The 70,088-nt window shown below is 43.5% G+C and overlaps 4 protein-coding genes, 1 long non-coding RNA gene and 1 pseudogene across 14 annotated transcripts in view; 3 read left to right on the plus strand and 3 right to left on the minus strand.

Moving 5' to 3' along the window:
- Positions 1 to 1,526: 1,526 nt before the first annotated feature.
- Positions 1,527 to 15,566, minus strand: LOC106570322 (serine/threonine-protein phosphatase 1 regulatory subunit 10). 3 transcript variants are annotated; one of them, XM_014142515.3, is made up of 16 exons: positions 13,449 to 15,566; positions 10,448 to 10,556; positions 10,171 to 10,257; positions 9,814 to 10,001; positions 9,496 to 9,579; positions 9,242 to 9,382; positions 8,886 to 8,994; positions 8,455 to 8,579; positions 7,818 to 7,939; positions 7,333 to 7,672; positions 6,744 to 6,990; positions 6,551 to 6,626; positions 6,071 to 6,307; positions 5,716 to 5,845; positions 3,906 to 4,277; positions 1,527 to 3,665 (listed from the first exon to the last, which is right to left on the minus strand). In XM_014142515.3, the coding sequence occupies exons 2-16, from the start codon at positions 10,552 to 10,554 to the stop codon at positions 3,490 to 3,492; spliced, it is 2,541 nt and encodes an 846-aa protein (XP_013997990.2). In that variant the 5' UTR covers positions 10,555 to 10,556; positions 13,449 to 15,566; the 3' UTR covers positions 1,527 to 3,489. The 3 variants fall into 3 exon arrangements, with proteins under 3 accessions (XP_013997990.2, XP_013997989.2, XP_013997991.2); XM_014142514.3 differs by having other exon boundaries at positions 15,085 to 15,565; XM_014142516.3 differs by having other exon boundaries at positions 7,354 to 7,672; positions 15,085 to 15,564.
- Positions 15,567 to 16,147: 581 nt separating this feature from the next.
- Positions 16,148 to 22,080, plus strand: LOC106570333 (small ribosomal subunit protein mS40-like; annotated as a pseudogene). The gene is made up of 5 exons (XR_006758669.2): positions 16,148 to 16,166; positions 16,892 to 16,989; positions 17,212 to 17,280; positions 17,433 to 17,499; positions 21,321 to 22,080. The product of XR_006758669.2 is annotated as a small ribosomal subunit protein mS40-like (transcript).
- Positions 22,081 to 24,251: 2,171 nt separating this feature from the next.
- Positions 24,252 to 33,383, plus strand: LOC106570324 (uncharacterized). Its single transcript, XR_014380437.1, has 5 exons — positions 24,252 to 25,088; positions 27,283 to 27,444; positions 27,641 to 27,736; positions 30,291 to 30,354; positions 30,507 to 33,383. It is a non-coding gene; the product is annotated as an uncharacterized LOC106570324 (long non-coding RNA).
- On the minus strand, positions 33,371 to 51,231 carry LOC106570323 (ATP-binding cassette sub-family F member 1). 2 transcript variants are annotated; one of them, XM_014142517.3, is made up of 24 exons: positions 50,972 to 51,231; positions 50,314 to 50,360; positions 50,109 to 50,180; positions 49,530 to 49,656; positions 49,366 to 49,397; positions 49,120 to 49,221; positions 48,604 to 48,660; positions 48,172 to 48,270; positions 47,953 to 48,021; positions 47,612 to 47,686; positions 47,401 to 47,490; positions 42,221 to 42,343; positions 41,352 to 41,538; positions 41,027 to 41,166; positions 40,627 to 40,775; positions 40,029 to 40,112; positions 39,737 to 39,861; positions 37,848 to 37,960; positions 37,576 to 37,750; positions 37,419 to 37,493; positions 37,263 to 37,333; positions 36,940 to 37,141; positions 36,658 to 36,795; positions 33,371 to 34,252 (listed from the first exon to the last, which is right to left on the minus strand). In XM_014142517.3, the coding sequence occupies exons 1-24, from the start codon at positions 51,039 to 51,041 to the stop codon at positions 34,086 to 34,088; spliced, it is 2,589 nt and encodes an 862-aa protein (XP_013997992.2). In that variant the 5' UTR covers positions 51,042 to 51,231; the 3' UTR covers positions 33,371 to 34,085. The 2 variants fall into 2 exon arrangements, with proteins under 2 accessions (XP_013997992.2, XP_045550766.1); XM_045694810.2 differs by lacking the exon at positions 48,604 to 48,660.
- A 3,628-nt stretch (positions 51,232 to 54,859) lies between these two features.
- LOC106570325 (uncharacterized) lies at positions 54,860 to 61,976 on the plus strand. 3 transcript variants are annotated; one of them, XM_045694812.2, is made up of 7 exons: positions 54,860 to 55,083; positions 56,882 to 57,111; positions 57,236 to 57,940; positions 58,033 to 58,121; positions 58,265 to 58,465; positions 58,612 to 58,681; positions 58,825 to 61,976. In XM_045694812.2, exons 2-7 carry the CDS (start codon positions 57,022 to 57,024, stop codon positions 59,008 to 59,010), a joined length of 1,341 nt encoding a protein of 446 aa, XP_045550768.1. In that variant the 5' UTR covers positions 54,860 to 55,083; positions 56,882 to 57,021; the 3' UTR covers positions 59,011 to 61,976. The 3 variants fall into 3 exon arrangements, with proteins under 3 accessions (XP_045550768.1, XP_013997993.1, XP_045550769.1); XM_014142518.3 differs by having other exon boundaries at positions 54,865 to 55,087; XM_045694813.2 differs by lacking the exon at positions 54,860 to 55,083 and adding an exon at positions 55,094 to 55,778.
- A 233-nt stretch (positions 61,977 to 62,209) lies between these two features.
- Positions 62,210 to 70,088, minus strand: part of LOC106570326 (large proline-rich protein BAG6) — a 17,173-nt gene continuing 9,294 nt past the window's right edge. For all 4 annotated transcript variants that reach the window (XM_014142520.3, XM_014142522.3, XM_014142521.3 and 1 more), the window contains 9 exons: positions 67,548 to 67,717; positions 67,336 to 67,389; positions 67,154 to 67,256; positions 66,870 to 66,994; positions 66,424 to 66,612; positions 65,970 to 66,182; positions 65,680 to 65,787; positions 65,199 to 65,345; positions 62,210 to 63,414 (listed from right to left, as the gene is read on the minus strand). In XM_014142520.3, the coding sequence (XP_013997995.3) occupies positions 63,316 to 63,414; positions 65,199 to 65,345; positions 65,680 to 65,787; positions 65,970 to 66,182; positions 66,424 to 66,612; positions 66,870 to 66,994; positions 67,154 to 67,256; positions 67,336 to 67,389; positions 67,548 to 67,717 (1,208 nt within the window). In that variant the 3' untranslated portion in view covers positions 62,210 to 63,315. The remainder of the gene's footprint in view (positions 63,415 to 65,198; positions 65,346 to 65,679; positions 65,788 to 65,969; positions 66,183 to 66,423; positions 66,613 to 66,869; positions 66,995 to 67,153; positions 67,257 to 67,335; positions 67,390 to 67,547; positions 67,718 to 70,088) is intronic.

Raw genomic sequence — 70,088 nt, forward strand, 5'->3', positions numbered from 1 at the left:
CTTCATGACTAGAAACTCAAAAGATTTAAAAAATCTTTATTTTTTATTTTTATACATTTAAATTTGCAGCAAAACATTTTTAGAATTTCTTCTGCTTTTGCGGGTTGCGCATGGAGATATGGCCACTGGAGGAGAGGAGATATGGTCACTGGAGGACAGGCCTCATTTAACTTAGTAAATTCATTAGGCTTAAGCCGTGTTTCAGTCAGGCCAATCACATCAAGGTTATGATCAGTGATTAGTTCATTGACTATGACTGCCTTGGAAGAGGGATCTAACATGAAGTAGTCCTATTTTGAGGTGAGGCATTATCACAGTATCTTTCAAAAATCATGTTCAGTGAGATTGCTAAAGCAAACACTATCATGTTTATATTTTCACGACCTAGATCGAGGCACAGACACTGTCTCAATGGGGGAAACTAAGCTGACTACACTGACTGTGCTAGCAGCAGACAGCCTGCCGCCTGGCCTGCACCCTATCTCATTGTGGAGCTAAAGGAGTTACAGCCCTGTCTATGTTGATAGATAAAATGAGAGCACCTCTTAAACTAGGATGGAGTCCATCACTCCTCAGCAGGTCAGGCTTGGTCCTGTTTATGGGTGAGTCCCAGAAAGCGGGCCAATTATCTACAAATTATATATTTTAGGAGGGGCAGAAAAATGATCAACCAGCGATTGAGTTGTGAGCTCATTACTCCCCTAACTGGCAGTGGGCCAGAGACAATACTCAATGTCGACATCTTTCTAGCTAATTTACACAGTGTAGCAATATTACGCGTCTGACCTCTGTTTCATCTAACATTGTTGGTGCCCACATGGTTAACAATATCCCTGTACTCTCTACACTCACCAGCTATAACCTTAGCCAGCACCATCTTCAGATTAGCTTTAACATCGGTGGCCCTGCCCCCTGGTAAACGGTGCATGATCACAGGATGATTCTTTTTAAATCTAATATTGCGGGTAATGGAGTCGCCAATGACTAGGGGTTTCAATTTGTCTGAGCTAATGGTGGGATGTTTGGCAGCTCAGACCCGGTAGGAGACATGAGAAGGTTCGACCTCTGAACTCGTAACTTAAATGGGGAGAACCAGTTGAAAGTTTGTCTGCAGAATGAGTGACACCGGTTGAGCATGCCGACAGCATTTTCTTCCTCTCCAGAAGGGTTATGTACTTACTGGTGGCACAGACGCGGTTTTATCCTTTCCTAACGATTGCGTCTGAAATTGGGTTTGCAACTCGGCTTACCCATAAGGCGATAGTTCTCCTGCATATTATGAGTACAGCGACTGCAATTAGATGGCATTGGTTAATGTTACTACTTTTTCTGCTGGAGGTCCTGTAGAACCATGCCCAGAAACTGTCCAGGGTGAGAAAGTTGAATAAAAAAACGGAGAGCGAGAACAAAATCAAGCCAGTAGTAAATTTGTTAATTGCAGATTCTTCATTAAACGGTTATTAAAAGTTTGGCACGTAGCCAAGAAGCAACAAACAGTATAGCAGCACAGAGACAACACGGATACATTCATTTTAGGACATTTATTAATACATGTACAAAATAAATGGATACAAGAATTTAACAAAAACGTGGACCTTATTGGAGAGATCCAACTCATCAGTATCATATCAAAATAAAAATGCAATAAATCCAACCCAAAACAAAATTTGACATAATTATAGTCCCACAAGAGACATTAAGGCCACGGTTTTCACAGAAAACACTGAATTAGTTGACCCAGAGAATGATTCCTTAGTTTTACCCCAATGGACATTTAACACTGACCGAACACTGAAGCCCATACAAGCTAATACAGGCCTGTGTGTGAAGAAGCACTTATATAAAAGGGGACTATATGTCTGCCACAGGGCATCCAACCATCATTTTTGTCACAGTTGTTGAAATATAAAAATCACAGCGGCTTCCATTAGACCTGAACTTCATTCACTATAATGTACTCTTTTATTCCTGTTGTTCCCTCTCCTGTGATAGTGAGTACTGGTACTCACTATCAGAAAACGCAACACGTTTGTTCGTTCAGTGCCTAGACATTCCTCTATGGGTGGTTCAGTTAAACGTTCTCTTAATACTGTTTCATTGGTTTGATCTTGAGGGGAACTGTTTGAGGCAGGGTTTTCTAAAGCAGGAGCTATATAGTAGTAGAAGGAGCAACGTGGTGGGTCCTGTTCTGTCAGTCAGGCTGCCTGGTGAAAACAACTTGGATTTGGCCCTCATCTTTCCTTTTAAAGTGCTTCCTAACTGATAACGCTCTTGCCTATGGGGAAGTTGGCAAACAACATCAAACAATATTACAATTATTTGGTCGACTTCACATTCATTGTCTTGTTTTCTGTTGAAATCCTAAGGTAGAAAAAGTGGCATGTCTTTCTTGCATGCCACTTGGCCGTAAATAGGTTTTAAAATGGTGTACTGAACATTGTAATTTGGCCACGTCTTTCTGACTACAGTTTGAAAACTCAGGGGACCACAGCGCTACATTCAGTCATTCAGGAGAGAGGGGTGGGGCTTAGACTCATTCTGGAGCTGACGGTTAGCTAAAGATCCTGTCTGTCAGGGAAGCATGGTCCAATAGGCACAGCCAGGACAGGAGTGACGCTACACAACTACAGAGCAGAATGATGGAAGAGTAATTTAGCTTCAAGAAGTCCGACTCAATACTGGGGAGATCCTGGAGATGTTTCTATTGATTTGCCATCTTCATTGCTGACCTCTAAGCTCAGTGCTTATTGAAGTAGCAGACAAAGATGTAGAGACTAGTGCATTAGACAGGGCTGGCTGATAGGCTATATGGGAAAGTGACAGACCGCAACCATAAGTCATAGTGGTCATAGTGTCTGGTTACTGTACATCATCAACCTGAAGCAACTGTGTTAAAAATGATCACAATAAAACATTTATACAAACATACTAAATGATCATCTCACAGGTATAGCAGTACCTATACTTTTACAAAGCCAGGGCATGAGCATCTGTGTATTCTGGTGTACAAGCAATGTCCTCTGTCCCTGATCAAGGGAGTTTGAGCGAGCAGGGCAAACAAAAATGGACGTAGGAAGTCGAGAATTTCTTGGGGGGATATATTGGGTTGGTGTGGGGAGAGAGGAAGAGGAAGTAGTAGATAAATGTCTGATTCTGCCTTCTATATTCAGTATCTTCCTCTGCTACTGGTGAGCCTTCATATCAAAGTCCCAGTCACACAGTAGGAGAACAGTGGAGCTGCTTCTTCAACAGACCTGCAGAAAAATCACATTGAGATTACCAGACCAGAGCAGCTGTTAAGGCTGCAGGACACAGCCCTGTCTGTCTCTCACATTGATGGTCACATCCGACTGTCTTTCTAGCCTGGTGGGCTGTCTGTCTCTGTTCCAGTGGTGAAACTAAACCAGCAGCTCATGAATTCAGAGTTCTGCCACCTAGTGGTAGTATCAGGGTATTGTCACGTCTTAGTGTTTGAGGTGTGTCGGTGGTCTAGTGCCCGTGTTGGGGCCCGTGTTGGGGCCCGTGGTCATTGTACTGGTTGTGGGCGGGGTGGTTGGGGGGCAGTGGAGGACCGTTGACACCAGGGTGGTAGAAAGCACAGTTGCTCTCGTAACGGCAGTTTCCTTTCATCATGAAGTGGCGACACACTGGCCTCTTGGACATGTCTGAGAGGAGAGAGAAAAGAACAGCGTTAGTACACAACTAGCCAGGCAAACCAAACGTCTGTACTGACTGCATCAAGGCTAGAAGATGGCAAACGGAAATCAACTTCGTCATTACTTTTATTGCACTACAGTGGGGCAGAGTCCTACATGGGCAACACAGGGTGGTGTTTCAGACTGGCCCTATATGTCTAAAAGAAATAGAATTAGTAGAAGGAACATTCCCTTTCTAAGTCAACTCACCTCCCATGTTGTGTCCTCCTCTAGGCCCCCCTCGTCCCCTCCCTCTGAAGCCCACCTGTTCCCCTCCTCTCCCTCGGCCCCCACGGTGGAAGTGGCCCCCTCCGCCCCGGTGTGGCCCCCCCCTCATTGAGTCGTCCCCCCAGTAGTTGCTGTTGTCTCCTCCGTGGCCCTGGGGTGGCGGGGGCCCCATCATGCGGGGGTTGGCGTTGAAGCCAGGGGGTCCATGGTTGTGTGGGGGCGGGGGATGGTTGTAGTGGGGGCCTCCGGGGCCCAGGGGCTTGCCTGCAGGAGGGTACCCCACTCCGTTCATGGGCATACCCATGTTGGGCATGTTGTTCATGCCTGGACCGTGGCCCAACAGGCCCTGGCTCACTGAGGAGGAAAGACATACTTTAACAACCATTCTAGTACGCATATCATCATATACAGTTAAGAGAAGGAGGAAATGTAAGAATACTTGGTTTGTGTTAGAACTAGAGAGAGGAAGGTGTGTATTTATTATGGATTCCTATTAGCTGTTGTCAAGGCAGCAGCTACTATTCCTGGGGTCCAGGAAAATGAAGGCAGTTCTACATTTTAAAAAACATTACATTCACAACAGATTAAATGTGTACCCTCAGGCATATCTACCACACAAAATCAATGTGTAAGTGTGTGTATAGTACGTTTGTTATTGTGTGTTTGTATGCATGTGTCTGTGCCTATGTTTGTGTTGCTTCACAGTCCCTGCTGTTCCAAAAGGTGTATTTTTTATCTGGTTTTTACATCTCATTTTACTGCTGGCATGAGTTACTTGATGTGTAATAGAGTCATGTAGTCATGACTATGTAGTACTGTGCGCCTCGCTTAGTCTGTTCTGGACTGTGAAGAGACTTCTTGTGACATGTCTTGTGGGGTATGCATGGGTGTCTGAGCTGTGTGCTAGTAGTTTAAACAGACAGCTCGGTGCATTCAACATGTCAATACTTCTCACAAATACAAGTAGTGATGAAGTTAATCTCTCCTCCACTTTGAGCCACGAGAGATTTAGATGCATATGATTAATGTTAGCTCTCTGTGTACATCCAAGGGCCAGCCGTGCTGCCCTGGTCTGAGCCAATTGCAAGTCCCTCTTTGTGGCACCTGACCACACAAATGAACAGTAGTCCAGGTGCAACCGAACAAGGGCCTGTAGGACCTGCCTTGTTGATAGTGTTAAGGCAGAGCATCGCTTTATTATAGAGACTTCTCCCCATCTTAGCTACTACAGCATCAATATGTTTTGACCATGACAGTTTACAATCTAGTGTTACTCCAAGCAGTTTAGTCATCTCAACTTGCTCAATTACCACATTATTCATTACAAGATTTAGTTGAGGTTTAGTAAATGATTTGTCCCAAATACAATGCTTTTAGTTAGAAATATTTAGACTAACTTATTCCTTGCCACCCATTCTGAAACTAACTGCAGCACTTTAAGTGTTGGAGACATTTCAGTCGCTGTAGTAGCTGACGTGTATAGTGTTGAGTCATCCGCATACAGACACACTGCCTTTACTCAAAGCCATTGGCATGTCGTTAGTAAAGAATGGAAAAAGGGGCCTAGACAGCTGCCCTGGGGAATTCCTGATTGTACCTGGATTTTGTTGGAGAGGCTTCCATTAAAGAACACCCTCTGTGTTCTGTTAGACAGTTAACACTTTATCCACAATATAGCAGAGGGTGTAAAGCCATAACACATACCTTTTTCCAGTAACAGACTATGATCGATAGTGTGTTGTGTAGGGGGTCTATGTGTGCTTATGTGTGTGTTGTAAAGGTGTGTGTGTACCTCCGGGCGGGGGTCCGGTGGGGGGGCCCTGGTTCTGGGTCTGCTGTAGAGAGCCCAGCAGCTGTTTGATCTTTTCAGAGAAGTCTGGCTGCTTGATCAGGTCCTCAGTAGACTGGCCACCACTAGCTCCCTACAGGAGGGAGGGAGGGGTTAAGCCAAATCATGACAGACTAAAATAAACATCACAGATACACTGGTTCCAGGGCTTTTCCAGGGGTTCAGAAGTTCTGTTTTAAAACAGTTACGGTAGACAACACATTAATACTTGAAATCATCCAATCATAAAGTTTCTCAGTGAGATTACATAATGGCAGGGTTACAAAAACAGGATTAGTTCATGCTTTATATCGCTTACCATAATGGAGGTGAGTAACTCCTGTACATTGACGGAGGGGTTAGCGGGGGCACCAGGCGTGCCCTGGGCAATGTTGCCTAGGTTACTCAAAAGGTTGTTGGCCCCCAGGTTGCCCATGAGGTTGGCGAGGACGGGGGGCAGCTTGGAGCCCTCCACCCCCCCGGGGCCCACACCAGAGCCAGGCTGGGACGATGTGTCCATGGGCTCCATGTAGCTGTCATCCATCATGGTCGAGTCCTGGAGAAGAGCGGGAGTTAGGTCACTGGACACAGAGGATGTTTGGAGCTTTTAGCGTTATCTTTATGCATTACAGGACTTTAGCACTTTTTCAGATGCAAAACTCTTAGAGTAAAAGTCAAAACTGATAACACTTGTAATGCTTCCTATTTTATGTTCAAAACGTTTGGTTGTGCATTCATTGTAGTTGAACACATCTTTCAAACGGCACCAAAGTGATTGACAGAAAAGGGTATATCCCACCTCGTCCAGGGGTATGAGGCGTGGAGGCATGGGTTCGTAGGCCTCAGGCTCTGGTTCATGGGGGCTGTCAGGAACACTGAGGAGAAGAGACAAGAGGTGAGCTTCCGCAATACAATGTGAGGCACTTTGAGCACCTGGTAACCTACTAGGCTATAGAAATCCATATCATTTTAAGGCATGTGTGAATCTGTACCTCTCCTTGGTGAGGAAGATCTCCTGCAGGATGCCCGTCTCGCGGTCCCTCTGTGTGAGTCTCTCTGTGCTATTGGCACCAGCGTTGACCAGGGGGCCGGTAAGGGCCAGGGGCCTCGGGGGGCTCCAGGGGACGCGCTCCTCCATGGAGTCATGGGACAGGCGCCTCGCCATCTCAAACGTGTGGCGGTCCATCATCATCTCGCGCTTCGCCGCCTCGCCAAAGTCCTTGACCTTGTTGACGTTGACTGGAGAGGGGGATAGAAGGAACAGGACGAAGGAGAGAGGTGGAGAATGAGGTTAGCCATGGCACACAACAGGGATGTGATCACGACAAGATAGAAAAGCAGAAAAAGCTGGATTTTGACGAGGGAATAGGTATTTTTCGGGGGGGATTTAAGATAAATTACAGAAAAGCAGGGGGGGGGGGAAATCACATCCCTGCCCAAAGACTAAATTTAACAGAAAAGTCAAATGTAAAGTGTTGAGCATGTCTTTATTGGGCTGTTGGCTATCTAGTTTGACTATACAACCACAGTTTAACGTGCAATTACACACAACACCGACTGAAGAAATTAAATTGAAGTTACCGTTAGTTTTTGTTCTCTCACCTCTCTCGGTCTCGTCCAGGTCGAAGTAGAAGTACTGTGTGAGCTGCTCCTCCTCGGCCCAGCGCACGCTTTTCTTCTTCTTGCCCTTCTTGGTCAGCTGACCCTCCTCTTCGCCGCGGGGTTCAGCCAGGGCACTGGGCTTCTCGCTGCCCGTGTCCATGGCCTCTGGGTCGTCGGCGGGCACGGGTGTGCCGGGTTGCTCCAGGTCTACTGGGACCTCGTGGGGAGGGGTGGTGGAGGCCACCTGGGTCTCTGGGGACGAGGGCTTGGTGCCGCCCTGAGGTGACGGATAGTGAGGTTTACCCTCGAATGGACACGGCTGAGAGGAGGAGGGATGTAAAGAGAGAGAGATGGGTGAATACTCAATTCCATTTGCACAGCCTTCCCATAGATTCAGGTGTAGAGTCAGCATAGCAGAGAGAGTAGTCTGTGCTGTCTGTCTGGTCAGGAAGGTATGTGTTTACCTTGTTTGACGTGGGAGAGACAGCTTTGGGGTCTCTCCCTTCCCTTCCTTTCTTCTTCTTGATCTTGATGAGAGAAACAGGGGCGGAGTTTAGGGCATCCAGGAAGCCTGTACCCTCAAGGGCTGCAGAGAGAGAGGAGGGTACCTTAGTGATGTCACTAACAGTCAAAATACTGCAGGTTTCATTGAGGGGGAGAGGGGTTTCAAAGTGTGTACTACACACATCACACTATTTTCTCAGGGGTAGGGTACAAAACAACATATCATGTGAAAGAAACAAATGTTTGTTTATGCTCTGAAACTGTTTGTATGCTCTCTTAGTTTACTGCAATGTTTCAGTCTTTAAGACCTTCCAGTAGGGGAACATTTACAGCAGTGTGTCGGTATCTACCAGGGTTGAGGAGGTCAATTCAATTTCAAACCAGTCAACTCAGGAAGTAAGCAAATTCCAAAATGTTCTCAGACAAGTACTTAGGATACTTGTAATTTCACTTAACTCCCTGAATTGAAAAGGAATTGACCTCAACCTTGATATATTCTCCATGTTGAGGGGTTAGGTCTCATCTTCTCCATGTTGAGGGGTTAGGTCTCATCTACTACTGTACATGCAGTGAAGGGGTCAAAAAGAAAGTACATACCAATTTCTGTTGAGGTCTTACGTTGTGCCGGGATGATCTTCACCTTGATCTCCTTGGTCTGGTTAGGAGTGGTGTTGAGGGGTTTATACTTCTTCTCCACAGGGGGAGGGTCCAGAAGACCAAAACTGGTAGAGAGAAAGACAAGAGAAACATGTTCAATTTTACTCCATAGGACCCAAACTGGTAGAGAGAGATACATGGGAGAGGTTCAGTGAGTAAGAGTTCCAATATATTCATTACAAATGGCAAATACATTTTCCAAAGACAGGTTTGTTCAATACTCTCATTAACCACCTAGGGGGAAGCACTGAGCAGTGTTTTATGCTGTGGTTAGGCAATTTTTATCCTGTTATTGCCTGGTAAAACACAGATTGACGATGAATATACACAATATGAACAAAGCTGTTATTACTGTCTGAAGTGTAGGTTACCTGGGTCTCTTGAGGACTTGGGCTGGTTTGATGTTGTACTTGTCTCCCAGCTGGAGGGCCACGGGGGGCTTCTTGACTGGGACAGGGGTGGGAGCATCCATCTCCAGGCCTGGAACACAACAAACAGGAAGGGTCAGACCAGGGTATTATATAGTCCTACATCCAGCACTTTTGCAACAGCAGGAGCTTCATCCCTACAGCCAGAAACACAATGATTTCTTCATTTGCCGTCTTCTATCGAAGGACAACCTTATACACAGAATCATATTTAGTAAATTAAACTTTTTTGTGATAAACTGTGAGGACAGAGTGTGTGTGTAGTTTGACCAGATGGCGGTGAAGGGAGCGTAGTGTACCTATGGAGCGGATCTTAGCGTGGCTGGGGGCGTGAGCTTTGGGCTTCTCCCTCTTCCTCTCCTCCTCTGCTGCCTTCCCTCCATCAGCCGCCTTCACCTCTCGGACTGGCACTTTCCCCTCCTCCTTCTTCCGCTTCTTATCTGAGAGAAAGAGAGAGGGTGTTATGTAAACGAAGAGATTACAGGGGAGCGGAGAGTTAAAGAGAGGAAAAAAGTAAAAATGAGGGAACGAGGGATAGGAGAGTAGTAGTTACCTGCAGGAGAGGTGGTGGAGACACTCTGGGAGCGGATGGTAGCCATCCAGCCATCCACCAGCCCAGCAGACAGCTTCCTCAGCTCTGAGAGACAGAGACAGCATTAGTTACACATCAACCTCAGACACCATCATAAAACTATTTACATCTACTGCACAGATACCACCACTAGGAACTGTATCATCTTGACTTTGGGTTTGTGAGAAAGTGAGTTACAAATACAATGCTAAACTAGTTCCTCACAGAGGTCTATTTAGTCAGCTCAGGGTATTGAAGAGGGTGGACCGCAAGGGAAATGAAAGTTGTTTAAAAACATACCCTCAGTCTCTCCAGTCTTGCTGAGCTGCTTGACCAGTTTGGCAGTGTTGTTCTGTTTCAGGTGGTCTACAGTGAGGGGCAGTTTCTGCAGTGTCAGCAGGATGAGCTGTAACAGGGGGGTGTTGTTGCTAGTCTTGGAGTAGGTCAGCCATGCATTCAGCAGCTTGTAGCCTCCCACTCGGATAAACCTGGATGAAGGGATGGAAGAGTCAAATTGAATCTAAATGGCCTATTTTTACAAAGCGTGTTACAGTAATCCGGCCCAGACCCCCAACCCCCCAAAGAACAAGCAGTAGCAAAAAACTCCCTACTGAAGTTACTAAACAATAAATGACATAAAATGGGAGTAGATCTTACCGGTTGAGAATGTCATGGGACTTGGTCTGCAGTAGAATATTCAGGTACATACACCTGCTCACCATCTTATAAGAGCACTTCATGAGACTGTGGAAAAAAGACCAAGAAAACCAACAGTCAGAACAAAAGAATGCTACCATTACAGTCCGGTCTACACTGGCAACTCAGAATAATGTCAAAATAATTCAATAAAAACACTAAACAGTAAAAGCTGGAAAAATGGTATACAAGTTCGAAAGCACATCATAAAAAGTAAAAAAATGGCAGTGTTAATTACCTGAAAACTTTGGGGACTCCCTCCAGGCTACGGAGCTCTCCATCTTTCCCCAGCAGGTTCTCTACTCCCTTCAGGACCTCTCTGGGGTCCACTGGGCCCACCGCCATCTCTGCTCAGAGAGGAAGAGACAAACATACTTAACATACAGGATATCGTCAAATCAAATCTTATAACTCTGGCGCTTACTAAACAGTAATTGTTATAGTCTCTTTCAATGTGCCGCTAAAGTGATGTTCGCACTGAACTGCACCCAGGCATGTCAGATTTGACTTTGTTTTGGGAGGACTCCTTGGAACTAACACCATCCGTTCATCTCTAAATCCTGCAAAAAGTAACGGCTTACAGACAATTCAACTTAGGTACTAAACCATAAGACATCTCCAAACTCCACTCTACCACACGACCGACCAAGGCTGAAATCCATACTGCATAGATTGTACTCTTTCCTTCTAGCTACAAAGCCGAGAGCAACATCACAATGGGCCGAGGCCTACGTCAAAAATACCCACATTGCTAGATCTTCAGCCACACTGAAATCTGTCAAAACATGGAAAAGGAGGGCAGTGACAGTCCCAACTAACCCCTCAGCCAAGGTGCTGCCTTCGCATTCCAAATGATGTACCACAGTGAACACCATGACTCACTGATGGGTTGCCTCATTCTTCAAAAAAATAAAAATATGTTCATTTCATTTTCTCCAGAGGGATGGATTGGTCTGTTCTGTGGGGTTATTCTCATAGCTGAGGGAGAAGAGGTAATGACTGACAGAGCCTACTGCCCCTGTTCTCCCAGTAGCTCCGGTGGGATTCCCCTAAGACAGCAGGGTAGACCTAATACAAAGACTGCTTATAGGTCATGCTGCTAGTTCATTTTCTGTGTCAGTAATTCAATAGAACAGAGAGAGAGAGAGAAAATATGCAAGGAGTCAGTTCAACACCACACATTATGAGAAAATGACAGGTTGGGCTGTAGTTTAGAATAGGTTCATGTGGACTTCCCCCAAGGGCGGCGCAACACATTCAAGTAGCTATGCTTTATTCAGATTATTAAAACATTACAAAACAAGTTTCAACAAAACCTTCCACTTATGATTGCCTTCATAATATGTACAACAAACAAGTTCATGGTAAGTGCAACTTAAAAACATGAGTGATTAGGCTTGGATATGAGCAAAACAACTAGTAAACCTACAAGCTACAGTGGAGGGAAATGAGTCATTGGGCCTGGAGGAGCAGCCTTGTCAACCTGCCATTTGTACTGTTCTAGTCTCACAAAAATAACCTATTGAATTTCAAAGGTGATGAGTGCTGTAGAAGCTAGAATACTCTAGTGATGCTGTTCTGGTAACAGAGGAGGATGCTAGTCTACGTCGTGTGTATGGGTGGCAAATACCATGAGTAGCTTCCCCCTCTACTAATAGGACACATATTGGAAGCTAAACACTGAGGCGTGCGCGCACACACACACACACACAGAAGGCCCTCAAACTGAAAGTCTACTGGTATTCAGTTTCAGGCTTGCGGTGCACTAAACTGGTGGTTGGAATGACTGACCAGCTCCTTCACTGACAGAGAAGTGTGCAGTCATATTACCAGTAGTCAGTCTCAGGTAGCACAGGAACTCCAAGGAATACAGTTGATTGAACAGAGCACAGAAGAAGCCTATTCTATGACAAATGAATAGTACTATTAATTTTAGTTATCTAAGGAAGCTATTTTGTGTGTGTAAGTATAAATAATTATTTTGAAGGTAATTGAAATGATATTGTAAGTATTGGTTTTGTAAGTGGTTGACCTCGCACATACATCCCTTAAAAGTGTATAGGACCACTGTGGAGCCACTATGTTAATTGCCTATGATTAACATTAAAATAAAGGGAATATTTAATCTGAAGCATTATCAATGACAACCCCCTTGGTTCAATGGTCTCCCCCCATGGAGTAGTGGATGAACGTTTCTTAGCATTTACTGCCCCCTATAGCTTAGTACAAGGAATTACAAATTGTATCAAATGTACAAGCACTACACCTCCATGCAAATGTGGACAAAAGAAATCCACACATTTCAAACTACTAATTAATGAATACATGTATCAAAGCAAATTTATACATATTAAAAAAAATGTCAAATTCACCAAACGAAAGTAATTTAATTTGGCTTTGAATATATTTGAAATGTATACTTAAGCTGAGCAGGAGATTGGCTCAAGTACAAGTGGGTGGTTAAAACAAGAACAATAGTTAACGGAAAAAACCGACGTCATATTACAATGCCATATAAAAAGAGAACACTAGAACGACCTCAGTTGAGGATCCAGTGACTATGGCTGGATCCTTTACGTACAAAACTGACTATGGCTGGATCCTTTACGTACAAAACTGACTATGGCTGGATCCTTTACGTACAAAACTGACTATGGCTGGATCCTTTACGTATAAAACTGACTATGGCTGGATCCTTTACGTATAAAACTGACTATGGCTGGATCCTTTACGTATAAAACTGACTATGGCTGGATCCTTTACGTATAAAACTGACTATGGCTGGATCCTTTACGTATAAAACTGACTATGGCTGGATCCTTTACGTATAAAACTGACTATGGCTGGATCCTTTACGTATAAAACTGACTATGGCTGGATCCTTTACGTACAAAACTGACTATGGCTGGATCCTTTACATATAAAACTAAGTCAAATCTCCACTAACCTATTAAACCATTGCAGTAAAATATAATTAGAATTTTGGCTTGGCCTTGCTCAAACCCAATCTATGCATAAATCATAACACTAACAGTAGGGGCGGGACTTCTGCATGCATTTTTCTCATTGTTCAGTGCACAACTGAACCCTTCTCATGTAAATATTTTAAAAGTCATTATAATATGTTTATGACTATGTTCATTATCCTATACTTTGAATTACTGTATCCAAGTATTGCTTGGACAATATCCAAGTATTTCATTTTGAAATGTCATGTGAGGAAATCAGTTTGGTCTTACCCGTTTAACTGTTGTAGTAGAAGTTTTATATAGTCTCAGAACTCCACAACACGGGACATAACACACAACTCCTGAAAATGTCACAACTGTTACACACGCGCACACACAGTCAATAGAATGAAGTTATTGATAAGACAGCCTAGTAAAGAATAACTCGATGGGGGAAAAGTCAAGTAAATTAACATTCAAACACACACAAAATTGCTTTGCTGTATTTACTCAAATATATAGCAATGCAGTTGAAAAGGGTATCACATGTTATCATTTAGCTACAATGTAACAAATACTTGTCACACTTGCACAAACCCCTGCCAATAGCAAGCCATTTTTTGTTTACATAATATTAGTTTTAACCCTGTCCACAATCATTATTATATAAAATAAAAAACACTTGTCCTATAGGTACTGCTGTTTGTAGCCTAGACCAAGCAGATATTCCTAAAATGACTAGTCACAAATATCAAATAATGGGGGAAAAGCCTGTAGATAATCAAATTACTGAATCTGTATATGCCTTACAAACGCACCATGTTAATGATGGTTATATAATTAAATATCACGCAGCCGGGAGCCCTTTATGACAAATGGCATGTCATTGCAATGCACGCCCTACCATACCACCAGAATAGAGATCCCGTTCAATGACCAGGCTAGGGGAGTTCGCCGTTAAAAGGGAAAAACTAACCCGTGATACACCGAAAATAAATCTAGGCCCTGCCCTCTTTTGTTAACTGCTTCGTGGCTGCAACAGCCTCGAGAACATAAAGAACAATGTATCAGCCAGCTAACCCGGCCACAACACAGCTAGCATACTATCACATTTGCACGGCCGGAGAATCATTTACAATTAACAAAAAACAACGAGAAGGTATCTAGCTATAACGGCTACACATGCGATAAGGACACAGCGAGAAGAAAAGTCGTTCCGCTATTCTGGGAAACCAACACGACTGTCGCTCCATATAAACACAGCAGCCATTATTGCTGCGTGTTCTGTAAGGACAAAACGACAACAAGCCCGCCATTTTGATATAATTCCGACAACACCGGTCTGTCTGCCTTGTGCAATATTTCGAATGGAGGTTCCCTCCCTTGCGCATTTCAATAAGGCAATCTTTATCCTCAGATTGCCGTATACATATCGTACACCTGGGGAATGTATTTCCTGCTCTAACTATATCGACGATACGTTGTGTCGCAAATTACCACAAATGAACGATTTATCCAGTGAAGTCCGTAATCTTCAATCTAAGCAATCTTTATGTATAGATTGCGGTAGGTGTAAATTCCAAGGATCTCTCCCCTATTTAGTAGATTTAAAAATAAAAAAAACATCCAGATTCATATGCAAAAAATATTTCCTACGGCAATCTTTATGAGTAGATTGCTTATGATTAACTTAACATGTGTTAGTTTATTTGTATCAGTCTCACACACAAAGAAACGGAGCGTTTCCACTCTGCACTTTCCTGTGTGAGCTCATAAACTATCGTTAGCGTTCGCTGCATTTGAACTGAAAAAAAGCTAGCTAACCACGTACGGAGACCAACTAGCATACTTGACATTAGCCTAAATCTACGACTAAACAATAATTCCATGAATTTAGGTTCAGATTGCTTTGAAAATAAACACTTACTATAAATACTTCAGCGTCTCGAGTAGCTATATTACTACTGTATATTGTGCTGTACAGCAACAGATCTCTTGTTACATCAGTTTTATATCGTTAACCGTCATGTTTTTATAACGTTAACAATCTATGGCTGGAACAAACTGGTTTATGGGCGGGGTTGTGGTAGCTAAAAACTAGCTTTTCCTTCTGGAACAAACTGGAGGCAAAAATAGTAATCAAATGTCCATTACTTGAAGAAAAAACGTTTTTTTTTTTGAATAAATGTTCAAAGTCCTCGACCGCCACTCTTCAGACAAAATACCTGAAGGGAAAAAAAGAGCAAACAAAACGAAAAACACATTTAAGATATATTCACTTGTTTTCTTCGTGTGTTCATACACATCTTAATCTTAAAAAGCTTTTTTATGATGGATTATGATTAAAATAGATAATTGCGCAGCCGTTTTTGTTCCAAAACTAAGCAGTATTTCTTTCGACGTTACTCACCTCAGAACTAATCCAGGAATGAACTGGAAGGGGAGGGGCTTGGTATTTATACCCTGTGACGTTTATGACGTCAAACGCGTTTTCGCGCAAGCACTTTCTGGGTTTTTCATGGTAACAAAATGGAGTTTTGGTGACGCGCTGTTATAGAAAACACTGATGAAGGTCGTTCGACATGTGCCTTCAAGGATAGAAAGATGGCGCTGCACGTTTTGTACATTCTCTTTTCAATTTACCTTACATCCCAAGTCTATTGTTGCTTATCTAAACAAATTTGAATGAGTACCAGTGCTAACTCACAAAATATGGTGCTTGTATTGAGTTATAATATCACATTTGGGTATAAATTCGATTGTAATATTTTTACAAAATGGCTGCGATGCACTCGAGCATGCTGCCTGCCACACCCTTGGACACTATCAACACCTTGCCGTTTAATTTAAAATGATGAAATGAATAATTAACTAAAATTAATAAAATAAATGAATTAGAGTCCAAATGGAGAGTCGTTGACAATGCACAAAAATAAATGTGCTTTGCCCTTTCACCTGTAACCTTTCAACCCTCAGTTGTGAAACGCAAAATGGCAGCGTCCATACCAAGTATTGGAAGGATTTTATGCCGTGTGTTCGCTTTACTTCACAGAATATTCGGCAGAAGCTGGTATTTGTCAATTATTGTCTATAGTACGTCAGATAAGTGAAAGCTTGGACGTCTGCTGCACACATACGTCACGAAACAGTGACCGAGCTAAAGTAACGCGTAACCGTCGGCTAATAAACACTAGCCAGCTACAGCTAGCGAAGTTACAGAGCTAGCAACATAGCTATATACAACCGGTACTTACTATATACATTGTGCATATTTTATCTTCACTGTACATCATCCAATGCAACCCCAGTAATATGTTTCACATAGAACCATAGTCTATGAAAAAGTATCAGCATCATTGTCTTGTGTACACTACACTGTATTTGCAAATTTCACACTTGACTGGCAGAGTTAAATTAAGGTTAGGTAAAAAATAATAACTGTGTTTCCAGGTGTGCAGTCTAGCCTGTCTGTGCACTGCAGCCTCACCTGATATCCCCAGTGATGCAGTGGAGGCTCTTGCCACTTACAGAGCAAAGGTATGGAGATTAGAGTTAGAATTTCTACTCTATGCACTCTGCTGTTTTTTCTAAGGGATGGTTCCTCGGAACCAGATTAAGCCTACTCCTGGTTCCTGCACTAAAAAGCATGCTCATTAGAGTGTAATTTAAATACTGTTAATCCATCCATATTTGTGGCCATTGACTTTGTGTCCGTCTACCTCTCCTATCACTAGAGTACATAGAGCGCTATGGATAAGTCCAGTGTGGTCTGACTACAGGAGGAACCACAAATGAGGGATCCCCCCTTCAGAAGACACACAAGACCTGCATTGTAGGTGTAACAGAGATGGTTCTGTAATCTTGCCTGAAACCTGGAGACTCTCTGAGCTATTGTCCAGGTTTGGAGAGTGCATAGATGATCAGAGGATGTCTACCATGATGCTGTCTGCTCTGTGTTAGGCTATGTAACTCCATATTATTATTATTATTATTATATTCTCCACCAGACAGACACGTGACTGCAACCTCTAATCACTATTTCTGTTTTGATCAGAGATGAGACAAGATATGTGGGAACCCCCATCCAATTTGTCGAGACCCCAACGTCATCATCCACTATCAGGTTTGGTCTCTCACATTGACTTATGGAATATACACACACAATCATTATGAGAGATGGAAAATTAGATGGCATTTCCTTTGATTTTGTTAGGTTGATTTAACAAGCTATTCAATGTTATGTTTGGTAAGCAATGGACCATTGTCTTTTTGCAGAATGTGAAGCTGCAGCAACAGTTTATCAGTCCATATACAGGCGTTGTGTATGACCCCACACGGACAGGTAAGATACAGTACCTACGGAAAGTATTCATACCCGTTGACTTGTTCCACATTTTGTTATGTTACAGCCTTATTCTAAAATGGATTTAAAAAAATAAATACCCCATAATGACAAAGAAAAAACATTTAAAAAAAAATAATATTCTGCAAATGTATTAAAAAAAAAAAAAAAATGATACCTTAATTACATAAGTATTCAGACCCTTTGCTATGAGACTTGAAATTGAGCACAGGTGCATCGTGTTTCCATTGATCATCCTTGAGATGTTTCAGAAACTTGATTGGAGTTCACCTGTGGTAATTTCAGTTGATTGGACATGATTTTGAAAAGGCACACACCTGTCTATATAAAGGTCCCACAGTTGACAGAGCAAAAACCAAGCCATGAGGCCGGCCGGCCAGCCAAACTGAGCAATCGGAGGAGAAGGGCCTTGGTCGGGGAGGTGACTAAGAACCCGATGGTCACTCTGACAGAGCTCAAGAGTTCCTCTGTGGAGATGGGAGAACTTTCCAGAAGGACAACCATCTCTGCAGCACTCCACCAATCAGGGCTTAATGGTAGAGTGGACAGACAGAAGCCACTCCTCAGTAAAATGCACATGATAGCCCGCTTGGAGTTTGCCAAAAGGCTCCTAAAGACTCTCAGACCATAAAAAACAAGATTATCTGGTCTAATGAAACCAAGATTGAACTCTTTGGCTTGAATGCCAAGCATCACGCCTGGAGGAAACCTGGCACCATCCCTACGGTGAAGCATGGTGGTGGCAGCATCCTGTTGTGGGGATGTTTTTCAGCAGCAGGGACAAGGAGACTATTCAGGATCGAGGCAAAGATGAACGGCGCAAAGTACAGAGAGATCCTTAATGAAAACCTGCTCCAGAGCTCTCAGGACCTCAGACTGGGGTGAAGTTTCACCTTCCAACAGGACAACGACCCTAAGCACCCAGCCAAGACAACGCAGGAGTGGCTTCGGGACAAGTCTCTGAATGTCCTTGAGTGGCCCAGCCAGAGCCCGGACTTGAACCTGATTGAACATCTCTGGAGAGACCTGAAAATAGCTGTGCAGCAACGCTCCCATCCAACCTGACAGAGCTGGAGAGGATCTGCAGAGAAGAATGGGAAAGACTCCCCAAATACAGGTGTGCCAATCTTGTAGCACCGTACCCAAGAAGACTCGAGGCTGTAATTGCAGTCAAAGGTGCTTCAACAGAGTAAAGGGTCTGAATACTTATGTGAATGTGATATATATTTTTTTATAAATTAGCAAAAATGTCCCTAAACATGTTTTTGCTTTGTCATTATGGGGTGTGGATTGTGTGTAGATTGATGAAGAAAAAACATCAATTTAGTCAATTTTAGAATAAGGCTGTAAACGAACAAAATTTGGAAGAAGTCAAGGGGTCTGAATGCTTTCCGAATGCAATGTATGTGTTAAATTTATGTAATGTGTAAACAATTCTATGAATGAATCTGAATCAACCATGCTGATTTCGGCAGGTGTTATCTACATTTTGGCGGCAGGTAGCCTAGTGGTTAGAGCGTTGGACTTGTAACCGAAAGGTTGGAAGATCAAATCCCCGAGCTGACAAGGTCAAATCTGTCGTTCTGCCCCTGAACAAGTCAGTTAACCCACTGTTCCTAGGCCGTCATTGAAAATTTGAATTTGGTCTTAACTGACTTGCCAAGTTAAATAAAGGGTAATAAGAAAAATACTTGCTGGTTTCATCGAAATAAGTTGTCTTTGATTTGATAAATGATGAATTTACACAGTTGACACAGCCAAGAATCTGCCAATAGGTGTTTTAGTGATGAAAACCTTTCTGCATAAAGTAACATCTGGTTCCAGACCAACACTTTTTGTGAGGTTTGAGGTAACTAAAGTGCCACATTTATATTGTTATTCTACATTTTTATCCAGGAGTGTCAGAAACAGAAAAAGTAACTCAATCAGGCGATTGGCATTGCTAGAGACCAGGGTAAGTTCAGCCTCTGTGACTAAGGAGCAGAATGCTGGAGCAGTACAGACCTATATCTATCCTACCCTGCCTTTCTAAAGTCTTCGAAAGCCAAGTTAACAGATCACCGACCATTTCGAATCCCACCGTAGCTTCTCCGCTATGCAATCTGGTTTCCGAGCTGGTCATGGGTGCACCTCAGCCACGCTCAAAGTCCTAAACAATATCATAACCGCCATCGATAAAAGACAATACTGTGCAGCCGTCTTCATCGACCTGGCCAAGGCTTTCAACTCTGTCAATCACCGCATTCTTATCGGCAGACTCAACAGCCTTGGTTTCTCAAATTACTGCCTTGCCTGGTTCACCAACTACTTCTCAGACAGAGTTCAGTGTGTCAAATCGGAGGGCCTGTTGTCCGGACCTCTGGCAGTCTCTATTGGGGTGCCACAGGGTTCAAATCTCGGGCCGACTCTTTTCTCTGTATATGTCATTGATGTCGCTCTTGCTGCTGGTGATTCTCTGATCCACCTCTACGCAGACGACACCATTCTGTATACTTCTGGCCCTTCTTTGGACACTGTGTTAACAAACCTCCAAACAAGCTTCAATGCCATACAACACTCCTTCTGTGGCCTCCAACTGCTCTTAAATGCAAGTAAAACTAAATGCATGCTCTTCAACCGATCTCTGCCCACACCCGCCCGCCCGCCTGTCAAGCATAGTGATAGTAACTCTGGATGGTTCTGACTTAGAATATGTGGACAACTACAAATACCTAGGTGTCTGGTTAGACTGTAAACTCTCTTTCCAGACTCACATTAAGCATCTCCAATCCAAAATTAAATCTTGAATCGGCTTCCTATTTCGCAACAAAGCCTCCTTCACTCATGCTGCCAAACATACCCTCGTAAAACTGATTATCCTACTGATCCTTGACTTCGGCGATGTAATTTACAAAATAGCCTCCAGCACTCTACTCAGACTACATCCAATTTGCTATCACAATGCCATCCGTTTTGTCACCGAAGCCCCATATACTACCCACCACTGCGACGTGTATGCTGTCGTTGGCTGGCCCTCGCTTCATATTCGTCGCTAAACCCACTGGCTCCAGGTCATCTATAAGTCTTTGCTAGGTAAAGCCCCGCCTTATCTCAGCCTTCTGGTCACCATAGCAACACCCACCCCGTAGCACGCGCTCCAGCAGGTATATTTCACTCGTCATCCCCAAAGCCAACTCCTCCTTTGGCCGCCTTTTCTTCCACTTCTCTGCAGCCAATGACTGGAACGAATTGCAAAAAATCACTGAAGCTGGAGTCTTATATCTCCCTCACTAACTTTAAGCATCAGCTGTCAGAGCAGCATACTGATCATTGCACCTGTACACAGCCCATATGTAAATAGCCCACCCAATTACCTCATCCCCATATTGTTATTTATTTTTTTTGCTCCTTTGCACCCCAGTAGCTCTACTTGCACATTCATCTTCTGCACATCTATCACTCCAGTGTTAATGCTAAATTGTAATTATTTCGCCACTATGGCCTATTTATTGCCCTACCTCCCTAATCTTACTACATTTGCACACACTGTATATAGATTTTTCTATTGTGTTATTGACTGTACGTTTGTTTATCCCATGTGTTGTTTGTGTTGCACTGCTTTGCTTTATCTTGGCCAGGTCGCAGTTGTAAATAAGAACTTGTTCTCAACTGGCCTACCTGGTTAAATAAAGGTGAATTTAAAAAATAAAAGTACAGTAATGAATAATGACATTTTTTGTGACCAGTGCAGCGGTTCAACAATGCCACCAAAAGAGAAACTGCAGTTCTCTACAATACATAAATATTGTCCATATTTCTAGGGCTACTACCCTTCCAGGTTCCTCATGTGGACTTCACAGGGGAGGACTATTCCAACTCCCATAACGCAGTTGGTTTAACCCCTCCTCCCCCCACCGTGACCCCTTGGTACAGATGGTACCACACCATGCAGCTAGACGAGACTGAAGTGGCTCAAGTCAAGAAGACCTACAAGACCTATTTGACATAGACTAGGGCATATCAGAGGAATCATGGTGAAAATTCTCTCACATGCTTCGCTAACAATATGTAGACTAACAGTGACGTGCTTACTTACAGGCCCCTTCCCAACAAGGCATAAAAAAAAATAAAAATAATAAATGTGAGTAACAATAACTTTTCTATATCCACGGGGTACCAGTACCGAGTCAATATGCAGAGGTACAAGGTAATTGAAGTAGATATTTTTTATTTGATCTTTAACTAGCGAAGTCAGTTAAGAAAAAATGTTTATTTACAATGACAGCCTACCCTGTACAAACCCTAACCACGCTGGACCAATTGTGCACTGCCCTATGGGACTCCCAATCACGGCTGGTTGTGATACAGCCTGGAATCGAACCAGGGTCTGTAGTGACGCCTCTAGCACTGAGATGCTGCGCCACTTGGGAGCCCGGAGATACGCGTGTAACAGAATGATAAGTGAATTATCATGTACAGTACATGCTACAATATGGACCATCAATGGGATAAATCTGTCTAAACTGTTCATTTGTATTCAGAGACAAGTTGTACAATAAAGACATTAAGATGCAAAATCCATTTATTTAATTGCCTTTTTGGCTGTAGTAAATACTTGATCATACAGGTGTCAACATGTTTATTCCCAGTTAATAAGAGCGTGGTTTCTACGTGTGAATCCAGTGGTAATGTATTGCCATTTCCTCTACAATAGAAATACTTAAGCATATTACGCTTTCTTTCTGTCCCATTGTCACCTGGCTGACTGACACATGCCCACTTGTCCAGTCAAATTCTGAATTCCAAATCACATCTTTTCAGATCTACAGTTGTGTGGAGGGGCAAGGTGGCAAATTGAACTTAAGAAAATGTATGCATCTCATAGGCCGAGAGGATACTGCAGTACACCAGGGGTGTATCCTCAATACTCTTAACGTGGCTTCCTCACCACACCTTTCTTTGAATAAACTGATTTGGGAGAGACTTCAGCCATGATGCTTATTCAAATAAGTGGTGAACGATCAGGCGAGACAAGGAAACAAAGCCACTTTAGACTATCGAGATTCACTCCAGCACTGAGCTGATGACATGGCCAGCTTCAGTGGTAGGTTATTTTGCATTACATTTCTATTTCCTCCTGGGGTCTTTTCAAAATGGCACCCTATTCCCTACATAGGCAGTACATTTTACCAGGGCCCATAGTGCTCTGGTGAAAAATGGTGCAGTACAGGGAATAGAGTGCCAATAGAGCCCTGGTTCTGCAGTAGGTAGGTCACTCTTTGAACCTGTGGACCAGGATCTCCAGAACCTGTTTGTAGTCCTCGAAGTCCCCGTCTATCTGGCTTTACACCACTCCAGCCGTCGCTTGGCATTGCGCATGGTGATCTTACGCTTGTGTGCGGCTGTTTGGCCATGGAAACCCAATTCATTAAGCTCCCAACAAACAATTGTGTTGACGTTGCTTTCAGAGACAGTGTGTGTTGCAACAGAGGACAGACAATTTCTTCACGCTACAGCACTTGCCGGTCCCGTTCTGTGAGCTTGTGTGGCTTACTACTTTGAGGCTCAGCCGTTGTTGCTCCTAGACGTTTCCACTCCACAATAACAGCATTCACAGTAGACCTGGGCAGCTCTAGCTGAGCAGAAATTTGACTTACTGACTTGTTGGAAAGGTGGCATCCTATGACGGTGCCACGTTGAAAGTCACTGAGCTCTTCAGTACAGGCCATTCTACTGACAATGTTTGGGGCGGGGTTGTGGCAGCTAAAATATAGCTATTCCGACGAACAAACTGCAGGCAAAACTAGTAATTAAATGTCAATTAATTGAAGAAAACGTTTTTTTATTGGGTGCTCAAATTCCTCGACGGCCACTCTTCAGAGACAAAATACCTGAAAAAAAAAAGAGCACACAAAACGAAAAACACATTTAAGATATTCGCTTATTTTATTCGTGTGTTCATACACGCCTGCATCTTAATATAGCTTTCTTATTATTGATTATGTTAAAAGAAATAATTGCGCAGTCGTTTTTGTTTAAAAATAAATAACTAGCAGTGTTTCTTTCGACGTTACTCACCCCAGAACAAATCCAGGAATGAACTGGAAGGGGAGAGGCTTGATATTTATACCCTGTGACGTTTTTGACGTCATACGCGTCTTCCAGCATGCATTTTCTGGGTTTTTCATGGTAACAACATTGAGTTTTTGGTGACGCGCTGTTGTAGAACACCTTAATTAAAGAGTTTTCCATCTGTGCTTTCATTGTCCATCAGGACAGAAAGATTACGCTGCACGTTTTGTATATTCTCTTTTCAATTTACCTCACGTCCCAAGTCTATTGTTGCTTATCTAAACAAAGTTGAATGAGTACCAGTGCTAACTCACAAAATATGGTGCTTGTATTGAGTTATAATATCACATTTGGGAATAATTTCGATTATAATATTTCCACAAAATGGCTGCGATGCAAATCGGGTGGCCTGCCACACCCGCGGACACAATCAAAACCTTGCGTTTAATATACAATTAATAGTTAACTAAAATTCATAAAATAAATGAATTGAAGTCCAAAAGGAGAGTCTTTGGCTATGCACAACAATAAATAATGTTGCCCTTTCACCTGTAACCTTTCAACCCTCAGTTGTGAAAGGCAAAATGGCAGCGTCCGTACCAAGTATTGGAAGAATTTTATGCCGTGTGTATCCTCTACTTTTACAGATTTTTCTGCGGAATAAGGTATTTGACAATTATTTTCTATAGTGCGCCAGATAAGCGAAAGCTAGGACTTCCACTGTACACATACGTTACAAGATTATCAGATCACTAAACAGTGACCGAGCTAACGTTACTGTCGGTTAATAAACACTAGCCAGTTAAAGTTAGCGAAGTTACAGATTTAAGTTACTCCGCTATGCAACCTGCCTTTGTGTACTGTGTATGGAGATTGCATCTTCACTGTACATCATCCAATTGTAACAGTTTAGCTTCCGTCCCTCTCCTCGCCCCAATCTAGAAAAAAGAAACGCACACCTATAAAGGCGAGGTGCTGGCTAGCGGAGTAGAAAACTAGAAAATAAGGGAAAGCCGCACACTCTAAGAGCTCAGATGCAAAAATTGAATAACCAACGTTTCGACAGCAAAGCTGTCTTCATCAGGGTATCATCACAAACACTGCGAGATGAGTCATTTATATAGTGTCAAGAGACACACAGGTGTTTGTAATCATGGCCAACTGTGGCCTAATATCATTGGTTAACTCAAATATTAAAAAAAAAAATGGCATACAAAGAACATACAAAATGCCAAACAAATGGATAGCATACGATCATAGCATTTGTAGTCTAAAATGTATCTAACAAACAATTACAATGGCAAAATCACAATAATCACAAGAATGGCTTCAGATCAAAGTCTATGTTGAGACCGAAGGGAGCAAGGGTCTTTAAATTTAAAGATCCAGGCAGCCTCTCGTTTTAACAATAAATTATCAAGGTCACCCCCTCTCCTCGGGAGGGTGACATGTTCGATGTCAATATAACGCAGAGACGAAATCGAATGGTTTGCTTCCAAAAAGTGGGCCGCAACTGGGTAAGTCAAGTTTTTGCACCTAATGGTGCTACGGTGCTCTGAGATGCGTACTTTTAATTCACGCTTTGTTTTACGCACAATTTTTACCACAAGGACCAGTTATAAGATAAATAACTGCCTTAGTGGAACACGTAATAACACCTTTAATTGGGATAGATTTCCCTGTTTGGGGGTGTTTGAAGGATCTACATTTATAAGTGCCATTGCATTGAGCACAGCCATTACACTTGTAATTTCCATCCAGTATGGGCGCAAATAGACGTTCAGCAATATCTTGGGGTGGTAAATCAGAGTGTACCAATTGGTCTCTGAGATTTCTGCCCCGCGAGAATACGACCAGGGGAAGGTCAGAAAACACATTACCGAGACTATCATCATATTTCAGAATGTGCCAATGTTTGTGAACGATTCCTTTAATTTGTTCAGAACACTTTGAATAGCGGGTAGTGAGAACGCAAGAATGCGTCTTTTTGCGAGACTGACCTTGAAAAAGGTCATGTCTCGTTTTGTTTTGAATTTTCTCAATGGCAATATTAATCTGATCCTTGTTGTACCTCCTCTCCTTGAACTTATTCTGCGTCTCAGCCATATTTCTGTCGAAATCTGATTGTTTTATACAAATTATTTTGATTGACAGAATTGGCTGTAGGGCAAACTATTTTTCAAGGGAAGTGGGTGACAGCTATCAGCCCTCAACAAACTGTTACGATCAGTAGGTTTCCTGTGAAGATCAGTGTATAGAACATTATCTTCACAGAAGATCAGAAGATCAAGAAAACTGATTTGACGTGTATCAGATTGCATAGTAAATCTCAAATGTTCAGAACAGGAGTTAAGAAAAGCATGGAATGCCTGGAGCAGTTCTGCATCACCCCTCCATAGAACAAAATATCATCAATATACCGTTTCCAAATAATGATGTTAGGCAAGAAAACATTTTTGAAAGGGTTGAAAATGGATTGTTTCTCCATGTAACCAACATACAAATTAGCATAGTTAGGAGCCATGGGGGATCCCATAGCAGTACCCTTCGTCTGAATAAAGAAATCATTTAGAAACATGAAATAGTTATGTGTGAGTACTATTTCAGCCAATGTTATAATGCAGGCACTGGAAGGTAATTAATTCATTAGGGTCACGTTGCAGAAGAAAATGTTCCATGGCTTCAATACCGCCCTCGTGTGGAATATTTGTGTATAACGACTCAACATCAAAAGTAACTAACAAGGTGTTCTCAGGCAGAGGATCAAGAGATTCAATGATAGAGATCATACTGCTGGTGTCCTTTACAAAGGAGGGGAGCTGTTCTGCGAGTGGTCTAATAAAAAAGTCAACAAAAGTAGATAGAGGGGTCGTTACTGCATCAATGCCCGCTACAATAGGGGTCGTTACTGCATCAATGCCCGCTACAATAGGGGCCGTTACTGCATCAATGCCCGCTACAATAGGGGCCGTTACTGCATCAATGCCCTCTACAATAGGGGCCGTTACTGCATCAATGCCCGCTACAATAGGGGCCGTTACTGCATCAATGCCCTCTACAATAGGGGCCGTTACTGCATCAATGCCCGCTACAATAGGGCGCCCTGGAGGGTTTGTAACATTCTTGTGTAATTTCGGCAAAGTATAGAAAGTGGCAATTTTAGGGTGTTGAATGGCCAGAAAGTCATATTCTTTTTTGGTTATCTGACCAGAATTTAAATACCCATCTAGGACAGTAAAGATAGTATTCTGAAATTGGGAAGTGGGGTCACTTCTGAGTTTCTTGTAAAAGGTGTTGTCAAGCAGTTGTCTATGACACTCATTTACATAAGCTGTCCTATCCATGAGTACAACCTGGGCTTGAGCCAGGGACCCTCTGCACACATCAACAACTGACACCCACGAAGCATCGTTACCCATCGCGCCACAAAAGCAGCGGCCCTTGAATAGCAAGGGAAACAACGACTTCAGGTCTCAGAGCGATTGACGTTACCCGATTGAAACGCTATTAGCGTGCACCACTGCTAACTAACTAGCCATTTCACATCGGTTACACAATGCAACCGCCGTAATATGTGTCACAGAACCATAGTCTATGCAAATGTATCAGCGTCATTGTCTTGTGTACTGTACAGCACACTGTATTTGCAAGTTTTGCACTTGATGACTTGACTGACAGTCACTGTATTTGTTTGGTTTCTATCTTCCAAAGAGGTTACCTGTCATGCGTTGGACCCAGGCTGTGTTTCCAAGTGTGAAGTCCAGTCTCTCTCTGTGCACTGCAGCATAACCTGAACTCCCCAGTGACGCTGCTGTGGCAGTGGAGAATTTAACCGCTGCAAGGACAGACCATGGGGCTACCTGGAGAGCAAAGGTATGGAGATTAGAGATTGTATGTATTTTCTATGCACTCTGCTGTTTTCTAAGGAATGGTTCCTCGGACCCAGATTAAGTCTACTCCTTGTTCCTGCACTAGAAAGCATGCTCAATGGAGTGTAATTAATTACTGTTAATCCATCCATATCTGTGACCATTGACTTTGTGTCCGTCTACCTCTCCTATCTCTATAGTACATAGAGCGCTATGGAACCAGTCCAGTGTGGTCTGACTACAGGAGGAACCAGAAAGGAGGGATTCCCCCTCAGAAGACATGCAAGACCTGCATTGTAGGTGTAACAGTGGTGGTTCTGTAATCTTGCCTGAGACCTGAAGACTTGTGGCAGCTCTCCGAGCTATTGTCTAGGCTTTTTTGGAGAGTGCACAGATAATCAGAGGATGTCTACCATGATGCTGTCTGCTGTGTTAGGCTATGTAACTCCATATTATTATTATTATATTCTCCACCAGACAGACAGTCACACGAGTTCGTACTGTTAGGTGACCTAAACTGGGATATGCTTAACACCCCGGCCGTCCTACAATCTAAGCTAGATGCCCTCAATCTCACACAAATAATCAAGGAACCTACCAGGTACAACCCCAAATCCGTAAACACGGGCACCTTCATAGATATCATCCTGACCAACCTGCCCTCTAAATACACCTCTGCTGTCTTCAACCAGGATCTCAGCGATCACTGCCTCATTGCCTGCGTCCGTAATGGGTCCGCGGTCAAATGACCACCCCTCATCATTGTCAAACTCTCCATAAAACCCTTCAGCGAGCAGGCCTTTCTAATCGACCTGGCCTGGGTATCCTGGAAGGATATTGATCTCATCCTGTCAGTAGAGGATGCCTGGTTATTCTTTAAAAATGCTTTCCTCACCATCTTAAATAAGCATGCCCCATTCAAAAAATGTAGAACTAAGAACAGATATAGCCCTTGGTTCACTCCAGACCTGACTGCCCTCGACCAGCATAAAAACATCCTGTGGCGTACTGCATTAGCGTTGAATAGCCCCCGCGATATGCAACCTTTCAGGGAAGTTAGGAACCAATATACTCAGTCAGTTAGGAAAGCAAAGGCTAGCTTTTTCAAACAGAAATTTGCATCCTGTAGCACAAATTCCAAAACGTTTTGGGACACTAAAGTCCATGGAGAATAAGAGTACCTCCTCCCAGCTGCCCACTGCACTTAGGCTAGGAAACACTGTCACCACCGATAAATCTACGATAACCGAGAATTTCAATAAGCAATTTTCTACGGCTGGCCATGCTTTCCACCTGGCTGCAATCTGGTTTCCGAGCTGGTCATGGATGCACCTCAGCCACGCTCAAGGTCCTAAACGATATCACAACCGCCATCGATAAAAGACAGTACTGTGCAGCCGTCTTCATCGACCTGGCCAAGGCTTTCAACTCTGTCAATCACCGTATTCTTATCGGCAGACTCAACAGCCTTGGTTTCTCAAATGACTGCCTCGCCTGGTTCACCAACTACTTCTCTGATAGAGTCCAGTGTGTCAAATCGGAGGGCCTGTAGTCCGGACCTCTGGCAGTCTCTATGGAGGTGCCACTGGGTTCAATTCTCGAGCCGACTCTTCTCTATACATCAATGATGTCGCTCTTGCTGCTGGTGATTCTCTGATCCACCTCTACGCAGACGACACCATTCTGTATACTTCTGGCCCTTCTTGGGACACTGTGTTAACAAACCTCCAGACAAGCTTCAATGTCATACAACTCTCCTTCTGTGGCCTCCAACTGCTCTTAAATGCAAGTAAAACTAAATGCATGCTTTTCAACCGATCGCTAGCATCACTACTCTGGACGGTTCTCACTTAGAATATGTGGACAACTACAAATACCTAGGTGTCTGGTTAGACTGTAAACTCTCCAGACTCACATTAAGCATCTCCAATCCAAAATTAAATCTTGAATCGGCTTCCTATTTCGCAAAACAAAGCCTCCTTCACTCATGCTGCTAAACATACCCTCGTAAAATTGACTATCCTACCGATCCTTGACTTCGGCGATGTCATTTACAAAATAGCCTCCAGCACTCTACTCAGCAAATTGGATGCAGTCTATCACAGTGCCATCCGTTTTGTCACCAAAGCCCCATATACTACCCACCACTGCGACCTGTATGCTCTCGTTGGCTGGCCCTCGCTTCATATTCGTCGCCAAACCCACTGGCTCCAGGTCATCGATAAGTCTTTGCTAGGTAAAGCCCTGCCTTATCTCAGCTCACTGGTCACCATAGCAACACCCACCCGTAGCACGCTGTCCAGCAGGTATATTTCACTCGTCATCCCCAAAGCCAACTCCTCCTTTGGCCGCCAGCAGTTCTCTGCTGCCAATGACTGGAACGAATTGCAAAAATCATTGAAGCTGGAGACTTATCTCCCTCATTAACTTGAAGCATCAGCTGTCAGAGCAGCTTACCGATCACTGCACCTGTACACAGCCCATCTGTAAATAGCCCATCCAACTACCTCATCCCCATATTGTTATTTATTTTTGCTCTTTTGCACCCCAGTATCTCTACATCTATCACTCCAGTGTTAATGCTAAATTGTAATTATTTCGCCACTATGGCCTATTTATTGCCCTACCTCCCGAATCTTACATTTGTACACACTGTATATAGATTTTTCTATTGTGTTATTGACTGTACATTTGTTTATCCCATGTGTTGTTTGTGTTGCACTGCTTTGCTTTGTCTTGGCCAGGTCGCAGTTGTAAATAAGAACTTGTTCTCAACTGGCCTACCTGGTTAAATAAAGGTGAAAAAAAACTAAAAACCTCTAATCACTATTTCTGTTTTGTTTTCTTCAGAGGAGACACGATATGTGGGAACCCCCATCCAATTTGTTGAGACACCATCATCATCCACTATCAGGTTTGGTCTCTCACATTGACTTATGGAATATACACACACAATCATTATGAGAGATGGAAAATTAGATGGTATTACCTTTGATTTCGTTAGGTTGATTTAACAAGCTATTCAATGTTATGTTTGGTAAGCAATGGACCATTGTCTTTTTGCAGAATGTGAAGCTGCTGCAAATGTTTATAAGCCTATATACAGGCTTATAAATGACCCCACACGGACAGGTAAGATGGTTTCTATTTATGTAATGTGTATAGAATTCTATGAATGAATCTGAATTAACCATGCTGAATTCAGCAGGTGTTATCTAAATACTTGCTGGTTTCATCAAAATAAGTTGTCTTTGATTTGATGAATGATGAATTTACAGTTGACACAGCCAGGAATCTGAGAGGCTGCCAATAGGTGTTTAAGTGATGAAAACAGTCCTGCATAAAGTAACATCTGGTTCAAGACCAACACCTTTTGTGAGGTTTGAGGTAACTAAAGTGCCACATTTATATTGTTATTCTACATTTTTATCCAGGAGTGTCAGAAACAGAAAAAGTAACTCAATCAGGCAATTGGCATTGCTAGAGCCCAGGGTAAGTTCAGCCTCTGTGACTAAGGAGCAGAACAGTAATGAAGAATGACATTTTTTGTGACCAGTGCAGCGGTTCAACAATGCCACCAAAAGAGAAACTGCAGTTCTCTACAATACATAAATATTGTCCATATTTCCAGGGCTACTACCCTTCCAGGTTCCTCATGTGGACTTCACAGGGGAGGACTATTCCAACTCCCATAACGCAGTTGGTTCAACCCCTCCTCCCCCACCATGACCCCTTGGTACAGATGGTACCACACCATGCAGCTAGACGAGACTGAAGTCAAGAAGACCAACGAGGCCTATTTGACATAGACTAGGGCCTACCAGAGGAATCATGGTGAAATTTATTTTTTGTGATTTAATTTGGGCTTTCTGGAAGTAGTAGAGCAAGTTTTAAAGATGTATGCAGAAATCGCTCCGCCATTTCCTGGTTGCTAAAATTCTAATAGTTTGTCCAATTTCAGTTTGTGACAAAACAAGCAAGTATAGTGTAAAGAATCATTGTACCATCTAAACCGCAGTGTGAAATCTTTTCCATAACCCAAAATATTTTTATTTTCAGATGGTGTACAAAAACAAGACGCTAAAAGTAAACTTAAGCATATAAATAGTGCACAGAACATATTACTGCTTCTTGGACTTGCTTTCCACGAGTGACAGATCTACAACTCACATTTCTGTGAATTTGGTCGGGTCGCACTAAAAGTTACATATTGCAGCTTTAAAACAAGTTATAAAATATTGTTTTCATGCCAATATTGCTTTTGGTTGAGTTTTGCTAAAACATGTCACAGATCACTGATTCATTCCAGCCCCTTCTCCTCACAGGCTACAACTTAATCTAATTGTATTTGTCACATACTTTGTAAACAACCAGTGTAGACTAACAGTGAAATGCTTATCTACTTGCATGACAAGTAATTTTTCAACAATTGTTTAGACAGATTTAACTTATAATTCACTGTATCACAATTCCAGTGGGTCAGAAGTTTACATACACTAAGTTGTGACTGTGCCTTTAAACAGCGTGGAAAATTCCAGAAAATGTCATGGCTTTAGAAGCTTCTGATAGGCTAATTGACATCATTTGAGTCAATTGGAGGTGTAGTTCAAGGCCTACCTTCAAACTCGTGCCTCTTTGCTTGACATCATGGGAAAATCTAAAGAAATCAGCCAAGACCTCAGAATTTTTTTTAAAACCTCCACAAGTCTGGTTCATCCTTGGGAGCAATTTCCAAACCACTTTCATCTGTACAAACAATAGTACACAAGTATATACCCCATGGGACCACGCAGCCATCATACCGCTCAGGAAGGAGACGCATTCTGTCTCCTAGAGATGAACGTACTTTGGTGCGGAAAGTGCAAATCAATCCCAGAACAGCAAAGGACCTTGTGAAGATGCTGGAGGAAACAGGTACAAAAGTATCTATATCCACAGTAAAACGAGTCCTATATCGATATAACCTGAAAGGCCGCTCAGCGAGGAAGAAGCCACTGCTCCAAAACCACCATAAAAAAGCCAGACTACGGTTTGCAACTGCACATGGGGACAAAGATCGTACTTTTTTGGTCTGATGAAACAAAATATAACTGTTTGGCCATAATGACCATGTTTGGAGGAAAAAGGGGGACGCTTGCAAGACGAAGAATACCATCCCAACCGTGAAGCACGGGGGTGGCAGCATCATGTTTGGGGGTGCTTTGCTGCAGGAGGGACTGGTGCAATTCACAAAATAGATGGCATCATGAGGGAGGAAAATTATGTGGATGTATTGAAGCAACATCTCAAGACGTCAGTCAGAAAGTTAAAGCTTGGTCACAAATGGGTCTTCCAAATGGACAATGACCCCAAGCATACTTCCAAAGTTGTGGCAAAATGGCTTAAGGACAAAATAGTCAAGGTATTGGAGTGGCCATCACAAAGCCCTGACCTCAATCCTATAGAAAATTTGTGGGCATAACTGAAAAAGCGTGTGAGAGCAAGGAGGCCTACAAACCCGACTATTACACCAGCTCTGTCAGGAGGAATGGGCCACAATTCACCCAACTTATTGTGGGAAGCCTACCTGAAATGTTTGACCCAAGTTTAACAATTTAAAGGCAATGCTACCAAATACTAATTGAGTGTCTAAACTTCTGACCCACTGGGAATGTGATGAAAGAAATAAATCACTCTATTATTCTGACATTTCACATTAAAATAAAGTGGTGATCCTGACTTAAGACAGGGAATTTTGAAACTGAGTTTAAATGTATTTGGCTAAGGTGTATGGAAACTTCCGACTTCTACTGTATATGTAGAGGTAAAGTGACTACAACAGGATGACTGATAAGTGATTTAGATTTCTCATGTACATGAGCTGATGTCTAATCTGTTCTATATCTATGCTCAATGTTTAATATTCAGAGACAAGTTGTACAATAAAGACATTAAGATGCAAAATCCATTTATTTAATTGCCTTTTTGGCTGTAGTAAATACTTGATCATACAGGTGTCAACATGTTTATTCCCAGTTAATAAGAGCGTGGTTTCTACGTGTGAATCCAGTGGTAATGTATTGCCATTTCCTCTACAATAGAAATACTTCAGCATATTACGCTTTCTTTCTGTCCCATTGTCACCTGGCTGACTGACACATGCCCACTTGTCCAGTCAAATTCTGAATTCCAAATCACACCCTATCTTTTCAGATCTACAGTTGTGTGGAGAGGGGCAAGGTGGCAAATTGAACTTAAGAAAATGTATGCATCTCATAGGCCGAGAGGATACTGCAGTACACCAGGGGTGTATTCTCAATACTCTTAACGTGGCTTCCTCACCACACCTTTCTTTGAATAAACTGATTTGGGAGAGACTTCAGCCATGATGCTTATTCAAATAAGTGGTGAACGATCAGGCGAGACAAGGAAACAAAGCCACTTTAGACTATCGAGATTCACTCCAGCACTGAGCTGATGACATGGCCAGCTTCAGTGGTAGGTTATTTTGCATTACATTTCTATTTCCTCCTGGGGTCTTTTCAAAATGGCACCCTATTCCCTACATAGGCAGTACATTTTACCAGGGCCCATAGTGCTCTGGTGAAAAATGGTGCAGTACAGGGAATAGAGTGCCAATAGAGCCCTGGTTCTGCAGTAGGTAGGTCACTCTTTGACCTTGTGGACCAGGGTCTCCCCCAGTGATTCCAGGACCTCCCGTTTGTAGTCCTCGAAGTCCCCGTCTATCTGGTTGACAGACCGGTCCTCCACCACCCACAGCTGACAGGCTGTCTCAGTGATCAGCCGGGCATCGTGGCTCACAATGATCACCGCTATGGAGGGACAACAGCAAGGAATAAACATGTTACATATGAGAAACACTGTCAGAAGTATCTACAAAAAGGCACCATCAGCAGCATGCTTGATGTTGACAGACATTTTATTTATGCCACCACCACTTCCCTCTAAGCTGTGTGCAGCTCCCGCAGGAGAAATATCAGCACGCGCAGAGAAGCATGAGATTAGTTAAGTTGAAAGGGGAAAACTAGTTAACACAACATTTCCCTCTACTGTGCAAATTGTGATCAAATCAACATACCAAAACAAAACAAACAATGCAATAGATTTTATTGTAGGCAGAGCACATTGCAGTCGGATTCTACTGCATTGACAGGCACGATTCAGGCCCATACTTTATAGAAACCGGTGTGCCATAACCAATCAGCCCTCAGTATCCCTATATGCAAATAGACCATTGCCATATGGATCTGTGCCATTTACTTTGAACTGGACTGTGTTTACAGCACGAGTGGTCGAGAGTAGATGCAGCTCTTGCTTTGAGCTCAAAACAATAGTTATAGCTATTTTCTGGTCAACAATGGGGCAGTGGTTGCTTCCTTCAAGAGCACAAAAGTGTGCATTTCTAGCCATCTTTGAAAAGCAAGTTAGGTAAAGAGCAGTGTTGTATTTTGAGACAGGCTTGAATAAGCTAAGTAGTCTGTCGGCAGAGGGTAGCATAACTTGTCTGATTAATAATAGTGTGGTAATAAATAGTATGGTAATAATGAATTTTAGGCTGAACAGAAATATAAAACGCAACATGTTTCATGAGCTGAAATAAATGATACCAGAAATGTTCCATACGCACAAAAAGCCTATTTCTCTCATTTTGGGCACAAATTTGTTTACATCCCTGTTAGTGAGCATATCTCCTTAGCCAAGATAATCCACACTTGTCAGGTGGATGGATTATCAAGATGCTGATTATTAAACAGCATTATCATTACACAGGTGCACCTTGTGCTGGGGACAATAAAAAGCCACTCAAATATGCAGTTTCTCACAACACAATGCCACAGATGCCAATTGTACTCTCCCTCAACTTGACATGCTGACTGCATGAATGTCAGCCTGAGCTGTTGCCAGATAATTGAATGTTCATTTCTCTACCATAAGCTGCCTCCAGAAAATTTGGCAGTACGTCCAACCGGTCTCACAACCGCAGACCAGGTGTATGGTGTTGTGTGGGCGAGCGGTTTGCTCATGTCAATGTTGTGAACAGAGTGCCCCATGGGAGGGATGGGGTTATGGTATGGGCAGGCATAAGCTACAGACAATGAACACAATTGCATTTTATCGATGGCAATTTGAATGCAGAGATAACGTGACGAGATCCTGAGGCCCATTGACGTGCCATTCATCTGCCGCCCTCACCTCATGTTTCAGCATGATAATGCACTGCCCCATGTCTCAAGGATCTGTACACAATTCCTAGAAGCTGAAAATGTCCCAGTGCTTCCATGCCCTGCATACTCTGTTACCTATTGTTAACCAATGTTACCGATTGAGCATGTTTTGGATGCTCTGGATCGACGTGTAAGACAGCGTGTTCCAGCTCCCGCCAATATCCAGAAACTTCACACAGCCATTGAAGAGTGGGACAACATTCCACAGGCCACAATCAACAGCCTGATCAACTCAATGCGAAGGAGATGTGGTCTCATGCAGCGGGACACACCAGATACTGACTAGGTTTCTTATCACGCCCCTACCTTTTTTTTTAAGGTACCTGTGACCAACAGATGCATATCTGTATTCCCAGTCCTGTGATATCCATAGATTAGGGCCTAATTAATTCATTTCAATTGACTGATTTCCTAATATGAACTATAGCTCAGTAAAATCTTTGAAATCGTTGCATGTTGCGTTTAGATTTTTGTAAAGTTGTTTCTTGCATCAATTTCTTTCAGTCACCTTGTCTGAAGGACAAGTGGATAAACAGGTTCATGTCAATCCCTACATGTTTTTTTCCCCCAAAAGTCTCATGGAATGTAGGCCTACATTTAACACCACACATTGGCTGCTTCTGTAGAATGAATGATAGAACAGCTATTTCCATGTTAATATATTATGGGATATTATGCATTTTCTACATTTTTTTTTTTAATGGTAGGCCACTCTGATAGGCCCACATTATGATCAAATAGCCACAGTGGCCTACTTGGCCACTATTAAAATTGTAACTTAAAGCAGGTACAGCCTCAGAGTTCACAGTAAACACCCACCAGAAGTTACACAATTTTCACAACGTTCAAATTTGTGCTCAGCAGACCTGAAATTTGCTCAGTGCCGAAAACAATTGGCCACCACTACCCCATATCTGAGGCTACTTTCTGATCCTTCATTTAAACAAAATAAACCCTCAATATCAAACAGCCTCTTATATTTGTGTACATACCTCCTTTGTACTCATTGATCGCTTCTGATAAGGCATCGATCGACTCAATGTCCAGGTTGTTAGTAGGCTCATCCAGGATGAGAACGTCAGGTTGCCGACAGGCCAGCTCAGCAAATACTACTCGGGCTTTCTGACCACCTGGATGGAGAGGAACATAAACAGATTGACGATGGATGATCGTGTGTGTGTTTGCACATGCGTGTGCATGCATGTTTCTAATCCTAACCGGATTGCTTGGAGATCTGGATGGTGTGTGTGCGCATGCAGGTTTCTAATCCTAACCTGATAGCTTGGAGATCTGGATGGTGTGTGCGTGACTCTCCAGTCCGAAGCGGCCCAGACACTTCCTGCTGTCCTGGTAGGGCAGGTTGAAGTTCCTCTGGAGGTACTCTGTAGCTGCCTCCTCCATGTTCAGCTGGTCAGCATACTGCTGGTTAAAGAAGCCCACCTTCAACCGATGGTTCTTTCTCATCTCCCCCTTGGTCTGAAAGGCAAATCAACACACATTTAGTCTGACACACAGTTACACCCATCAGTGAAAAAGCAGATGCCGTATTTGCATTTGTAAGGATACTTTTGTTGTTTTTGTTTGGAGGCAAACTCACTGGATTTAACCTGCCAGTGAGAAGTAGTAGTAGCGTACTCTTCCCGACTCCATTGGGACCAACTATACAAACTGAACAAGGATAAAGAGCTGTCAGGTATAGTATGGAGGCTAATGACATGGCCCAGGTTTTCAAACAGAAATAATTTCTCCATACTTCTAGTCTCCATGTCGATACCAAAGTCCACATTCTTGAAGAGAGGTTTGTGTCCCTCAAAGGCAAAGTCCACACCTGAGACAGACAGAGAGCGGAGGGTTAACAGGGATATACAAAGAGAGAGAGGAAGAGAAAAAAAGAGAGAGGGAGAACTCACTGTGCAGTCCAAGGATGGGAGGAGAGAGAGAAGGGGGGTTGGGGAAGGTGAATTTGACAGTGTACTCTTTGGGTCGTTTGAGCAGCTCTGTTGCTTCCTGACTCTCCTCTTCCACTCCTCCCTTCTTCTTTCCCTTTGCCTGCTTCCTGGTCAAGGCTTCCTTAGTCTGCTTCTCCTAGAGAGAGACAGAAAACAGTGGATGATGGGAGAAGTACAGAGAGACAGATCCGGGTAGAACCATGTCTAAACAGAGGTAGCTGAACTAAACTTACAGCCTGTTTGGTGGACTTCCCTCCAGCCTTGAGATCTTTGAGCTTCTTCTCCTGTTTGTCGTACTGTTTCTGGAGCTCCTTCTGCTTCTGAACGTACATCTTCTTAAACGTCACTGAGAGGGAGACAGAGTGAAAAAGACATTTTATTAAATTAGCAGACACTCGTATCCAGATGTAGTGCAACAGTTCATCTTAAGATAGCTAGGTGAGACAGCTCAGTCATAAATAACCAAATCTCAGTTGTATGAAGTACATTTTGTCAATAAAGTGGTTATCAACGAAGTTGGTGCCAATGGAAAAACACAAGTGCGAGGGTTAGATGCCCCTAGCATGCAAAAGACAACAACTGATGCTACTCCTGGAGAGATCAGATACATGTTCTACATTAATAGAATATGTACCTACACACAAAAAAATGCAACATACAACAATTTCAAAGATTTTACTGAGTTACAGTTCATTAGGCCCTAATCGATGGATTTCACAGGACTGTCTGTTGGTCACAGATACCTTAAAAAAAAAAAAGGTAGGTGCATGGATCTGAAAACCAGTTAGTATCTGGTGTGACCATTTGCCTCATGCAGCGACACATCTCCTTCGCATTGAGTTGATCAGGCTGTTGATTGTGGCCTGTGGAATGTTGTCCCAGTCCTCTTCAATGGCTGTGCGAAGTTTCTGGATATTGGCTGGAACTGGAACACACGTCGATCCAGAGCATCCCAAGCATGGTCAACGGGTGACATGTCTGGTATGCAAGCCATGGAAGAACGGGGACAATTTCAGTTTCTAGGAATTATGTACAGATTCTTGCGACATGGGGCCATGAATTATCATGCTGAAACATGAGGTGGTGGACGAATGGCACGACAATGGGCCTTCAGGATCTCGTCACGGTATTTCTGCACATTCACATTGCCATCGATAAAATGCAATTGTGTTTGTAGCTAATGCCTATCCATACCATATCCACACCGCCACCACAGGGTACTCTGTTCGTAACATTGACATCAGCAAACCGCTTGCCCATGCGACTCCAAACACACTGTTTTCCATCTGCCCGGTACAGTTGAAACCGGGATTCATCTGTGAAGAGCAAACTTCTCTAGCGTGCCAGTGGCCATCTAAGGTGAGCATTTGCCCACAGAAGTCGGTTATGCCCCCGAACTGCAGTCAGGTCAAGAACCTGGTGAGGACACGCAGATCTTCCCTGAGACGGTTTGTGCAGAAATTATTTGGCTGTGCAAACCTACAGTTTTATCAGCTGTCCGGGTGGCTGGTCTCAGTCGATCTCGCAGGTGAAGAAGCCGGATGTGGAGGTCCTGGGCCGGCGTGGTTACACGTGGTCTGTGGTTGTGAGGCCGGTGGGACGTACGGCCAAATTCTTTAAAACGACGTTGGAGGCGGCTTATGGTAGCGAAATTAACATTCAATGCTCTGGCAACAGCTCTGGTGGACATTCCTGCAGTCAACATGCCAATTTCACGCTCCCTCAAAACTTGAGACATCTGTGGCATTGTGTTGTGTGACAAAACTGCACATTTTAGAGAGGCCTTTAATTGTCCCCAGCACAAGGTGCATCTGTGTAATGATCACGCTGTTTAATCAGCTTCTTGATATGCCACACCTGTCAGGTGGATGGATCATCTTGTCAAAGGACAGGGATGTAAACACTTTTGAGATATAAGCTTTTTGTGCACATGGAACACTTCTGGGATCTTATTTCAGCTCATGAAACATGGGACCAACACTTTACATGTTGCGTTTATATTTTTGTTCAGTGTAGTACGTCAATAACCAAAAACACACATTTTTGTTTTTTGTTGTGTTGAAGTATTTCCAGGCAAACAGTTTGTGGGGAAGGAGAAAGAATGTACTTAGCTAATACTCACAGTAGTTCCCTCTGTAGTAGTAAAGTTTCTGGTTGTCCAGGTGAACGATGTCAGTACACACATCGTCCAGGAAACTCTGGTCGTGAGACACGATGAGCAGAGTCTTCTTCCAGCCCTGAAGGTAGCTAGGTGGAGAGATTGATATATTAGCCACTGTAGTGTATCATTCACAGATGCAGGGCTGAAAGGAGACCCATTGAGTAAGCAGCTGCATGTTGTGCGGCCTATCACTGTGTCCTGTCCCTGTGAAACAAATGATATTTAAGTAAAAGACTGTGTGGTGTGCCCTTACTTGTTGAGCCAGATGACAGCGTTGAGGTCAAGATGGTTGGTGGGCTCATCCAGCATCAGCAGGGTGGGCTCCATGAACAGAGCTCTGGTAGGAGAGACAGCCACAGGAAGCTTAGGTTACAGTTTTCACTGCTGTTTTTATTTCTGCTGTTTCTATCTCTGTTATGCTTTTGTTTTATTATCTCTAAAAGTGACTGCAAAAATGCACTTATAAAGTAGCTAAAGAAAAAACAATTGAAGCAATTCTCATATAGCTAAAACCTCTAAATCAAATCCATTCAGATCTATAGAAGTGCCTATGCAGGCATAGGGGGGTCTACAGATATAGGATCTTCATTTGACCTATGTTGTCATGGTAAAATAATCCTGCAGCAACAGGATTTGAATGTTAAGTCCATAATGTTGCTTGATTGGTGGTTATGCCATTAGCTGGCCAAAAGTAGGTTACATGAAAAGTGCGATACTATTAATAACCATGTGGTAGTGTGGGTTTTCAGTGAATTTATTGAAATCATGAAACTCATCTGCCTTTCAAATTCTCAACAACAAAAGAGTGATCAAATTAAGATCCTACACCTGGATTTCCAAAAAAGTCTTACCTGGCAAGTGAGACTCTCATCCTCCAGCCTCCAGAGAACTTCTTGGTAGCTCGATTCTGCATCTCTGGGGTGAAGGAGAGACCAGCCAGGATACGACGGGCTTTCGCCTCCGCTGCTGCTGCCCCAATAATCCTCAACTCCTCATAGACCTGGTTGAGACGGACACACAACATGTAGACAAGCAGTGGCTTAGTCTATTGACAGATATTACATTTCTGTCTCAATGCAGCCTAAGAGACAATAACTCCAAAGTCTGTTACCACAGTCTGAATTAAAAAACGCTGTATCCAATACATTATCATAGAAATTAGGAGGTGGATATTTCGCCTGGCAGATCTAACTTTTATAATTGTTTTTATTTAACTAGGTATTAGGGTTTCATTATAATGTTTCACCATACCTTGTCCAGTCTCTCAGCCACGCTGTCTTCTCCTTTCTCCAGCAGAGCCTGGAGTTGTCTCTCCTCTTCTAGGAGCTTCAGACGCCTCGTGTCTGCCTTCAACACAGCCTGGACCGCCGGGGTGTCATCAGCTATCACCTCTATGGAGAGAGACATAGGGTGTTAGAGAGGGGGGAGAGAGGGTTGGGGGTGAAGGGAGAAGAGAGGAGTGTTGAGACAGGGGGTAGGGACAAAAGACATGCAAACAGATAGATGATGAGAGGGAGACAGAGAGAGAAGGGTATGATGGGGTGGGGGGGTATTCTTCAGAGGGCAAGTGACATACCTTGCTCACAGAGCAGCACATCGATGTTAGGAGGGATACTGAGAACTCTGTTGGCGATATGTTTCAGGAGAGTGGTCTTCCCCTTCCCATTAGGTCCAACCAGACCGTAGCGTCTTCCTGCTACCACCAGGAGATCTGCGTTGACAAACAGCTCCTTCCCGTGAGCTGATATACTGAACCTCTCCAGCTGGGGGAGACATTAAAACACTGAAACCCCTACAGGTGAACTCTGATACTCATAGAACTTCATGGATTCCCACTTGACATTGTACAGGCAGGATGGGCAACTGGCGGCCCGAAGGCCCTCAGATCAATTTCCATTTTTGTTTTTAATTAGGAACTCAATTGGGGTGTGAACTTACTGTCACACGTTAGAGCAGTAGAATACACAAGGTGCAATTTCGAAATTTGGTTGTGCACCAGCAGTTTTTCTCTTGTTATGTCAGTCACTGATAGTAAGTCAGTCAGCAAATCTAAAAAAATGTTAGCAGACATGGGCTAAGTTAGTTTAGCGGCCAGCAATCTAAATGTACTATCATGGTCGAATTAACGTCCGGGGAGCCCCCATTGATTTTGTTAGTCAGTCCCAATCAGATATCATATTCAAAACTGAAAACATTTCTCTCCACCCTATGGCAAAATCTGTAGAATTACAGGAAATTAGTTATAAAACTGAAAAACCTCTGCCCATCAAAGTTGCCCATCCCTTTTCTAAAGTATAGAATGGTTGAAGGAACTACCTCATACTCTCTAATTACAAAGAAACATTTAATACATTTTCTTCAGTATTCAAGAACTATGTTCTATTAAGTTTTCACTTAATTCTTCAGAATCAAGTAACAGTAGAAAAGTTGAGAGGGTCAGGTCACCTTGATATCTGATGCGTTCTCCAGCATGGCCTGCCTGGAAGACAACTCAGCCTGGGACACTGAGAAATCACCTTCGATGGCGTTGGCAGCACGCACACTGGCCACCTGCTTCTCATATTCTATCTAGAAACACAGAGGCATGGACACACACTTCCAATGAATACAAAGCTTCTTCTGTGTCTGGTCGAGCATACTCTACCGGTCAAAAGTTTTACAACACCTACTCATTCAAGGGCTTTTCTTTATTTATATTATTTTCTACATTGTGGAATAATAGTGAAGACATCAACACACATATGGAATCATGTAGTAACCAAAAATATATTTTATATTTGAGATTCTTCTAATAGCCACCCTGACAATGGCGCCAGAAGAAATGGCAGCAGTTTTACGGGCGCCCAACCAATTGTGCTATTATGTGGTTTTCTGGTGTTATTTGTAACTTATTTTGTACATAATGTTTCTGCCACCGTATCTTATGGCAAAAAAGAGCTTCTGGATATCAGGACAGCGATCACTCACCTCGGATTAGACAAAGATTTTTTCTTCAACAAGCAGGATGCACAGGACATTCTCCAAACACCCGACAGGGCCATCATCCCCGTTATTTGCAAGAGGAAGCGGCGCAGGTACAGAGGACAAAGAGCCGGATGCCTGGTCAGGACCCGGAAAAGGCGAGTGGGAAAGCTGCCGTTACCGTCAATACTACTCGCCAACGTGCAATCATTGGACAATAAACTAGATGAGGTACGATCACGAATATCCTACCAACAGGACATCAGAAACTGTAATATCCTATGTTTCATGGCTGAATGACGACATGGATATTCAGCTAGCGGGATATATGCTGCACCGGCAAGATAGAACAGCACACTCCGGTAAGACGAGGGGGGGGCGGGGGGGCGGTCTGTGCATATTTGTAAACAACAGCTGGTGCATGAAATCTAAGGAAGTCTCTAGATTTTGCTCGCCTGAAGTAGAGTATATTGTGATAAATTGCAGACCACACTACTTGCCTAGAGAGTTTTCAGCTATACTTTTCGTGGCTGTTTATTTACCACCACAGACAAATGCCGGCACTAAGACCGCACTCAGCCAGCTGTATAAGGAAATAAGCAAACAGGAAACCACTCACCCAGAGGCGGCGCTCCTAGTGGCCGGAGACTTTAATGCAGGGAAACTTAAATCAGTTCCACCAAGCTTCCATCAACATGTTAGATGTGCAATCGGATGGAAAAAAATTCTAGATCACCTATACTCCACACACAGAGACGCGTACAAAGCTCTCCCTCGCCCTCCATTTGGTAAATCCGACCACAAGTCTATCCTCCTGATTTCTGCTTACAAGCAAAAATTAAAGCAGGAAGCACCAGTGACTCAGTCTATAAAAAAGTGGTCAGATGAAGCAGATGCTAAATTACAGGACTGTTTTGCTATCACAGACTGGAACATGTTCCGGGATTCTTCCGATGGCATTGAGGAGTACACCACATCAGTCACTGGCTTTATCAATAAGTGCATCGAGGACGTCGTCCCCACAGCGACTGTATGTACATACCCCAACCAGAAGCCATGGATAACAGGCAACATTCGCACTGAGCTAAAGGGTAGAGCTGCCGCTTTCAAGGTGCGGGACTCTAACCCGGAAGCTTATAAGAAATCCTACTATGCCCTGCGACGAACCATCAAACAGGCAAAGCGTCAATACAGTGCTAAAATTAAATCATACTACACCGGCTCCGGCGCTCGTCTTATGTGGCAGGGCTTGCAAACTATTAGACTACAAAGGGAAGCACAGCCGCGAGCTGCCCAGTGACACGAGCCTACCAGATGAGCTAAATCACTTCTATGCTCGCTTCGAGGCAAGCAACACTGAGGCATGCATGAGAGCATCTGCTGTTCCGGACGACTGTGTGATCACGCTCTCCGTAGCCGACGTGAGTAAGACCTTTAAACAGGTCAACATACACAAGGCTGCAGGGCCAGACAGATTACCAGGACGTGTGCTCCGGACATGTGCTGACCAACTGGTAGGTGTCTTCACTGACATTTTCAACATGTCCCTGATTGAGTCTGTAATACCAACATGTTTCAAGCAGACCACCATAGTCCCTGTGCCCAACAACACAAAGGTAACCTGCCTAAATGACTACAGACCCGTAGCACGCACGTCCGTAGCCATGAAGTGCTTTGAAAGGTTGGTAATGGCTCACATCAACACCATTATCCCAGAAACACTAGACCCACTCCAATTTGAATACCGCCCAAACAGATACACAGATGATGCAATCTCTATTGCACTCCACACTGCTCTTTCCCACCTGGACAAAAGAAACCCTTATGTGAGAATGCTATTCATTGACTACAGCTCAGCATTCAACACCATAGTACCCTCAAAGCTCATCACTAAGCTAAGGATCCTGGGACTAAACACCTCCCTCTGCAACTGGATCCTGGACTTCCTGACGGGCCGCCCCCAGGTGATGAGGGTAGGTAGTAACACATCTGCCACGCTGATCCTCAACACTGGAGCTCCCCAGGGGTGCGTGCTCAGTACCCTCCTGTACTCCCTGTTCACCCACAACTGCCTGGCCAGGCACGACCCCAACACCAACATTAAGTTTGCAGACGACACAACAGTGGTAGGCCTGATCACCGACAATGTCGAGACAGCCTATAGGGAGGAGGTTCGAGACCTGGCCGGGTGGTGCAAGAATAACAACCTATCCCTCAACGTAACCAAGACTAAGGAGATGATTGTGGACCACAGGAAAAGGAGGACCGAGCACGCCCCCATTCTCATCTACGGGGCTGTAGTGGAGCAGGTTGAGAGCTTCAAGTTCCTTGGTGTCCACATCAACAACAAACTAGAATGGTCAAAACACACCAAGACAGTCGTGAAGAGGGCACGACAAAGCCTATTCCCCCTCAGGAAACTAAAAATATTTGGCATTGGTCCTGAGATCCTCAAAAGGTTCTACAGCTTTGAGAGCAACATTGAGAGCATCCTGACTGGTTGCATCACTGCCTGGTACAGCAATTGCTCGGCCTCTGACTACAATGCACTACTGAGGGTAGTGCGTACGGCTTAGTACATCACTGGGGCTAAGCTGCCTGCCATCCAGGACCTCTATACCAGGCGGTGTCAGAGGAAGGCCCTAAGAATTGTCAAAGACCCCAGCCACCCCAGTCATAGACTGTTCTCTCTACTACTGCATGGTAAGCGGTACCGGAGTGCCAAGTCTAGAACAAAAAGGCTTCTCAACAGTTTTTACCCCCAAGCCATAAGACTCCTGAACAGGTAATCAAATGGCTACCCGGAATATTTGCATTGTGTGCCCCCCCCCCAACTCCTCTTTTTACGCTGCTGCTACTCTCTGTTCATCATATATGCATAGTCACTTTAACTATACATTCATGTACATACTACCTCAATTGGGCCGACCAACCAGTGCTCCCGCACATTGGCTAACCGGGCTATCTGTATTGTGTCCCGCCACCCACTCTTTTACACTACTCCTACTCTCTGTTCATCGTATATGCATAGTCACTTTAACCATATCTACATGTACATACTACCTCAAGCAGCCTGACTAACCGGTGTCTGTATGTAGCCTCGCTACTTTTATAGCCTCGCTACTGTATATAGCCTGTCTTTTTTACTGCTGCTTTATTTCTTTACTTACCCATTGTTCACCTAATACCTTTTTTGCACTATTGGTTAGAGCCTGTAAGTAAGCATTTCACTGTAAGGTCTACACCTGTTGTATTCGGTGCACGTGACAAACATTGATTTGTCTTGATGACAGCTTTGCACTCTTGGCAATCTCTCAACCAGCTTCATGATGTAGTCACCTGGAATGCATTTCAAATAACAGGTGTGCCTTGTTTAAAGTAAATTTATGGAATGTCTTTCCTTCTCAATGCTTTTGAGCCAGTTGTGTTGTGACAAGGTGGGGTGGGGGGGTATACAGAAGATTATTTGGTAAAAGACCAAGTCCATATTATGGCAAGAACAGCTGAAATAAGCAAAGAGAAACGACAGTCCATCATTACTTTAAGACATGAAGGTCAGTCAATGTGGAACATAACAAGAACTTTGAAAGTTTCTTCAAGTACAGTTGCAAAAACCATCAAGTGCTATGATGAAACTGGCTCTCATGAGGACCGCCACAGGAAAGGGAGACCCAGAGTTACCTCTGCTGCAAAGGATAAGTTCAATAGAGTTAACTGCACCTCAGATTGCAGCCCAAATAAATGCTTCACAGAGTTCAAGTAACATACATCTCAACATCAACTGTTCAGAGGAGACTGTGTGAATCAGGCCTTCATGGTAAAATTGTTGCAAAGAAACCACTGCTGAAGGACACCAACAAGAAGAAGAGACTTGCTTGGGCCAAGAACACGAGCAATGGACATTAGACAGGTGGAAATTTGTCTTTTGGTCTGGATTCCAAATTTGAGATTTTCGTTTACAACCGCCGTGTCTTTGTGAGATGTGCTGTGGGTGAACGGATGATCTCCGCATGTGTATTTCCTACCGTAAAAGCATGGAGGAGGTGTTATTGTGTGGGGGTGCTGGTGACACTGTCTGATTTATTTAGAATTCAAGGCACACTTAACCAGCATGGCTACCACAGCATTGTGCAGCGATACACCATCCCATCTGGTTTGCACTTAGTTGGACTATCATTTGTTTTTCAACAGGACAATGACCCAACACACCTCCAGGCTGTGTAAGGGCTATTTGACCAAGAAGGAGAGTGATGGAGTGCTGCATTAGATGACCTCCTCGCCTCCACAATCACCCGACCTCAACCCAATTGAGATGGTTTGGGATGAGTCAGACCGCAGAGTGAAGGAAAAGAAGCCAACAAGTGCTCAGCATATGTGGGAACTCCAAGACTTTTGGAAAAGCATTCCAGGTGAAGCTGGTTGAGAGAATGCCAAGAGTGTGCAAAGCTGTCATCAAAGCAAATGGTGGCTATTTCAAGAATCTCAAATATATTTCGATTTGTTTAACAATTTTTTGGTTTTTACATGATTCCATATGTTATTTCATAGTTTTGACATCTTCACTACTATTCTACAATGTAGAAAATAGTTCATATAAAGAAAAACCCTTGAATGAGTAGGTGTTCTAAAACTTTTGACCTGTAGTTTATGTATAGACTGGTTACCATTTTCTTTTTCTTCTTCTTCTCCTTCTTGCTCATGTTGGCAAAGGGGTCGTCACCTTTCTCCTGCTCTGCGATCACATCTTCAGCACACTGACAGTAGAGAGGGATGCAGACAGAGGGAGAGACAGTGAGTTAGACGTTCTATGGTGGCTGTACATGCCATGTATGACCCTTCCATATAGCAGACTCAGATTAGACTATAAAAACACACCTTCATTGTGTCATCTTCATCGTCTTCACCCTCTTCATCTTCGCTGCGAGGCGGGCGATCAGGTTTGTTCATCCTCTGAATGGGACAAGTCACACAGCATTATGGTTTTACAGAAACTACCTTGACAAGACATTAAGTGGAACTGTGACCCATACACTGTAGCCATGCATTATATTGGCCTGCATTCTTGACAGTTTACAAGTGGGGGTATTGGGACTTGGTCACACTATACGTCGCTAACCCAATATTATTTTTTCAATCGAATGCCATCCCTACATTCCAGAAGGAAAACAGTTTTAAACAAAGTTTGTGTTGTTAACACCAGAGAGCTCTTCACTCACCTTGGGCTGTTCCTTCTTGCCTTTCTTCGGCTGGGGCTTCTCCTCCTCTGCTTCCTCCTCCTCAGTTGCCTACAAAGGAAGAGAAAAAGGAGAGATCTTTCTCATTTAGTTCTCAACATAATGCTGAATCCCAAATCAATACTCTCTAAGTACTCCAGTAGATCTAAAATGATTTGATAGGTATAAGCAATATTCCACCAAGCCAATCAGAAGCCTGACCTTGGGTGCTGTTTTAGCCTCTGGGTTCTTGTTATTTTTCACAGCTTTTTTCTCATCCTTGTCTTTCTTCTCTTCCTCCGCCTCATCATCGGAGGGAGCCTGGTATTATGTAGTAAAAATAGAGTGAGGCTCCACGTCTGGGAACAAGTGAGATCAGACTCACACGATTTTATTGTATTGAGTATCTCAGTGGGTTAGATCTGGAGATATGAGGTGTACAAAGAGAAAGACGTCAAACAAAGAGTAGAGTGGATTAAAAGAGAATGGATTGAGAGGGGAATGTGTTAGTGAACATTTAAAATGTGCTGCCTTCTGTTATCAAGCCTGTTGGATGGGAAACAGACAGGCACAGGGGTGAAGGGTATGAAGAAAGGGGAAAGGAGAGGGAATGAAAAGAGAGTGCAGAAGGAGAAGAAACATTCCATCACCCACCTTTGCTTTTGGCTTAGGTTTATCTTTTTTCTTGCCCTTCTGCACCTTCTCAACCTCCTGTGTTAAAGTATTAAAGACGCACGGACACGCACACAGATACACCAGTTCCTTCATATTAGACATGTCCTTACACCAGAGCACCATGTCATTATGAAGAAAAATAACATGCTTGATTCAAATCATTAGATTTTAAGTGCCTTGCAAGCCCCAACCTTTCTGGCCAATGCTAATTTGTCCAAAGCATGTAGATGAAATGCAAAAAAAGGTAATGATTTAGGAATAACTTAGCATATGGATGTGAACATGTGTAGCAGGTCTTATTGTGTGTGTGTGATGAAATCCAAAAGAGAAGACAGTAGAAAAGGAAGAGGAAGGAACGATACGAGGAGGGATGGATTAATGAATAAACAAACACATTCTTAGAGCTGCCTGGACCTCTGAAACAAAAAGTATCAATAGAATCAACATTCAGTCAGAGAACATGATACATAAACATAAGAAGCAAACCCCACACACCTTCATCCGTCTCTCTTCTTCATCATTATCATCCTCCCCTCCAGCCACTCCATCATCACCATCACTGTCTCCCTGACTGAGAGCTGCAAATATGTTCCCGGCCTGAGACAACAAAAAGAACAAATACAATTTAAAGGTGGATTATAGCGTAGTCTCCCCTCAAAATGTAATAGAATAGGACAGTGATCAAATCTGCAAAGACTGTAGATATAGTGATCAAGACTGTTGCATGCACAACACACTCACCTTACTTCCCTTGCCTTTTCTGGGGGCCACAACTGAAATAAGAGAGAGAGGAAGCAAGAGCAAGAAGTTGATGAAAGGCTAGCTAAGCTATCAACTCTGCACATTTCCAGCTTGAAATGTATACATCATTTACGTTTGACAGACTTACTAAGCAGTCAACTTACCCTCCTCTTCCTCGTCCTCGCTGGCTTGCACTGACAGCTTCTTCAGTTTCTCCATCATATCCTCGTCATCATCATCGTCTCCCTCTCCACCTTTACCTTTCCGCCGGTCTTTCTTTTTCTTCTGAGGCTGAGAGCAAGAGAGATTATATTAGATGGGCATGATGGTTTACATGATAACTACTAGGGTTAGGTATTAGCAGGGAGGGACCACACGAAACACATAGGGCACGATTTTTAAAATGTGATATATATATATATATATATAATATATATATATATATATATATATATATATATATATATATATCATGATTTTCTATGTTGGAGATTCAATACTGCAAGCTAGCTACCACTCTGGCTAGTAGTGGCTACCTCCCCAACCTCGTCAAGCTCATCTTCTGTGTTTCAAGAGAGCAAATTAGGTGGGAAGGGAAGAAACATAACAATTATGTAATAGGTGGACCTATTAATGACAACATATCACTGGACATCGTGTTATTGATACAGTATTGCAAAAATAAGTAATCCAACTGAAAATGACCTATATGATCATCTGTATTAGTCAAGGAAAACAATTACCTGCTTTCCTTGAGTCTCCTTCGCCATAGGTCCATCCTCCTTTTTGTTATCTGTGGCCAGCTCATCAAAGAACTGTGAGAGAGTGTGTGACAGTCAGTGAGAAATGTTGATACATTTTGTTTAATGTGTTCACACATCGACAATTACGTTTTCTTTGTCACCTCATTCAATCTACTCAAAATATCCCCAAAAGAGGTATACTCACACTCTTCTTCCCCTTCTTATCCTTCTTTCCTTTCTTTACTGATTTTTCTGAAGAGGGGAGAGAAAATGTAGGTAACAAAATTAGCAAGTTTGTCATCAACATATGGATGCACTGAGTGACAAAAGAGAGGGTCTGAATGAGCCAGAGGGGAGGTAAAGCCCGTTATAAGGGAAGCGGAGGGCTAGCGCATTTTCAGAATGACTTTTGGCAACACAGCAGTTCTTCTAACAATGCATGTTAGCTATGACAGAGCTAACCTAGCCTTTATGACTTCAATGAATGAGAAATTCATAACTAGCCATGACCCTGTGTTGATTATTCTTCCACAAAGGACCCCTTTTACATGTTGAAGTGTGTCTCTACTTGACTGTCAAGTAGAGAGAACAAGGAATCATTTGTCTGACAATTACAAGGAACGCAGATGGCATTGCATCATTTTCAAAACATTGATAGCAAGTTAGCTAACGTAGTTTCTAGGTAGTTAACCATCGCTAATGCCACACTGTTGTCAAAATAAGCCCTATCATATGACAGCCAGGACAGCTACTTGTTAATTAAATATGACATTGATGCACAATAGTTAACGTTAACAACTGTGGTGCAGTGGCTGGAAAGGATTCAGTTGTAACCGTTAGCTTAGCTGCTAACAATTAGCTACCTGCCGCCGCTGGTGGGGCTGCTCCCTCTTCTCCTTCCCATTCTGCATCTTCTTTTGCTTTCTTGGGCATTTTCGTCTATTTATTTATACGTATATTAACAGATAAATACCTGAATCTGTCTTAAAATAACTTAAAAGCAGTGGTAAGTGTGGCTGTCAGTGAAGCGCAAGTGTTTTGTCACAACACATGCGGCCTAAGAACTTCTCTCTACATGATGAAGCGAGAGCACCACCAAAGAGGAAGAAGCAAAGCGAGAGGCCTAACTCAATGACGTGTATAAACACATCATTGTCCCAATTCGGCCAAAAATCTGTCTTCTCTAGCAGGCATTCTTTCGTTTCTTTCTCTCAGCAAGCGAGGAGTTTTCGTATGGAGGTCAATGAGTGTCGAATTTGGTCCATAAAAAAATCGAATGGTGTAAACATTAAACTCAAATTTTTTTACATTTACATTTTAGTCATTTAGCAGACGCTCTTATCCAGAGCGACTTACAATAATGAATGCATACATTTCATTTTATGCATTGTTGAACTGGCCCCCCATGGGAATCGAACCCACAACCCTGGCAATGCACACACCATGCTCAAGACTGGGCATTCAACTGAGACTGCTCTTCTCTGTGTCACGGAGGCTCTCCGCACTGCTAAAGCTAACTCTCTCTCCTCTGCTCTCCTCTCCACCCTCTCCGAGCTGGGCATCTCCGGCACCGCGCACGCTTGGATTGCGTCCTACCTGACAGGTCGCTCCTACCAGGTGGCGTGGCGAGAATCTGTCTCCGCACCACGTGCTCTCACCACTGGTGTCCCCCAGGGCTCTGTTCTTGGCCCACTCCTATTCTCGCTATACACCAAGTCACTTGGCTCTGTCATATCCTCACATGGTCTCTCATATCATTGCTATGCAGATGACACACAATTAATCTTCTCCTTTCCCCCTTCTGACAACCAGGTGGCGAATCGCATCTCTGCATGTCTGGCAGACATATCAGTGTGGATGACGGATCACCACCTCAAGCTGAACCTCGGCAAGACGGAGCTGCTCTTCCTCCCGGGGAAGGACTGCCCGTTCCATGATCTCGCCATCACGGTTGACAACTCCCTTGTGTCCTCCTCCCAGAGTGCTAAGAGCCTTGGCGTGACCCTGGACAACACCCTGTCGTTCTCCACCAACATCAAGGCGGTGACCCGATCCTGTAGGTTCATGCTCTACAACATTCGCAGAGTACGACCCTGCCTCACACAGGAAGCGGCGCAGGTCCTAATCCAGGCACTTGTCATCTCCCGTCTGGATTATTGCAACTCGCTGTTGGCTGGGCTCCCTGCCTGTGCCATTAAACACATCTTGCTGCTGTGATGGCACACTGTGTATTAAACCCAATAGATATGGAGTTGATCAAAATTGGATTTGTTTTCAAATTCTTTGTGGAATCTGAGAAAATATGTGTCTCTTATATGGTTATACATTTGCCAGGTTAGGAAATGCAGCTCATTTTCCACCTCACTTTCTGGGCAGTGTGTACATAGCCTGTCTTCTCTTGAGAGCCTGGTCTGACTCAATAGCAAGGCTATGGTCACTGTCTGTACATAGTCAAAGCTTTCCTTAATCTTGGGTCAATTACAGCGGGCATGTATTCTGCCACTCTCTCCATTAAATATAGGCGGTTGACTTCAACAACCCTCTTCGAATATTTAAAAAGTAACAATGAAATGTATCCACAAATACAAAGAAAGGACAGGCGGGAGCTAGACAACCCGCCGAGACGCTTTATGGACGACTCCCATTGTCAGGGCGTGGACACTAGTATCTTGTCAGTATATCCATCATCTTTGGCACCACCGAGTTTCATTCGTTAGTGATAGAGAAGCAATATTTCACAGCGCCACCAGTAGGTTTGTCACACAATTGTAGTCTCTTGTGAGTGAAAAAGGAATTGATAGTGAAATAATAATTTTGTTTAATGGTTAGGATAAGTATTACATAATAATATTTTTTCTCAATAAATTGCTTGAAAAGTTTCATATTTATTTTTATTTTATTTCACCTTTATTTAACCAGGTAGGCTAGTTGAGAACAAGTTATCATTTGCAACTGCAACCTGGCCAAGATAAAGCATAGCAATTCGACACATACAACAACACAGAGTTACACATGGAATAAACAAAACGTACAGTCAATAATACAGTAGAACAAAAGAAAACAAATAGTCTATTTACAGCGAGTGCAAATTAGGTAAGTTAAGGCAATAAATAGGCCATGGTGGCGAAGTAATGACAATATAGCAATTAAACACTGGAATGGTAGATGTGCAGAAGATGAATGTGCAAGTAGAGATACTGGGGTGCAAAGGAGCAAGATAAATAAATAAATACAGTATGGGGATGAGGTAGGTAGATAGATGGGCTGTTTACAGATGGGCTATGTACAGGTGCAGTGATCTGTGAGCTGCTCTGACAGCTGGTGCTTAAAGCTAGTGAGGGAGGTAAGAGTCTCCAGCTTCCGAGATTTTTGCAGTTTGTTCCAGTCATTGGCAGCAGAGAACTGGAAGGAAAGACAACCAAAGGAGGAATTGGCTTTGGGGTTGACCAGTGAGATATACCTGCTGGAGCGCGTGCTACGGGTGGGTGCTGCTATGGTGACCAATGAGCTGAGATAAGGCGGGGCTTTACCTAGCAGAGACTTGTAGATGACCTGTAGCCAGTGGGTTTGGCGACAAGTATGAAGCGAGGGCCAACCAACGAGAGCGTACAGGTCGCAATGGTGGGTAGTGTATGGGACTTTGGTGACAAAACGGATGGCACTGTGATAGACTGCATCCAGTTTGTTGAGTAGAGTGTTGGAGGCTATTTTATAGATGACATCACCGAAGTCGAGGATCGGTTGGATGGTCAGTTTTACGAGGGTATGTTTGGCAGCGTGAGTGAAGGATGCTTTGTTGCGATATAGGAAGCCGATTCTAGATTTCATTTTGGATTGGAAATGCTTAATGTGAGTCTGGAAGGAGAGTTTACAGTCTAACCAGACACCTAGGTATTTGTAGTTGTCCACGTATTCTAAGTCAGAGCTGTCCAGAGTAGTGATGCTGGACGGGCGAGCAAGTCCGGGCAGTGATCAATTGAATAGCATGTTCTTATAGTTTTACTTGCGTTTAAGAGCAGTTGGAGGCCACGGAAGGAGAGTTGTATGGCATTGAAGCTCATCTGGAGGTTAGTTAACAGTGTCCAAAGAGGGGCCAGAAGTATGCAGAATGGTGTCATCTGCGTAGAGGTGGATCAGAGACTCACCAGCAGCAAGAGCAACATCATTGATGTATACAGAGAAGAGAGTCGGCCCGAGAATTGAACCCTGTGGCACACCCATAGAGACTGCCAGAGGTCCGGACAACAGGCCCTCCGATTTGACACACTGAACTCTATCAGAGAAGTAGTTGGTAAACCAGGCGAGGCAATCATTTGAGAAACCAAGGCTGTCGAGTCTGCCAATAAGAATGTGGTGATTGACAGAGTTGAAAGCCTTGGCCAGGTCGATGAAGACGGCTGCACAGTAATGTCTGTTATCGATGGCAGTTATGATGTCGTTTAGGACCTTGAGCGTGGCTGAGGTGCACCCATGACCAGCTCTGAAACCAGATTGCATAGCGGAGAATGTACGGTGGGATTCGAAATGGTCGGTAATCTGTTTGTTAAATTTCATTAAAAAATGTAGCTAAAGAAGGTAGTCTAGAGTTACAAAATGTTCACAGCAGACTTCGATTTAATACTATTATATCATAAAAAATATATAAATATATATTTTCTTGCTGATAATGTAATGATTGTATAACTTTTATTGATAACGACTGAAATTTGCATTCTCCACCAATCGGCGCTACGCCGGTGTATGACGTGTGGGCGTTTTTTCCTTCTTCTAGAAACGTTCCTACGCTTGCGTGAGGCGTGTTGCTGCTGGACAAGGACATTGGGAAATGGAATGACATTTGTGTAACATTTGATAACTTCCAAGTTCGTAACATTACGTGGGAAATCAAAAGTAAAATACCCGATTTGGAGGATTATCATCTGGTCCTTGCTAAACTGACTCATCGCAATTCCGATCCAATTCGCTTCTGACACAGGCAGGTAACATGCTAGCTACTAGCTAACCCAATGTTGTGCTGACATGTGATCTAGCTGATAGCTTATCAACTAACAAGTTAGCGAGTTGTAGAACGTTGGCGTGCGTTTTATAACTACATTGAGGGGTCCCTATATTTGTCAATCAATGTTGTATTTCCATACATAACATCAACGTTGATGCATGGTTCACTTGTTTCCGGTTGTGTCTGTTAGATTGTTCATCGTCCAACCAATCCACTCGGCTACCAGAGGTTGAATGTCAGTTCACGTTTAATAAAGTCTAGAATGTGAAATGTTACAACATAATATTGTAACTGCCAGAACAACTGATTGCAGAGGCAGAATAAACTGCAATCATTGGTAAATATCGCTTGTCTTAATGACAAGCAGTACGCTGCAGTGTTAGGTATGTACGGTTTTTCTATGTCATGTATCAACATAACGGTTCTATAGTTATAGAAGAAACATCACGATATTCGCTACTGTAGTTATCGAGTAAATGTACCAAATTACTGTGTTATTGGAAAGACGAGACGTCTGAGTATCAATTACAATCTCGTGGGTTGCTGTTTCCACAACTCACTGTCATCATGGGCAGTGTTGCCAACTCTTCAGTAAGGAAATTGGCCATGTGCATGTAATTGTGATGGAAGCTGTAGGAGAGAGAGGAATAACGTCGTGGGAGAGACAAAAAGTGAGTAAAAAACACCCTAAATATGTTTAGAACTATAAATGAACTTTCTTCTGTCGATTCTTTTTTTTTTATGTCACAATTCCAACCCTCCTTTATCTGGGCTTGGGACCTTCAAAAGTGACCCGAAAGAGACACTCTGGCTGAGTTAGTTTTTTATTAAATTTTTTATTTTAGTTTTTTACATTTACATCCCGCCCTGAATGTAAGCCAGGGCGGGATCAGCCAGCAGCGGCTTTCCGCATGCGCGATTAATTTGCAGTCTGGATGCGGAGGGGTGAACATCTCCTGCTCTGACTGCAGCTGGGAGGGACTGCTGCGTGAGGACTGGGCCGCCTGAGTGCTTTGGGACGGGGTTGGTGCCCACGGCAGCACCCGCTGCTCATTGAGAAGAGTAGGAACGATACGTGCTTTCACGTCAGAGTCTCCAGTAACACCAGAAAAAGTCGCTAGATTTGTCACTAGTCGCTTTTTTAAAAATGTGTCGCTAGAGGAGTCTGAATTCTCGCTAAATATAGCGACAAAATCCCTAAGTTGGCAACACTGGACATGGGCTACTGGGGTGGGTCAAAGTTTAACGTAAAGAGGACGGACATGCTTCAAATCTATTGCTCCTAGATGAGCACTTCCAAGGTCTGTGTTGTCAATTTATGGTAATTTGGCAAAAAGTTTTAGGAAAATTCAGTTAAATATGGAATTTAAAGTTGAACAACTCAAACTCCAGGGACATTTAAAAATGTGTCTTGAATCACTATCACCTCATTCAGGTTCTCTTCCATTTGGCAATATCTCAATAGAATTTAGTATTTAAAAACAAAACCCATCTGTGAAATTCCATGGATGCTAGATCTGACCTTCGTCATGGTTATAGGCATGCATGTATGTGTTATGTGTACCGTATGTATACCTGTCTGGCATAGCAGTGAATGCCAGTAGTATGAAGGTCATATAGGTCTTGATTTACAGCCTAGCAACCTACGCATGAACTCAACTGTTCCTTGAGGAGCCAACATATTCACACACGAGGCCATATGATCATATGGATATTTCATTGAGACGATGGTCTAAAAATAACTGTTCACCCTCAACTGCCCCCCCTTATCTAGGTTTCTTATTTGGGATTGAGAGGGGACCAAGAAGATAAAGAGCTGGTCCTTCCTTTGGGTGGCTGTGGCATGGTGGTCTGGTGACTGTCTGGGGTGTCCCCTGGTGACTGGGGTTACACCCTCCCTCCCCCCTGTCGTGAATGGCTGCATGTAGAGGGGCCCTTGCCTTGTGTGTGAGGAGCCATGGCAACAGGCAACCAGTCAAGCAACAGTGCTGGAGTCTTGCACAGGTATTGTGTTGACACAGGCCTACATTAATAATTTGAATAAATGCAAGGCTGGATCTAAGTCTGGGACCAGGCTATATAAGAGCACCTTATGTAAAATCTTTACTTGTCCTATGTGAATTTGCAGGTGCTGGATGTGCAGTGGAGTGGACAGATTCGGCCTCTCAGCAGCGCATCATGGGCCCTGGTTCCCCCCAACAGTCTGAGGTACCAGAACATCAAGCAGCCGTCCCTGTCACACCCCTTCCACCATGCCAGCCACAGCCAGAGGCCCTCGGGCCTGGACGAGGCCTGGGAGGAGACTGTCAGCCTGTGTTTGCTGGTGCGGCCTGTCCCTGGGGAGTGTGATGACCAGCACACCCTGGCGGAGGTGCCTCTGTTTGGGCAGACTAAATTAAGTGAGATCCTGGCTCCGAGAGGACTCAGTAGGCCCGTGGAGTTCCTCTTCCCCATGACCACTGTGGATGGGAGCCGAGAGGACGACATCAGCGTTGGGATGACGAAGATGAACGAGGGAGAATGGCTGCATGATGATGCAGAAAAGAGGGAGAGAGGATCGTTCCGACGCCTGTTTGAGACGGAAGGATGTCCTGCTCCATTTATGTTTGGATCCAGGTTTTACTGCTTCCACTGTCCTGGAATGGAGCCGTTGCCTGGTTACGGGGACAAATCGGGCAATATGATTGGACTAGAGAAAGAGTTGTCGCTGTTGTTCCACACCTCTCTGTATAGTAGCTACACAGAGAGAGAGACAGTGGAGGGGGGACACAGCGACAAAGAGAGGGAGGATGAGGAGAAACTGGCCTTGATGTATGAAAAGCTGAGGATTGAGGTAAGAAGGGTTTGTTTGTTAGGAGATGGCTGTTTGATGGCATACACTGCTATTTAGTTATTAGTATTGATGATCATTTGTTTGATTTGCAGCTTCCTAGTTTTTTTGTGAAGAGTCATGACTACACCATGTACACAAATGATATCGAGTTCGTCAACTGTATTCTAAATGCCAAGACCAGGTAAATGCTACTCAATGGCAGTTCACTTTCTGAATTGAAATGGAATTGACCCGAACCCTGATATTTATACATATGTAACTACACACATTTACACCCCCATAATAGGTCTATATTATAATAGTTATACTGTCTCTGTCCTCTAGGGGCAGAGTTCTGTACCAGCTGAGCCTGTCTCTGTGGAGGCTGCTGTGTCTCTGTTATTATGCTGAGGCCCGGTTAGAGGTACTGAAACTGACTAAGCACCCAGAGGACGGGACCATCAAGGCCAGGTGGAGGGTCAGAGGACTGCCCTTCCTCTCTCTGCTGCTGAGATTCTACCGCAAGGACAAAACTGACCTCTACAGGTACAGAAACCTGACTGGGATCTTTTCGTCTTTACACAATGTTCAGATAGAAATGTATTGGAATGGATAGTGTTTCTGTAAGTGTTCCTCTTCATTGTGAATTATTTTTGATCATTCATACTCTAGTAAACACAGTCTTTCAACAGGTCATATGATGCGTTCTCCACCTTCTACCTTGGCCATGATGGACTCATACACTGTCACAAAGTGGAAAAAGTGAGTGGCCCTGTTGTGTACTGTCTCCTCTGACTCTGAAATGGACATGCCTACAAATTGCTGAGAAATATAATCAGATTCTCTGCCTTGCCTGAACTGATCACGTCAAACTTGCTGAGTATTGTTTTCCCGTCTTCTTCCAGATGATGAAGGCCCAGCCGCCCATCCTGCCCAGGGTGACCACTCTGTTAGCGGGGGCCCTTGTGGCCCTGGGGGTCCAGGAGCACCGGCCGGCCCTCAACCTCCTGCCCCCCTTGCTCTCCTCCCTCCGACAGAGCCGAGACGGAGAGAAAGGAGGGTCTAGAGGAAGGAGCATGTGTGTACCATGAAAGGAGTAACGCACACAGAGAGAGGGAAACGTGCAATCAATGTTGTCCAGAAAAAAACTTGTTTATCCCTGATCACCCGTACAATCTCCCCCTATTGTATGCCTGCTCTGGAAAAAAATTACATTAAAATAAACCTTTCCAAACCTGTTCTCTCTCTGGACTCCCACAGCAATAGAATAGCTGCTAATATTTTAGTTCATATGCAATCCAGAACTTCAGTTTTTCCAATAAGTTGAGTTGGTACCTTAACGCACAAACAAATGATCGCCCAGCACTGAGTGACTGCTTGTGGGATGTTGAACCTCTCTCTGGGCCTACACGCTCACCTTGCACATAGCCTGCTGCTCATAAAAGTATCTGCTAAATGGAATATATTATTGGACAAGCCTATTTTCACTACATTACATGAAGACACTGTTAAATGCAAAAAAAAAAAATGCAAGCTTAGTATTAAAGTTAAATCGATTAATCATTATTGGAATCAGTCATTTTGTGTTTCATGTGTCCTCAGCCTATGGGGCAGTCAAGCGTGCCTGGGAACTGGGCACACATTTGTCACTGGTTTCCTTTGAATACAGTTGTCACTGGTGAATGCATTGTTGATGTAACAGTTTGCACACAGCCCAATAAACCCTTTATTGAGGCCAGGGGGTCTTAATATGGAGAGATTAGACCCCATTCCATATAGCCATTTGAAGTAGTCTATTATCTATGGCCTGCCATGACTCAATGTGGGCCTTGTTCTAACAGACCCTCTGATCTCTGTGTGCCAGTGGAAAGTCATCGAGGTGGCATAAAGCAACCAAATGCATGATGTTGTGTCGGTCTCTCTGTCCCTGTACAAACTTATTTTGAAGTGTACATGTCAATCTCATAAGACTCTTATTTTGAAGAGCCTTAAATCTCATGTCCTCATTGCTGTACCTTTAACTCAACCCCATTTGTACCTTGGTTGGAAACGGCTAATATCCTTCCATGTTGGATGGCTAACTGGCTGTCAGGGAGAGGAGACAGCTGCAGACTGCCTGGCTTGCAGTTCATGTTTGACCTGACCTCAGCTCATGTCCCTGACACTGCAACACAGTTGCATGACATACACTACATGACCAAAAGTATGTGGACACCTGCTCATTGAACCTCTCATTCCAAAATCATGGGCATTAATATGGAGTTGGTCCCCCCTTTGCTGCTATAACAGCCTCCACTCTTCTGGCAAGGCTTTCCACTAGATGTTGGAACATTGCTGTGGGGACTTGCTTCCATACAGCTACGAGCATTAGTAAGGTTGGGCGATTAGGCCTGGCATGCAGGCAGCGTTCCAATTCATCCCAAAGGTGTAGGTTGAGGTCAAGGCTCTGTGCAGGCCAGTCAAGTTCTTCCACACCGATCTCAACAAAACATTTTCTGTATGGACCTTGCTTTGTGCATGGGTGTATTGTCATGATGAAACAGGAACGGGCCTTCCCCAATTGGAAGCACATAATTGTCTAGAATGTCATATGCTGTAGCGTTAAGATTTCCCTTCACTGGAACAAAGGCAACCATGAAAAACAGCCCCAGACCATTATTCATTCTCCACCAAACTTTAGAGGGCACTATGCATTTAGGCAGGTAGCGTCCTCCTGGCATTCGCCAAACCCAGATTAGTTTGTTGGACTGCCAGATGGTGAAGCGTGAGTCATCACTTCAGAAAATGTGTTTCCACTGCTCAAGAGTCCAATGGCGGAGAGCTTTAAACCACTCCAGCCGACACTTGGCATTGCGCTTGGTGATCTTTGGCTTGTGTGCGGCTGCTCGGCCATGGAAACCCATTTCGTGAAGCTCCTGACGAACAGTTATTGTGCTGAAGTTGGTTCCAGAGGCAGTTTGGAACTCGGTAGTGAGTGTTGCAACCAAGGACAGATGATTTTAACATGCTTCAGCACTTGGCGATCCAATTCTGTGAGCTTGTGTGGCCTCCCACTTTGTGGCTGAGCTGTTGTTGCTCCTAGACATTTCCACTTCACAATAACAGCACTTACACTGGACTGGGGAAGCTTTAGCAGGGCAGAAATTTGCCGAACTGACTTGTTGGAAAGGTGGCATCCTATGACGGTGCCACATTGAAAGTCACAGCTCTTTAGTAAGGTCATTCTACTGCCAATATTTGTCTAAGGAGATTGCATGGCTGTGTGCTCGATTTTATACACCTGGCAGCAATGGGTGTGGCTGAAATAGCCAAATACACTAATTTGAAGGGGTGTCCACATACCTTTGTATATATAGTGTATATAGCACTCTGGAGTCAGGTTTTTGAAAACATGTGCATTTGCCTGTTCGGGACTGACACTTCTCTGTTATTTTCTGAACGGTAAACAATACTCTTGATTGGAATGACAGTTGACTTTTAATTTAATGGTTATTATAAGTTGCAAAAAAAGGAGTATGTGTAGAATATTGAGTACCTGTCATCAGAATGCGACTCATCGTTGCATCTGCATCGTTGATAAAATATGTTTCACTCAACATGATAATGTGTGTGTTTGAGACTACAATACATATGCTTTCTTAAACTAGGTGACAAAGCATGCCATGTGTTAAATCTAGCATGACCGTTAATACTCAATAACACTTTACTTTGAGGGGGCATACGTAAGACATTCATAACACCTCATGAATGACGTTGAATAAATAAGTTATGAAGGTTGTTATGAATGATACTGGAACACTTGTAAAGTTGTTACGATCTCTTTCATTAAGGTTTTAACCCCTTCAAGTAACGTGTTACCTAACTCTTTAGTAACAGTAAAATTCAATCAGTACAAAAATCGTAATGGAAAAAATGAATGGATCATTCTCGTCTAGTGCCGTGTGTTTCGCTACTTTAAGATTTGACTCAAACGTTTTTGTTGTTGCAATAACTCAACATATTGTGTGAAACCTGGCAATGTATGTGTGAATAAAACGATCTAGTGATTATAAATGTATCTGATGCTGTTCTTGACTGAGTCATATCATCCTACCCAACATTAGCACCTCAAAAGGACCGCACCAGACACTTATCTGACAACTTCAATCATATTTACATTTCTGCAAGAGCCGAGTGCTCAGTCAGTCAACCAATTGTTGAAAAAAAATATATTTAAAAAAATCCATTATTTCCCAAAGTTAGCCCTACAGTGTAGAAGTGCGTGTGGTTCCTCGAGGAATTTTCTGTAGCTTTTCGACATCGACAATTTATTTTAAAGCAATGTTCACAAGTTACATAGCATTCAACTTTTTACAACAGTCAGGTTCTAGAAATGATAGCCGTGGTCGCCTAGAAAGAAATACAATGGCATAAAACGAGACTTATCTTTATCATGGTCTTGATTATGGCAGTTATTATTACAACTTAACATAATTATGGCTAAAACACCATTGAGCCCCGTATTCACACTCACTTTAAAATAGCTAAACACAAAATATCACTGATGACATGACAATCACCCCTAACACCTAAACCATCCTCTATCCTGAAAGTAAATATGTAAATATGTTGCCCGGTTACACCAGACAATGTTGCGCTCACCACTGTTTCACTTGTTCGCACGGTTCAGTCTGGTTTAACCAGGCCAGACAACAGACAACAACCAGGCCAAACATTATCTGTGCTTCTTTCATCTCTAGTCAGGATACCAAACTAAATGCCCCCCCAAAAAAGCCTACGGAAGGTTTTCGTTACTTAACAAGGAATAGCTGTTGCATTATCACTAGAATATTATTACATCACGTTCTTAATACAATGTACAATTTGTGCTAATTTACAAGTTACAGCAAAACCTTAAGGACAACCGGACATACAGATGACGACAACCGGTTAGAAATGAGTTTGTTGGAATGAGAAAGCGGTGCTTTAGGGGAGATACCACAGAGAGACTGACATTTTCCATTGATAGATGACAGACCGGTTGTAAAGCTCTTCTCGGTTTTAAATACGTGTAATTTCAATGCGAAAGCAGGATTTAAGCAAGTCAAGACTCTTGTGTTTTCTTTTCTCTTTGTTCTTCACTGGACATGACAGACCCACAGGGAATGTTGCAGAATCGAATCTGGGGCGTGTTACAGAATGTTGAAGATAGAAATTTCATGAATAGAGCTGACATGATTCCAGATGTGATGTTGAGATGCATGATGATGAACACACCCCTGGATACATCATGGTTGTGAGTGATTGGCTAGATAGGATTATTGACAGGTGTGGTGACCAATCAGATTAGGAGTCATCCAGGGAGAAAATGTGATTGACAAGATGGAGCGGTTGACAGGCCTGAGGACCAATAATATTTAGGAGTCGTCTAGAGAAAATGCCCGGTGCGTGTTGGGGAAACGCTGGGAGCTGAATTCTGGGTCATCTCTCACTCTCTCCTTGATGTCACTCCTCACCTGAAAAACATAGGAGTCAAGGTTAGGGTTGGTCAGTCTCACGTTGCCACGCTTTAAAGTCTCGTTCACCCTGCTGTTTCAGAGTGAATGTGAGCCCAACATGTTTTAGGTTTAGGCCTGGTTCATATACTTTTCAAATGCTTTGTTGTTCTGCCCTTACTTTGAGGTTATTACTAATGTACAGTGCATTCGGAAAGTATTCAGACCCCTTGACTTTTCCACATTTTGTTACTTTACAGCCTTACTCTAAAATTGATTAAATAAACATTTTTCATCATCAATCTACACACAATATCCCATAATGACAAAGCAAAAACAGTTTTTTTGACATTTTTACAAATGTATTAACACTTTAAAACAGAAATACCTTATTTACATAAGTATTCAGACCCTTTGTTATGAGACTCGAGATTGAGCTCAGGTGCATCCTGTTTCCATTGATCATCCTTAGATGTTTCTACAACTTGATTGAAGTCCACCTGTGGTAAATTCAATTAATTGGACATGATTTGGAAAGGCACACACCTGTCTATATATGGTCCCACAGTTGACAGTGCATGTCAGAGCAAAAACCAAGCCACGAGGTCAAAGGAATTGTCCGTAGAGCTCCGAGACAGGACTGTATCGAGGCACAGATCTGGGGAAGGGTACCAAAAAATGTCTGCAGCATTGAAGGTCCCCAAGAACACAGTGTCCTCCATCATTCTTAAATGGAAGATGTTTGTAATCACCAAGACTCTTCCTAGAGCTGGCCGCCCGGCCAAACTGAGCAATCGGGGGAGAAGGGCCTTGGTCAGGGCGGTGACCAAGAACCCGATCGTCGCTGACAGAGCTCCAGAGTTCCTCTGTGGAGATGGAACCTGCCAGAAGGACAACCATCTCTGCAGCACTCCACCAATCAGGCCTTTATGGTAGAGTGGCCAGACGGAATCCACTCCTCAGTAAAAGGCACATGACAGCTCGCTTGGAGTTTGCCAAAAGGCACCTAAAGGACTCTCAGACCATGAGAAATAAGGTTTTCTGGTCTGATGAAACCAAGATTGAACTCTTTGGCCTGAATGCCAAGCGTCACATCTGGAGGAAAACTGGCACCATCCCTACGGTGAAGCATGGTGGTGGCAGCATCATGTTTTTTAGCAGCAGTGACTGGGAGACTAGTCAGGATCGAGGCAAAGATGAACAGAGAAAAGTACAGAGAGATTCTTGATGAAAACCTGCTCCAGAGCGCTCAGGACCTCAGACTGGAGCAAAGGTTCAACTTCCGACAGGACAACGACCCTAAGCACACAGCCAAGACGACGCTGGGGTGGCTTCGGGACAAGTCTCTGAATGTCCTTGAGTTGCCCAGCCAGAGCCCGGACTTGAACCCGATCAAACATCTCTGGAGAGACCTGAAAATAGATGTGCAGCAACTCTCCCCATCCAACCTGACAGAGCTGGAGAGGATCTGCAGAGAAGAATGGGAGAAACTCCCCAAATACAGGTGTGCCAAGCTTGTAGCGTCATACCCAAGAAGGCTCGAGGCTGTAATCACTGTCAAAGGTGCTTCAACAAAGTACTGAGTAAAGGGTCTGAATACTTCAGATTTTGCTTTGCCATTATGGGGTATTGTGTGTAGATTGATGAAGAAAAAAACCTAATTTAATACATTTTAGAATAAGGCTGTAACGTAAGAAAATGTGGAAAAAGTCAAGGGGTCTGAATACTTTCCGAATGCACTATACATGTGATTGGATTTGGGAAGTTGTTGCATCCTCCAGAAAGCAACACTGGCCAAAGTTTACCTGTTCTTGGTAGGCCTCCTGAAGCTCTGGCTCCTCTAGCTCTCCCTGGAGGCTGTCTGGGGTAGTGACAGGTCTGACTCCTGCAGCACGGGCCGCCCGGCTCACTGCCTCAGACAGGGACAGGTGAGGGCCTTCACCCTGGTGGGTCTGCGAGAGGGGGGTAACAACAGGTCAACACTAACCAGAGCTGTGTTCAGTAGGCATGAAACAGGAGAATAATATGTTTTGAAATTGGGAGGTATTACACAAAATTGTCCAATGATAAATGCTAAATCTCCTCTTCCGTATCAAAATGTTTGACTCTTACTTCCTATAGAAACACTGTTAGAATAACCAGGTATCCAGACTACAGACTTTCTGTTGAGAATATTCCTTTGCCCAGTATTACTTAATGGGCATAGTGTCCTCATGACAAATAATTCTAATTTACAATGGCACATTAGGTTTCTAAGCAGATGGACAGCTCAGATGGACAGCTCACCTTCCTCCTCTTGGCAGGCATCCCGTGGAGGTATGCATCAGACAGAGGGGGCTGAGCCTTCATCTTCCTCTGAGACAGCATGTCGTGTCTGATGATAGGAACCCACTCCTGATGAACCCAAACACACAGCTCAGTGGTTAAACAGGTGGGCCTGTAACCGAACAGTCACAAGATCAAATCCCATGTCTGACTGGGGAATTCCAGGCATCCTAGAAGCCATCTCCTGTAATTGTGTCCTTGAGCAAGGCACTTAACCCCTAAACAATAAAGCATAGGTCCTATGTCCTTACTGGGGGCACTGCAGCTGCCCAGGGCTCCACGTCTCCTCCAGATTCCTCCCTTCCTCCTGCTGCCATGGCAACAGCTCCTCTGGTCTCCGCTGACGATGCTCTCCGCGAGGGGGTGGTCACCCCGGGGGATCCTCCGACCTCCTGTCTGTTCCCTGATGAAGCCATGGCCTCCTCTGCTGTGGTGGCCGGGGCCGGGGACAGACCTTCATCCATCTAGAGATAGGGAGAGAGAGGAGAGGAGGTTAACTAAGGTCAGCTGTACTGTCTGAAGACAAAGATAACCATGTCCTCAAAGCTGTCTAAACTTTGTGTTCCTTACTGATTTCCTGGTATTACCAGATGTTTTTCTAGGCGAGCCCAAGCATGCAGTGTCCTTATAACCCTCAGATAACAACACCTGGAAAGACTGACCACACACACACACACCTCCACACACACACCTCCACACACACACCTCCACACTCTGTGTGTCTGTCTGCTGTCCAGCCTGTGCCCCAGGCTCTGCGCTCCGTGTGTGGATGACATAGTGCTGGATGTGGTCCTCAGTGACTGGGTTGTGCTCCAGGATGACGTGGAGTCTCATGGTCATCATACTGGTCAGCCAGTTGACCAGGCTGGGGTTGACCTCTGCTGACATCCTCCTCTGTGGACATAGAGAGGAGAGAGAAAACATGTATAGATCTTTACATCATACACACCAAGCAGATATACCAGGACTCAACCCACAACCTACCAGATACAATTGGATTCCACTGATTCTTTCATTGACTAGTTTAGCAACTAGCTTGTACTGAAATGGGAAAATGTTGTTGACCGGCTATGGGTCCTGAGGACCGGGTTGGGAAACACTCAAGTCTATCAAATATTAGAGTGGATAGAGTAGTGGAGGAGTGTACTAACGATGCGGTGGTTGATGACTTGGGTGAGAGCTCTCTGTTCCCCTCGGAGACAGTAAAGGTTGAGAGCCAGACACTCAAACAGACCCTGGGTGCAGAGCAGCAGCAGGCGGGGGCCAAACGTTTGGTCTGCAGAGAGGTAGAGACACACAACACCAACAACACATTTACTGCTGCTGTTTGGTACTAGACTAGGGTTGACAGTAGTCCGGTGAAGCAGTTTGGTAACAATGTGTAGGACCCAGTATAGAAGAGCTGTATTTTACACAAGGGGTTTGAGTGTTTTACCTGTGCAGCGTAGGATGTGCGTGGCCACGCGGGTGAACTGCTGTCTAAGGAAAGAGATGTTGGTTTGAATGATGTCCACTCCCTCTCTCACGGTCACTGTGGCCTGAGAGAGAGACAGGGTACAGTATTATTACAATATTATCAACATATAGTGACAATTTAATAGTTAGAGGGAGACTTACAAAGCTCTCCGTTATGTATTCCTCCAGATCATTGATGAGGTCCACAGATGCTGCCTGAAAACACAAAACACAGCAGCTTCAGTTTCTAATCTTTTGAGGTGAGATGCCACAAACACTGGCCTTAATAAAGTTCACTGCAAATGGAGAGGATACTGTGCCAATGTCATGCTTCTCATCAAAACAGCAGCTGGCAGTAGAGCAGAGATACTCACGTTGATATTGGCGTCAGTAGGCTCTCGACCCTGCAGGTAGTGCTGGTTGAAGAATTCAGTGAGCTGGGGCTGGATCCGGCTGATTGGCTGGGCGTTACCATGAAGTAACAACACCATGTCCACCATGGAGAAACTGTGACACACCAGGGACAACAGGTCCCCAAAGAACCCTGCAGAGAGATGAGGTCAAAGAATATGTTCAGCAAAAACTAAGACACTTTGGTCTTCTTTCACTTTTCTAAGAACGCTATCACAAAACATTTTTTTTTTTTTACATTTACAGTCGGAAGTTTACATACACCTTAGCCAAGCACACTTAAACTCAGTTTTTCACAATTCGTGACATTTAATCCCAGTAAAAATTCCCTGTTTTAGGTCAGTTAGGATCACCGCTTTATTTTAAGAATGTGAAATGTCAGAATAATAATAGTAGAGAGAATGATTTATTTCAGCTTTTATTTCTTTCATCACATTCCCAGTGGGTCAGAAGTTTACATACACTCAATTAGTATTTGGTAGCATTGCTTTTAAATTGTTTAACTTTGGTCAAACATTTCAGGTAGCCTTCCACAAGCTTCCCACAATAAGTTGGGTGAATTTTGGCCCATTCCTCCTGACAGAGCTGGTGTAACTGAGTCAGGTTTGTAGGCCTCCTTGCTCACACATGCTTTTTCAGTTCTGCCCACATATTTTCTATAGAATGAGGTCAGGGCTTTGTGATGGCCACTCCAATACCTTGATTTTGTTGTCCTTAAGCCATTTTGCCACAGCTTTGGAAGTATGCTTGGGGTCATTGTCCATTTGGAAGACCCATTTGCGACCAAGCTTTAACTTCATGACTGATGTCTTGAGATGTTGCTTCAATATAGCCACATCATTTTCCTCCATTTACATTTACATTTTAGTCATTTAGCAGACGCTCTTATCCAGAGCGACTTACAGTAGTGAATGCATACATTTCATTTCATGCATTTCTTTTTTTTTTTTTTTTTGGTACTGGCCCCCCGTGGGAATCAAACCCACAACCCTGGCGTTGCACACACCATGCTGGCATTGCAAACACCATGCTCTACCAACTGAGCCACAGGGATGCCATCTATTTTGTGAAGTGCACCAGTCCCTCCGCAGCAAAGCACCCCCACAACATGATGCAGCCACCCCCGTGCTTCACGGTTGGGATGGTGTTCTTCGGCTTGCAAGCATCCCCCTTTTTCCTCCAAACATAACGACGGTCATTATGGCCAAACAGTTCTATTTTTGTTTCATCAGACCAGAGGACCAGAAATAGGGGTTATTTGTTATTGTAGTTTGGTCAGGACGTGGCAGAGGGTATTTGTTTTATGTGGTTCGGGGTGGTGGTTTGTTTAGAAGGGTGTTTGATTTATTATTTCTGGGTTATGTTCTATGTTTTTGTATTTCTATGTTCTTTCTCCTATTAGTATTTCTATGTTTAGGTATTGGGTGTTGGACTCTCAATTGGAGGCAGGTGTTTTCTAGTTGCCTCTGATTGAGAGTCCTATAATTAGGTATGTGTTTGTAGTTTGTGGGAGATTGTGCTAGGTATAGCTTTTATGCCTTACCGGCCTGTTATTCGTCATTGTGTTTTGTGTACGTGTTTATTTTGGTTTTTCCTTCTTTGCCAATTTAATAAAAGAAGATGAGTGCACATAACCCTGCTGCGTTTTGGTCCGACAATGATTTTTCTTTATCATCTGACGAAGAAGATTGTGACAGATCTTTGTCCCCATGTGCAGTTGCAAACCGTAGTCTGGCTTTTTTATGCTGGTTTTGGAGCACTTCCTTGCTGAGCGGCCTTTCAGGTTATGTCGATATAGGACTCATTTTTCTGTGGATATAGATACTTTTGTACCTGTTTCCTCCAGCATCTTCACAAGGTCCTTTGCTGTTGTTCTGGGATTGATTTGCACTTTTCGCACCAAAGTACTTTCATCTCTACGAGACGGAACGCGTCTCCTTCCTGAACGGTATGACGGCTGCGTAGTCCCATGGTGTTTATACTTGCGTACTATTGTTTGTACAGATGAACGTGGTACCTTCATGCGTTTGGAAATTGCTCCCAAGGATGAACCAGACTTGTGGAGGTCTACAAAAACATTTCTGAGGTCTTGGCTGATTTCTTTTGATTTTCCCATGATGTCAAGCAAAGAGGCACTGAGTTTGAAGGTAGGCCTTGAAATACATCCACAGGTACACTTCCAATTGACTCAAATTATGTCAATTAGCCTATCAGAAGCTTCTAAAGCCATGACATCATTTTCTGGAATTTTCCAAGCTGTTTAAAGGCACAGTCAACTTAGTGTGTGTAAACTTCTGACCCACTGGAATTGTGATACAGTGAATTATAAGTGAAATAATCTGTCTGTAAACAACTGTTGGAAAAATTACTTGTGTCATGCACAAAGTAGATGTCCTAACCGACTTGCCAAAACTATAGTTTGTTAAAAAGAAATTTGTGGAGTGGTTGAAAAACGAGTTTTAATGACTCCAACCTAAGTGTATGTAAACTTCTGACTTCAACTG

The sequence above is a fragment of the Salmo salar genome, chromosome 14 (assembly GCF_965601325.2).
Source record: "Salmo salar chromosome 14, fSalSal1, whole genome shotgun sequence".
Lineage (NCBI taxonomy): Eukaryota > Metazoa > Chordata > Actinopteri > Salmoniformes > Salmonidae > Salmo > Salmo salar.

Excerpts from the sequence above, each read along its gene's own strand:
- LOC106570323 (XM_014142517.3), bottom strand. The coding sequence starts at position 51,041 with ATGCCCAAGAAAGCAAAAGAAGATGCAGAATGGGAAGGAGAAGAGGGA. Across the intron at positions 49,398-49,529 it reads CGAGGACGAGGAAGAGGAGG|TTGTGGCCCCCAGAAAAGGC; the intron begins GTAAGTTGACTG and ends CTCTTATTTCAG. Across the intron at positions 34,253-36,657 it reads GATCAATGAGTACAAAGGAG|CGGTGATCATTGTGAGCCAC; the intron begins GTATGTACACAA and ends GTCCCTCCATAG.
- LOC106570325 (XM_045694812.2), top strand. The coding sequence starts at position 57,022 with ATGGCTGCATGTAGAGGGGCCCTTGCCTTGTGTGTGAGGAGCCATGGC. Across the intron at positions 57,112-57,235 it reads AGTGCTGGAGTCTTGCACAG|GTGCTGGATGTGCAGTGGAG; the intron begins GTATTGTGTTGA and ends GTGAATTTGCAG. Across the intron at positions 58,122-58,264 it reads ATTCTAAATGCCAAGACCAG|GGGCAGAGTTCTGTACCAGC; the intron begins GTAAATGCTACT and ends TCTGTCCTCTAG.
- LOC106570322 (XM_014142515.3), bottom strand. The coding sequence starts at position 10,554 with ATGGCGGTGGGCCCAGTGGACCCCAGAGAGGTCCTGAAGGGAGTAGAG. Across the intron at positions 6,627-6,743 it reads ATCTTCCTCACCAAGGAGAG|TGTTCCTGACAGCCCCCATG; the intron begins GTACAGATTCAC and ends TCTTCTCCTCAG. Across the intron at positions 3,666-3,905 it reads AGGAGGACACAACATGGGAG|ACATGTCCAAGAGGCCAGTG; the intron begins GTGAGTTGACTT and ends CTCTCCTCTCAG.